Raw genomic sequence first — 72,089 nt, 5'->3', positions numbered from 1 at the left:
TATTCACATACAAAAAATATACATACAAACGTTTTATATTGCCAGGGATCCTACACAAACAAATCATATTGATTAATAGTACTACAGGTTTTAACTGCCATTTTGTTTTTACTTTTAGTTAAACTAGTGCCAAAAGTGTAGCGGGTGATTTGGACGGAGTCAGGCGCAGGAGGGTAAATCACAGAATAAATGGTTTATTCTGCAATACAGCGGCACGCAGCAATGAGTAAAACACCACAATGCGGTAATAACGGCGCACTGGAGAAAACAAAGCACACGGGTGAAAATCCCGGCGATACAAATATAGTAACCTCCACAATAAACAATCACACACAAAGACATGGGGGGCAGAGGGAATACTTATACAGGTACTGATGAGGGGATATGAAGCAGGTGTGTGTAAAAACAAGACAAAACAAATGGAATGATGAGATGAGGAGCGACAGTGGCTAGAAGGCCGGTGACGACGAACGCCGAAGCCTGCCCGAACAAGGAGAGGAGGCAGCTTCGGAGGAAGTTGTGATAAAAAGTTAGGTTTTGAATCAGACCATTTTATTTTGTGAATATAAAATTGACCTATAATTATAAGCTTTTGGATTAAATATACTACTGGAGGAAAACCAAACTTCCGGAGGACCTATCATACTTTCACTCCCTCCTCTCTACCTTCTCGTCCTCTTTATCCACTGCTAAAGCAACTTTCTATCACTCTAAATTTCAAGCTTCTGCCTCTAACCCTTGGAAACTATTTTCCACCTTCTCCTCCCTCCTTAATCCTTCACCCTCTCCCTCTCCCTCCTCCCTCTCTGCGGACGACTTTGTCAATCAATTTGAAAAGAAGGTTGACAACATCCGCTCCTCATTCACTCAGCCTATTGAGTCCACTGGTCCCACTCACACAGAACTACCCTACGCCTTGACCTCTTTCTCCCCTCTCTCTCCAGATAAAATCCTGCGACTAGTGAGATCCGCCCAACAACCTGCCCGTTCGACTCCATCAATAGAAATGGTGCTGGAGGGAATAGCGGCCGTTTTACAGGCTCCTGACCAATTGTGCTATTTTGTGTGTTTTTTTGCACAGATCTAAACTTTTTTGTACATAATGTTTCTGCTATATTTTCCTATGACTGAAAAGAGCTTCTGGACATCAGAACAGCGATCACTAACCTCAATTTGAATGAGGATTTCCACTTTGATGAGACAAATGACATACTGCTCATCCCGGACCAGGCCCAAATCCCCGACACCCGAAGAAGGAAGAGGCGGTTTTATAGAGGCCGGTGTGCGGGATACCTGACGAGACTACGATGGCGAGTGGATAAACCGCCTCTACCCTCCGTTCTATTGGCAAACGTGCAATCACTGGAGGATAAACTGGACGAGCTCCGTTCGAGACTATCCTATCAATGTGATCTGAAGAACTGTGATATCTTATGTTTCTCCGAGCTGGTTTTTCTATACATCGGCAGGACAGAACGGCAGCGTAGGGCAAACTCAGGGGGGTTGTGTTTCTTTGTTAGAACAGCTGGTGTGCAATCTCTAACATTGACAAAGTCTCGAGGTTCTGCTCGCCTGAGTTAGAACACCTCATGATAAGCTGTAAATCATACTATTTGTAGAGAGAGTTTTCATCTATATTTTTCGCAGCTGTCTACTTACCACCACAAACCGATACTGGCACTAACACCTCACTCAATGAGCTGTAAAGGACCATAAGAAAACAAGAAAATGCTCATCCAGAAGCGGCGCTCCTAGTAGCCAATGATTTTAATGCAGGAAAACTGAATTTGTCATACTTATTTTTTTTTCAATTTTTTTTTACCCCTTTTTCTCCCCAATTGGTAGTTACAGTTTTGTCCCATCGCTGCAACTCCCGTACGGACTCGGGAGAGGCAAAGGTTGAGAGCCATGCATCCTCCGAAACACAACCCTGCCAAGCCGCACTGCTTCTTGACACACTGCTCGCTTAACCCGGAAGCCAGCCGCACCAATGTGTTGGAAGAAACACCATACAGCTGGCGACCGAAGTCAGCGTGCATGCGCCCGGCCCGCCACAAGGAGTCGCTAGAGCGTGATGGAACAAGGACATCCCAGCCGGCCAAACCCTCCCCTAACCAGGACGACGCTGGGCCCTCATGGGTCTCCCGGTCACGGCCGGCTTCAACACAGCCTGGGATCGAACCAGCATGTCACCTGTGCAACTAGAGGTGAAAAAACTCAAGATCACCTTCACCTTCACGCATACAAAGCTCTCCCTCGCCCTCCATTTGGCAAATCTGACCATAACTAGATCCTCCTGAATCTTGCTTACAAGCAAAAACTCAAACAGGAAGTACCAGTGACGCGCTCAATGCGGAAGTGGTCCAATGAAGTGGATGCTAAGCTACATGACTGTTTCGCCAGCACAAACTGGAATATGTTCCAGGATTCATCCGATGGCATTGAGGAGTTTACCACATCAGTCACTGGCTTCATTAATAAGTGCATCGACGACGTCTTCCCTACAGTGACTGTACGCACATATTCCAACCAGAAGCTATGGATTACAGGCAACATCCGCACTGAGCTAAAGGCTAGAGCTGCCGCTTTCAAGGAGCGGGACACTAATCCGGACACTTATAAGATATTCCGCTATGCCCTCTGACGAACCATCAAACAGGCAAAGACTCAATACAGGACTAAGATAAAAAACCTACTACACCGGCTCCAATGCTTGTCAGATGTGGCAGGAGTTGCAAACTATGACGGATTACAAAGGGAAACCCAGCTGAGAGCTGCCCAGTGATGCATGCCTACCAGCTAAATGCCTTCTATGCTCGCTTCGAGGCAAGCAACACTGAACCATGCGTTAGAGCACCAGCTTTTCCGGATGACTGTATGATCACACTCTCCATAGCCGATGTGAGTAAGACCTTTAAACAGGTTAACATTCACAAGATTTGCAACTTGTCTGTTTACACTAGCCTTGGATGTGGTGTGGCCAAAGCCACATCCCTGCTTCATGTGTGAGTGCAGCTATTAGTATGCCGTAAATACCATAGTACATAGACAAACAAAAAAAGGAAAGCAATTCAAACTATACAGGAGCATCTAAACCATATTGCACATAGTATTTTCACAGTGAACACCACTCTCTGCACCTGGTAGCTGGACTTACTGACAGGCCGCCCTCAGGCGGTGAGGGTAGGCATCAACACATCCGCCACGCTGACCCTCAACACGGAGGTCCAAACATAGTCGTGAAGATGGCACGACAACGCCTCTTCCCCCTCAGGAGGCTGAAAAGATTTGGCATGGGCAAATCCTCAAAAATGTCCTAAGCTGTACCATTGAGAGCATCTTGACTGGCTGCATCACCGCTTGGTATGGCAACTGCTTGGCATCAGACTGTAAGGCGCTACAGAGGGTAGTGTGTACGGCCCAGTACATCACCTGTTTACCAGGCGGTGTCAGAGGAATGCCCTAAAAATTTTCAAAGACTCCAGCCACCCTAGGCACAGACTACTGCACGGCAAGCGGTACCGTAGCGCCAAGTCTGGGACGAAAAGGCTCCTGAACAGCTTCTACCCCCAAGCCATAAGACTGCTGAACAGTTAATCAAATGGCTACCCGGACTATTTGCATTGACCCCATTTTTTTTGTTGCACGGACTCTATGCACACTCACTGGGCTCTACCCACACACTCACACATACCACAATGACACTCCAACAAACACACACACACACACACACACACACACACACACACACACACACAAGTACATTGATGCCACACACACACTACATGGACACACACACAAACACACACACACTGCATCACCACATTGACGCCACACCCACTCTCACATATAGAAACTCTTTCACACTCTTCACATACGCTGCTGCTACTCTATTATCTATCCTGATTGCCTAGTCTCTTCTACCCCTACCTACATGTACATATTACCTCAACTACCTGTTTGGCTAACAGAGCAAAAAATTAATGTATATTTGGCTAACAGAGCAAAAATGCTGTCTACTGGTATTAAGGTAATTATTCCAGGGACATGTAGTCTGGGAGAGCCGTTGTCTTTACACTTTTACCACTCAAAGGGGGGTATGTGGTGTAGATGTCTCCCACACTACCTCCGGAGAGATTTGAATCTAGATCCGTCTCTTTACACTGCACAAGTATCTCTCATGGATCTAGTTTGTGTCATCAAAGTAGTGTAGTGTAGTTTGCCTCATCTTTACTACTTTGCATAATGACACCCTTTTACCGTGACACACATCCCGTAAATGCCCTAATCATTCAAATGTATTTTCTGTTCAAGTAGGTTACACATTCTAACAGAGTAGCTTCTTTAAGGTCCACTATACTCTTAAGTGGTCATTAATCTGTCTAGTTCTGGAAGCAAATCTTTAAATTAATGCTTTTAAGTGCTATCCTCTGGGGATCTAATGTAAATGTTGTCAATTTCCATTCCATTCAACTCAATTTCCTTCATGTCCTCTGAAAGATGAAACACTATGGTCTTCACATGTTAACTGTGTGTCTCTTTCTTCCACAGTGCTAGGAGCCAAAGTACTGTCGTCTGTCATCACAGTGTGACAAAAGGAAAATGTTGACGCCTTGTTTTATTGTATGCAGTAGTAGTACACACACACACTTAAGTTGTCTAAAGCGAGAATGTTAAAAGTAGACTGAGTGAGAACAAAAGGAATCTCTCTCTCTCTCTCTCTCTCTCTCTCTCTCTCTCTCTCTCTCTCTCTCTCTCTCTCTCTCTCTCTCTCTCTCTCTCTCTCTCTCTCTCTCTCTCTCTCTCTCTCTCCCTCTCGCTCTGTGTTTGTTGTGTTTTCTTTCACCTGTCTGGTGGGCCTGACCAACGCCCTGGAACAGGATGGCTACATCTCTGGATACATGGGCTTCTACCTTAAAAGGGTTAGTTAGCTAGCAACAGTGGTGTAAAGTACTTAAGTAAAAATACTTTTTTGGGGTATCTGTACTTTACTTTACTATTTATATTTTTGACTACTTTTACTTTTAGGACTCACTAAACACAAATGCTTTGTTTGTAAATTATGTCTGAGTGTTGGAGTGTGCCCCTGGATAACTGTAAATAAAAAAACAAGAAAATGGTGCCGTCTGGTTTGCTTAATATAAGGAATTTGAAATTATTTATACTTTTACTTTTAATACTTAAGTATATTTTAGCAATTACATTTACTTTTGATACTTAAGTATATTTAAAACCAAATACTTTTAGACTTTTACTCAAGTAGTATTTTACTGGGTGACTTTCACTTTTACTTGAGTAATTTTCTATTAAGGTATCTTTACTTTTACTCAAGTATGACAATTTTGGGTACTTTTTCCACCACTGGCTAGCAAGTCCTTTTCTTTTACTAGTCTTATCCATTAGGATATTAGACTAATAAGATCCTGACTCTGTGAGTAATCTGTCTGTGTTGTTGCATAACTGTAGATTGATTAGCCTGATCCCAGGTCTGTTTATGCTATCCTGCCAACTCTCGTATGGTCATTGTCACGCTGTTGGGTGTAAACAGAAGGATCGGACCCTTTTTTCAATTTTCGCCTAAAATGACACACCCAAATCTAACTGCCTGTAGCTCAGGACCTGAAACAAGGATATGCATATTCTTGATTCCATTTGAAAGGAAACACTTTGAAGTTTATGGAAATGTGAAATTAAGGTAGGAGAATTTAACACATTAGATCTGGTTAAAGATAATAAAAACAAAAAAACATGCGTTTTCTATTTTTATTTATTTATCATCTTTGAAATGCAAGAGAAAGGCCACAATATAATATTGCAGTTTAGGCGCAATTTAGATTTTGGCCACTAGATGGAAGCAGTGTGTGCAAAGTTTCAGATTGATCCACTGAAGCGTTGCAATACTGGACTATTTTGTATGAAGTACATAACTATAGAGAACATACAAAAATGATATGGTAATACAAAATGTAAGTTTACACACTCCCAAGAATGTCATACATGATGGATCATTAGCTTATACACTAACTTTCACACATCTAGATGGCCAGGCGGGGTGGGTGTGGAGCCAGAGACAGCAGGGGTTCAAACTGTAGAACCCAGTTCCTACATTTGAATATAAAAATGGATTTTATCAAACAAAACTATGCTACATTTTATCTCTGGTACCCTTAGGGTGACAAATCAGAGCAAGATTACTGAACGTAAGTACATTATTTACCTTCAGAGGTGAATGTATCAAACCAGTTGCCGTGATACGTTTTTTGTTGTTGTGCACTCTCCTCAAACAATAGCATGGTATGTTTTCACTGTAATAGCTATGTTTTCACTGTAAATTGGGCAGTGCAGTTAGATTAACAAGAATTTAAGCTTTCTGCCCATATAAGACATGTCGATGTCCTGGAAAGTTTTCGGTTACTTACAACAGTCATGCTAATCACATTAGCGCACATTAGCTCAACCGTCCAAAATACGGGACACCGACCCTGTAGAGGTTAATATGTGGTTGGGGAAACCCTTAAAAATGAACACATACTGTATTTATGAGCAATACAATATAGGTTATTAAATAGTATATGATGTAATGACCCATCAGGGGGAGCCCTACCTGAGTGCAGCCTATGCTGTGATGATGTCTTATTGGGAGGTTGTCCTTCACTTCCTCCTCTTCCTCACCATGATCCATCGCATGTTCAGGGGGTAAGTGCTGATGCCCTTTCTCTATATCATGTGTCTTTCGTAAAGACTGTTCCTACGGTAGAGTGCCATAGTGCACATTTCATTGTGTAAACATTCCTATCACAATAGTGGCAATGCTATTTTCGTCAGTGAGACAGTCAATAGAGGGTTATCTATTTCCTGTCCATACAGGAAGTCCTATCGCAGCATGGGGCTGTTGTGGGCGGGGTCATCCATTGCCCAGCAGATCGTCTTCATCCCAGGAGTGGTCATCGGTGAGTGGCCTTGTTCTAAAAAGTATTCGAAACACTCCTTTCCTTGGAATATTTCCTAGGAATAATCGCAGAGCCAACATTCTTTGATAGGTGAATGCAGTGGTCCACTGCTTCTATTCCACTACTAACATTCCAGTATTGTAATGGTATGGCTTTTTGTGTTTTTATAGGTAAATATAGTTCAAAAATATGTCCCGCCTTCTGGAGGAATACTCCCTTCTTGTTGTTGCCTGTATGGGGAGCCACCCTGCTTTCAGTAGGCCCAGAGAGCTGCCAATCATTCCTGCAGACAAGGTTGCAACAGAGCAAAAGAGAAGTCTCCTTTATCATCCTGTTGATCTGATCCTGTTTATGCCACTCAAATAAAGTTCAGGAGATGGTTACTGTACATGGAAGCAATTGAAATCTAAAGTTAGACATTGAACACATTGTAAACGTGTATTAATTCCTCCAATCTCCCTCTCTCTCTCTCTCTCTCTCTCTCTCTCTCTCTCTCTCTCTCTCTCTCTCTCTCTCTCTCTCTCTCTCTCTCTCTCTCCCCCTTTCTTCCTCCCTCTCTCCCTCCCTCCCTCCCTCCCTCCCTCTATCACCTTGGTGGTCCTAGACTGTCCTCTGGATACGTGCTTCACCTACATCTACCAGTATGAGGACCCTGTGGCCTTCCCTAAAGTCATGCTGAGTCCTAGAAAAAGAATAAGTAGAACAGACATACGGTTGTTCTAAATCCCACTGTCTGTTACGGCAGACCATCCTTACTGTCCCATATTGCATGTCAGTGTAATCACCATTGTGTATAGCATACCCATGGATGTAAAATGACATTTGTCCTGTTATGTGATTGCTCTAGATGCTGGTGTATTTGTTCTATGCGTTGCCTCTGCTGGCTGTGTTCATTTACGGGCTGAGGACACCTGGCTGTACCTGGATGCTGGACTGGACAATCTTCTTTGCGGGGGCCATAGCCCAGGTAACAGTCATATTCAGTGCAATGACCTACTACTACTGCACTCTTATGCATCTCTCTTTGTCTAACATGGAGGGATGTATAGAATAGAAGCGATGGTGTATTGGAAAAGCTATATACAACCTCCTCTAAAACACCCCTACTCTTCTCCTCTTCCCCAGACCCAGTGGTGCCATATCGGAGGATCACTCCACTCCCGTACCTCCTTCACATACCGGGTCCCCACGGACAAATGGTTGACTGCTATGATTCTAAACAGGCTGTATGTAGGTGCACCTATCGTCTTAGCCATCCAATGCCACATCAGCCCTACATTCTTCATGCCGACTGTACCCGAGGGAGAGACCAACCTGGAGAAGGACAACTAAGCCCAAGAGACTACAATTCTCATAAAGCATGGACTCTGTGAGCCACTGGACCAGAATGCTACTGACAGACCAAGAACTACTGTACGCACAATCCTAAGGCCATGGAACTCAAATGTTTTGGTGCTGCGAACCACCTGAAGCTTCTGGAAATGGGACCCACCAGCTCCACAAAACCCATGTTACATGAGTCTAGAACACCTGAAGCAAATTACACCTGAAGCTCCTTTTGTTGGTTGGAGCCTTTTGGGTAAAGTTCACCCATGTCTACAGCCGTCCCTATATGGACTATTGGAGCCAGATAAATCCTTTGTGGACATGAGCCGAGGTTTACCTATCAGGCTTGTGAGTCAGTGAGAGACGGGTCTGAGGCGGTATAGTTGGGACTAAAAGGCCTATAAACCTGACACTGATACTGGCCTTCATTGCCTCAGTCATGGATTATTAGAGCCGACTGTCACTGAACTGTGAAACTATGGACCATGTTGAGGACTAGGGGATTTAGAAGCTGAGCGACTGTGTAGTACTGCTGCTGATAAGACAGATAACAGGGCCTGTTTCACAAGATGTGGTTGTGATTTGAGAGACCCCTTTAGGAGACCATGGCATGAGGAGACAAATGGTTAGTCAGTATTTATGAATCAAATGTTAGTTAGGTAGGTTATTTTTTAGAGCGGTTGGGCTAGAATTACTACAATAAATGGTTGTTATGTGAATATACACTGCTCAAAAAAATGAAGGGAACACTAAAATAACACATCCTAGATCTGAATGAATGAAATAATCTTATGAAATACTTTTTTCTTTACATAGTTGAATGTGCTGACAACAAAATCACACAAAAATTATCAATGGAAATCAAATTTATCAACCCATGGAGGTCTGGATTTGGAGTCACACTCAAAATTAAAGTGGAAAACCACACTACAGGCTGATCCAACTTTGATGTAATGTCCTTAAAACAAGTCAAAATGAGGCTCAGTAGTGTGTGTGGCCTCCACGTGCCTGTATGACCTCCCTACAACGCCTGGGCATGCTCCTGATGAGGTGGTGGATGGTCTCCTGAGAGATCTCCTCCCAGACCTGGACTAAAGCATCCGCCAACTCCTGGACAGTCTGTGGTGCAACGTGGCGTTGGTGGATGGAGCGAGACATGATGTCCCAGATGTGCTCAATTGGATTCAGGTCTGGGGAACACGCGGTCCATATCATCAATGCCTTCCTCTTGCAGGAACTGCTGACACACTCCAGCCACATGAGGTCTAGCATTGTCTTGCATTAGGAGGAACCCAGGGCCAACCGCACCAGCATATGGTCTCACAAGGGGTCTGAGGATCTCATCTCGGTACCTAATGGCAGTCAGGCTACCTCTGGCGAGCACATGGAGGGCTGTGTGGCCCCCCAAAGAAATGCCACCCCACACCATGACTGACCCACCGCCAAACTGGTCATGCTGGAGGATGTTGCAGGCAGCAGAACGTTCTCCACGGCGTCTCCAGACTCTGTCACGTCTGTCACGTGCTCAGTGTGAACCTGCTTTCATCTGTGAAGAGCACAGGGCGCCAGTGGCGAATTTGCCAATCTTGGTGTTCTCTGGCAAATGCCAAACGTCCTGCACGGAGTTGGGCTGTAAGCACAACCCCCACCAGTGGACGTCGGGCCCTCATACCACCCTCATGGAGTCTGTTTCTGACCGTTTGAGCAGACACATGCACATTTGTGGCCTGCTGGAGGTCATTTTGCAGGGCTCTGGCAGTGCTCCTCCTGCTCCTCCTTGCACAAAGGCGGAGTTAGCGGTCCTGCTGCTGGGTTGTTGCCCTCCTACGGCCTCCTCCACGTCTCCTGATGTACTGGCCTGTCTCCTGGTAGCGCCTCCATGCTCTGGACACTACGCTGACAGACACAGCAAACCTTCTTGCCACAGCTCGCATTGATGTGCCATCCTGGTTGAGCTGCACTACCTGAGCCACTTGTGTGGGTTGTGGACTCCGTCTCATGCTACCACTAGAGTGAAAGCACCGCCAGCATTCAAAAGTGACCAAAACATCAGCCAGGAAGCATAGGAACTGAGAAGTGGTCTGTGGTCACCACCTGTAGAACCACTCCTTTATTGGGGGTGTCTTGCTAATTGCCTATGATTTCCACCTGTTTTCTATTCCATTTGCACAACAGCATGTGAAATGTATTGTCAATCAGTGTTGCTTCCTAAGTGGACAGTTTGATTTCACAGAAGTGTGATTGACTTGGAGTTACATTGTGTTGTTTAAGTGTTCCCTTTATTTTTTTGAGCAGTGTATAAAAAAATTATGTTTCTTTGAGGATTTGCACTCTGGTCCTGTGTGGGAGTGTCCCCTGATATGACTGTCCATATAATATAATATAATATAATAATATAATATGCCATTTAGCATAGCTCTATTCTTGTGAAATACTCTGTTAACTTTTTCATGCCAATCTGTCTGCCTATTGAGGTAACAGGGAATAGATTTGTCAGATACTGAAAGTATTGTGGATAGATGCTCAGTCCTTCACTGTAACATTGTTTTTTATCATAACAGTTTTACCATAACTACTGATTCTGGGGCAGATATGTTTTTCAACCACCTAATGGTTTAGCTTTGGACTGGGGGAAATCCTAGGACTGTGCTTAGGGGCAACTTCTGGCTGGAGTGTTTTCTCTAAGCAGAATCTATTACAGTTCCAAACTCTCATTGAGCAGTATGTCACTGACTATACACAGGATCCAATGTCATAATCAACCAGATGATGATGATATTGACATCTGAGCTTTCGTTTCTGATTGATGATGTCATTGGATCCTGTGTATAGTCAATGTACAGGTGGCCTAGTAAACTTTGCCCTGCCTGGCACGTCGCCTCTGCTGTCATCAGCTGATAAGAAGTGAACCCCCAGCTAGACAGTATTGTCAAACAAAATCAAACTGTTGACAAGACAGTTTCTCTCAGAGTTCTGTTTTGAACCAAGTTTGATGTCTGGAAAGTAAAAGCACAACATGCTTTCTCTTCCCACAAGTGCTGTCACTTCCCACATGTTGAACTGAACGCCAAACACTGTTGCCTGATTTCAGCAAAGTCAATCAACTTTAAGAGCACAATTCTAACCAGAGTTTATATAAATATGATCTTATTTTCTCTCTCCAAACCTCTCTGTTCCACAGTTTCTATCCCAGTGAATCAGGCTGTGACAGAGAGGGGGGTCAGATCTCAGAGCCAACTGAGTCAAGGCGACCCAAAGTGAGATTAAACTAGCAGAGGTCTAACTGGTGTTGGTATTGGACCCAGTCCTTTAGATTTTCTTTCCTTTATTGGGTTGATTATTTTAGATCAGGGGTATTCAACCGAGGTACTGCAGGAAATGTTTTATATAAAAAAAATATATATATACGTTATTTTATTATTTAAATGTTTTTATGAATATTGTTAGCAACAACAGAATAAACCAATTTGAATGACATGCCTACAGGAGAAAAGAGGATACTATTTTCTTTCTAATGATGTCAACTTTCTTTCTCAACTCCTAATATTGAGCAAATTACACTCATTGGAGCCAATTACACTCACTGAAGTATCTGACATAGGCTTTGAAAAAGCACTGCAAATAGGCTACCAGTGTGGCAAGTGCCGCTGGCTGCTGGTAAGCTTTCTTGAAATTGACAAATTTCTTTCAACACATGGCTAACCTTTGTTTAACCAGCTAAACAGCTGCTCTGAGTGAAAATGTGTTTGGAGTTACCTTTCTAGCTAATAGACTATGTTGGAGTTTACACTTCCTCTTCAAATTATATTGTGAGGAGGTCAAGATAATGAAACTATCTACCAAATCTATTCATTTTAAAATGTTGATTACTTCTCCTTGCCTTTATCATTCACCTGTTAACGTATGATGGGGGTCCTTGGATCACTGGTTTACCTGGGAGGGGGTCACTGGGCAAGAAAAGGTTGAATACCCCTATTTTAGATATATTCTCATCTATTGGGTCCATTCTTTTAGATGTACTTTCCCTCCACAATCTATTCAATAGAGTCAAAAGAGAGTAGAAAACTGCTTATGTGATCCCAGGAAACTATTGGCCAGAATGGCCTCTTTCTCTTTCTAGAGATTGAAGTAAATAGAGGACATAGAAATACAAAGGCTTTCAGTTGGGTTCATTCCTTTGCTTTAGGAGGCATGGGTAAGATACAAACCACTCTCAATCTTCAGTGTTTGAGGTACTGTATAGAAGTGATGTGGTAGAGAAACAAAGAAATAAAACGAAGAAACTCTGAAATAATAGCATTGGAGCCCAGCTTCAGCACAAAACTGACCAGATACATTGTCGTCGTTCATTTGTTTTTGCAGCTTTATTAAGAATGGAACACAACAGCAGGACAGGAAGTCATAACAACACCAAAAAAGGGATGACGACCAATCAAATATCAGAAGGACCAGATTCATCGTGAGTCATGGCATCCTACCCATCACATATTGGAGCCGTGCAAAGATTGGGACTATTGACCACGAGCAGTTATCTTCGTAAAGTTTTGTCCCAGTCCGCAGTATTTCGATCTATCCTATTTTATTCCATCTAGATCAATGGGTCTGTTTTAGTTGTTAGTTGAGAGTACATGACTGAACAAGGGTCAGGTATCAATTAGATATCAGTCAATCACAAACAATCAAACACCACAGTATTTACAGTACAGAGAGAGGCAATCAAAGGGTTACCTTCGTTACTTTTGATTGTAAGAATGGTATATAAAAGAAAAAAGTATTACATTGCCTTGTTGGATTATGAAAAAAATCAACATACTGTATATTAACTAGCGAAGAGTCCATAATAAATAGAAACATTACATGAAGAGATAGCGAATATAAAAAAATGCCATGTAAGTTGAATAATAAAACAGACCTGCTATTCAGGAGTCCTAAGGAAACGTAACAAGTACAGTATACATACAAAAGCTCTGGGTTATTTGAGACTGAAAGCGAACTAGCTCACTTGCATTAATTACATTTGTGCTTTATAAACAGAATACTAAAATGAGTATGTTCTGAGATGTAGAACAAGCTTCAAACTTTGCAGAACACACACTCGAATAGCATAGACACTCTCACACATACACACGCACAGATGCACACAAACACACACGTCACTGTCTTTATGTTTAGACAGTGAGAATAGGTTATCCATAGACATGCCAAGGATTTGCTGTTTCTAAGATATTAGCGACCGTGTTAGCGAGAGAAAAAGTATTACTGTTGTAACGGACCTGGGGTAAACAAAATCAACAACAAAGGGACAAATCCTAAATTGAGATATGTACACGTAAACAATGAACTTTTTTGCACTGATGTCAATAGATAATTTGCATGAAAGTTTTGCACACATACAGTATCTCAAGTGAAATTTCAACCCAAAGAGACAGACTGAAATAGGTCAGGAAAAAATAAATATAAACTATTGTCGATTGTGAGGCCTGATTGGTCCCCTCAGCCACAGGATAGGTCAGGGGTCAGGCGCAGGGCATTATGGGAGGTGTAGTATTTGGTTCAGTAGTGGCTGTGTGTGTCCTCTTCCCTCTCCCTGTGTGCCTCTCCTCTATGTCTCCTGTGGTTCCTGCGCTCCCGGCGCTGGCCGTGGTGGTGGTTGCGGCGGTACCGGTGGGATCGCTGAGCTAAGGTAGGGGAACACAAAATTGGTGCAGTGACAACATTTACCATTCTGTTTCTTATAGAGCCCATATTAGAGTGAATAAACAGATGTTAAATGGCTTACCTGGGTGAATAAAGGTTTGTTATCCAAAAAAGGTTGCATAACATAACAAATGTGGATTTTTTATAACAAAATCTGGTGTTTGTCACTCACACTTTGTGCAGATGATCTTGGGCCGGTCCCAGGTGCCGTCGGCCCGGCAACGCGAGGTGGGGATGTGGCGCTGGTAGAAACCTTCGGCACACTGGTAACGCACAACCGCATGTATGTCATAGTGGGACCGCCGACGGCCAATCAGATGGGTGTTCTCCATGGCGGGTGGGGTTCCACACAGCACTGTCAGACGGGCCGACAGTAACAATAAAGTCAGTCTCGAGCAACAAAGTCTCTCTCTCTCTCTCTCTCTCTCTCTCTCTCTCCTCTATTTCTATTAAAGGAGCTAGGCTTCAGGCTATCCCATAAATCCTTGCTCTAGGTCTCATTCCACAGTGTCACAATTACATCAGGGTAACAAAGAGATGCATTTTGGGACTTCAGGAGCAGATCTGAAGGCAAAACAGTCACTGGCAATTTAATGCCAGCTTTATACAAGATGGCAAATGGTGGCTTTGTAGCCCAAGTAATTATTCGTAGGGTGAGATAAAATGCGAACAGAGAGAGAAGGAGGTTTCTGTTAAGATCAACTGGGAGTAAAAAAAATTGAAAATGCGATTCAAACTTCTGTGTGTTATGTCAGCAAGTTTGGAGCTTTATACACAAGCTTCTTTTCACACATTTAGGCCTAGATTAAATCAGTTAAACCGTTAACTGGTGATAGCAGACATCTGCATATCGGATGTTTTGGCGGTGTCGGAGGTGGAACTGCGTTGGAGCCGTCAAATCAGTGAGCAGCTGCCCTTGTGGTCATTGTCACGAAGCCACACCCGCCCCACTCCAGTTAGAAGTTCAGAATGAGAAAGTGTAGGCTACAAATAAATAATTACGCTCAAATTGAAAAATCATTCAATGAAATAATGAGGAATTTCTATCATCCTATTTGAGGTGTAGATTACATCTCACATTCCAGTGTTCGAACTTGTAAAGAAGGCTGCATGGGATTTCTGTTAATGTGACTCCGTGCAGCCAATGGCAATGTCCGCTTTAGGTATAATGTCAGGAGCCGCTTGTGGATTTTACAGCTCTAACGCAGTTCCACCTCCAACACCGCCAAAAACAACCGCTATATTGATGTTGGCTAAAGCGGATCTGATTGAATCAAGCCCTTAAAGGAAAAAGACAGCATTGTGCACCACCACCGCTTGTCACACTGCTGCCTATTGAGGTTTGACAGCCTGCATATTAATTGGGTTGTTTCTAGGGGAATTTCAGTGCTTTAGAAATAGCACTCTCTTCTGTCTGTCGATAAGGCAAAAAAACTGATGTATGACAATGTGTCTGGTGCTAGTCAATAATAACCTGTTGAACTAAATAATAAATTGACACGTTTTACCAAAAGGCCATATTTCTTCTGGCATTTTCAGTTGATAAAACTGTCATTGTGCTCTTAGGGCTGATGTCAGGTCAGTGCGTTTCATTGCCACTGACATTCTATTGACAAAACAGAACAGTCACCAGAGGATACAAGGCTTTGTAGAGTAAATTGAAGGTTTTGGAACATAATATGAAACAGTATTTCCAAAATCGTTATTTGCCATGATGACTCAACTAAAGCCTTTTGAATGTTCTTGTGCTCTTCCGAATGAACATAACATCCTGTTTCTAGCCACAGCCCAGTCTAATGCCGCTATCCAGTAGGAACCCACCGTTTTGAAAACACTTTTTGAGGACGTTATTGCCATGTAAATGCATCATTGTTGTTTTCCCTGTGCCTTTCTTGTCGACATGGAGCTAGTTGTACAGGTGCTATGTTAGGTACTGTGATCCTACCTGTGCCTTTTTTGCAGATGTAGGGCAGGTTATAGTTGCAGGGCACATCGTTCCACTTGCCGTCCTCATGGGCGATGGTCACCACACAATCCTCTCCGCCCGCAAAGAAGTTATCAGGCTGGCTCTCTCTCCAGTTCTCATATACCTACACAATACAACACAATTATGTTACATTGTAATCATATTCTATTATACTGTAGTCATGCTAAATTGGCCTTAAACCTGTTACTAATAATAATCACCCAGTTATACGTACATCTGTAGATATACTTTACACACATTAAAAAAAAAAAAAAAAAAAATGTAAATTATTCCAACTGTGAGGATCAAGTACAGGTATAAATCACATACTGTATATTCACAAACTGAGCATAATCTGACATTTTATTGACAGAGAGGAATATCGAATCTAACCAGGTCATTGACATCAGTCCATTGGAAGTCTTCCTCCACGGTGCGATCATTCAGGCCAATCCAGGCGTTATCATGGCCCAGACCGTTGATGAACTCCTGCTCTGTGACTGAGATGATACTACTCAGGTGGGCGCTGTGCTCTCTGCAGTCCTTCTCTGCTTCCTCCCAGGTGTGTCTGTGAGAGAAGTACCTGAAGTGGAGAAACAGGTAGATGTCATATCAATAGAATAACATACAAGGAGATATTATACAAGGAGATATTGTGTTATTGTTATTATTATTTTGTACTTTTATATTTTACTGCACTGATGACAGGTAGCTCGCAAGTAAGCATTTCATTGCACTGTTTACACCCCGTTGTATCCTGTGTATATGACAAATAAACGTTGATTTGATTTTGAGATTCATGTTTAGAGGCAAGGTTTGTAGAAAGGTCTTCTTTTCTCACGTACCTGTAGCAGTGGCCATGGAACTTTCTCCATCCATGGTCACAACCCTCAACATCTAAGAGTAGAGGGAGAAAGGAGAGAGGGGGAGGCATGGAAGGAGGAGAGAGGGGGAGGCATGGAGGGAGGAGAGAGGGGGAAGCATGGAGGGAGGAGAGAGGGGGGAAGCATGGAGGGAGGAGAGAGGGGGGAGGCATGGAGGGAGGAGAGAGGGGGAGGCATGGAGGGAGGAGAGAGGGGGAGGCATGGAGGGAGGAGAGAGGGGGAGGCATGGAGGGAGGAGAGAGGGGGAGGCATGGAGGGAGGAGAGAGGGGGAGGCATGGAGGGAGGAGAGAGGGGGAGGCATGGAGGGAGGAGAGAGGGGGAGGCATGGCGGGAGGAGAGAGGGACAGGGGAGAGAGGGGGAGGCATGGAGGGAGGAGAGAGGGACAGGGGAGAGAGGTACAAGTACGGAAGACGGGAGGGGGCAAAGAAAGACAGATAAAGGAGGCAATGAAGAGAGAAGGGGATTGAGTGAAAAAGGTAGGGGAGGGAAAGAGATAAAGGAGAGTAGGAAGATAGATGAATAGAGGGACGGTGACAGAGAAAAGAAGAGAGAGAGGTGGATCAAAAAGAGAGAAGATTATTCTTATACCCTTTCCACCTTTCATCCAGTATTGTGCCTCTCAGGACCTGCAAGGACACACATCAATGGTGTTAAAACCCTGTGAGACTGAATGAAACACTAAACCTGCAATCATGGATCCCGCATTTCCATTCTCAGCACACATTGTTCCTTTCTCTGCATGGTGAGGACTCATTATTGTGCATTATGGGGACTCATTAATAACTCTAAGGGTTATGGATTCATTAATCCTCATTGCTATTAGTGTTTCTGCTCACACGGGGGAGGACAAATGAGGAGTGGTAGGCGGCTGTCTGACTCTGAAACCAGCGAGGTGTGTGTGTGTGTATGCACTTGTTTGTGTGTATGTTTTGGTGTACATATATCAGCCAGCTCTCTGCAGCACAGTGACAGGTACATATACACTGCCTGATAGCTGGCGAGTGATACTGCAGGGATACAGCTGTAAGCTGATACTGCACATAACACTGATCAAGATGACCTGGACCACAGCCGGCTGCTGTCCACTGCTGATAGCAGACAGGCAACATCATCCTGAACCCTGTAGATACTGTCTCTAGGTATTTACTGTCGACACGTTTATAGAGCTACACATATAGAAGTAGCAAAAACAAAACATCACAAATTGAGATATTATTTTCCATAAGGGACTAGCTTCATGGGGAAATGTGAGACTTGAGTGAAAGCTCAATTAAAGCATTCTCCTGTATAATTTGGAGAAGTGTAAATACCACTCCTCTGTGTATTTTAGATAAACGTTTTTCTCTCTCTCTCTCTCTCTCTCTCTCTCTCTCTCTCTCTCTCTCTCTCTCTCTCTCTCTCTCTCTCTCTCTCTCTCTCCATCTCTCTCTCTGTTTAGGCTGTGTGTATTGACTACGTAGTGTGTGTGTTTCCATGCTCTCGCCGTGTGTTGACCAGTGTGTATGCACTCGCTTACCCTTCTCACAGGTGTCTCCTGCGTAGCTGGGCAGACAGAGGCAGACAAATGAGTCGATCTTGTCGATGCAGGTGCCTCCATTTAGACATGGATTGGACTGGCAGTCATCCACGTCTGTCCGAAAAAACACACACAACACAGGTTGGAGAGCCCTAGAGTAACCATCCACTTTAGACTAGTTCACTCAAGTTCACTGGCTATGCGCACAGACCTTGCACAAATACTTCTTCCGGAAAGAATTCCAGCTAAGTGTGGTCTAAAGTTAGGATTTGGGATAGAGTAAAGAGCTAATATGTCCACAGCTCTGACATTCTCCCAAAGGTCATTCATTGGTGTGACACACAGGAAAGATTTTTCCTACGTTTTCTATGTCCATCAACTGAAGCAGTGGGCTGTGGTTGCTGTGGGTACAACACTAACTAAATTCATATCACCAGGAAACTGTATCCAAAACCAATTTGAAGACCACTCCAGAATTTGTCTTTAGCCTAGCGGTTAAGAGCGTTGGGCCAGTAAGGTCAAAAGATCGCTGGAATAAATCCCAGAGATAAGGCATCCCCCCGCACCTCTCTGATTCAGAGGGGTTGGGTTAAATGTGGAAGACGCATTTCGGTTGAATGGATTCAGTTGTGCAACTGAATGCATTTCACCCTTCACTTTCTAACACTTGCACTTATTTTCTTACTAGCACTGACTGCTGATAGCTGCTTTATTGAGGAAAAGTTTGAATTACTATGCCTGTGATACTGTATGTGGTCGTCTTACCTAGCTACCTTAAGATGAATGCACTGACTGTAAGTGGCTCTGGATAAGAGCATCTGCAAAATTACTAAAATGTAAAGGTAAATGTTTTGTAAGGGAGGAGGATAATTTAATTCTCACCATGGCAACTCAAGATTACTGTGGATGTTTGTGTTTTCCTCTTCTTTGTCCCTCTCCTTCATGAATCAGGGCGCTCTGAGAGTACTTCAGAGCCAATTAACTTATTTCATTATTCCTGTGCGAAGCTCAAGGTAGCGAAAGCGCTCTCTCTCTCTCTCTCTCTCTCTCTCTCTCTCTCTCTCTCTCTCTCTCTCTCTCTCTCTCTCTCTCTCTCTCTCTCTCTCTCTCTCTCTCTCTCTCTCTCTCTCTCTCTCTCTCTCTCTCTCTCTCTCTCTCTCTCTCTCTCTCTCTCTCTCTCTCTCTCTCTCTCTCTCTCTCTCTCTCTCTCTCTCTCTCTCTCTCTCATTCAATTCAAAGGGCTTTATTGGCATGTTTACACTGCCAAAGCAAGTGAAATAGATAATAAACAAAAGTGAAATAAATAATGAAAAATGAACAGTAAACATTACACTCACAAAAGTTTCAAAGGAACAGAGACATTTCAAATGTCATATTATGGCTATGTACAGTGTTATAACGATGTGTACAAAGTACCTTGATGACAGCTTTGCCAAGAGTGAGCAAAGCTGTCATCAAGGCAAAGGGTGGCTATTTGAAGAATCTCAAATATAAAATATATTTTGGTTTGTTTAACACTTTTTTGGTTACTACATGATTCCATATGTGTTATTTCATAGGTTTGATGTCTTCACTATTATTAGAAAATAGTTAAAATAAAGAAAAACCCTTGAATGAGTAGGTGTTCTAAAACGTTTGACCGGTAGTGTATGTGAACGTAATGAAGATATTTTAAATAGTATTTGAACCCAGGTCTGCTCTCTCTCACTCTCTCTTGTCCCTGTTTCGCTCCAAGAGGGCTTACTATGACCCCTCAAATCTCTTCACATCGCACACAAACACAACAACAGAGATATTTTGTTCACATTCACAAGAACAACTTCTGTATTCTCCTGAGGGCTGAGCTTTCTTGAAGAAAAAAAAGACATTTAATTGTATTTATTACATTTATTTGACAAGGACAATTCTGCTTCTTTATGTTACTGCACCAGATGTCGATGGTGTGGTCCTGTGTGGCTCAGCTGGTAAAGCATGGCATTTGCAACGCCAGGGTTGTGGGTTCAATTCCCACGGGGGACCAGTACGAACAAATATGAAAATGTATGCACTCACTACTATAAGTTGCTTTGGATAAGAACGTCTGCTAAATGACAAAAATGTAAAAAGGGAGGTTGTCTGACAATACGACAATTTCAGAAAATGAGAATACTGACCCACAATTTAAAACTTTTCCCTGTAAATCTATAGTATTATGCTGGAAGCAGAGTTGCCAGCTAAATACAGTAATTTTGCTTTACAGCAGGCATGCTGGTTTAATAGTGCATTACTGTAAAGAAAGCACATCTTTACAGTAATTTATCAAATTATGTTTTTTACACATACAGTACTTCTAATAATGTATTGTTAAACCAACATTGAATTGGAATTTACAGTATAATTTACCAGTTACACCTAAAATCACCCAGAGTCCATTGCAATGTACGGCAATTTACTGTAAATAATTAATATGGTACATTGCTGTTAGTTTTATTGTATAATACTGTAAAACCAACAAAAATTAACAGTAAAAGAAAAATATGCTATAGAAAGGAAAAATTACTTTGCGCCAGTAATAAGGGTCAATTTGGGCTAGAAACAAGCTGTTTTCCCTTTAGTAATGTTGCAAACATATCAAATCTGCTCTCAGTTTATTCAATATAGCACCCAGAAGCTTCAGTAAAGCGAAGCCTAATCATTGCAAAAAGAAAACAGTGGGGTGATTTAATTCTTTTAAAAAAAGAAAAAAATAGTCTTAGCTCCATGCGTCTCACCCGAAAGAATGAGATTGGCTCCTGAAACGTACAATTTGAATCTACAGTAGGCATAAGCTATTATTGTAAAGAAATACAGTATGTTAGAATAATTTTTACAGGAAGCTTCCAATTACAGTTAATAACAGTATATTTCAGCATTTTACCCATAATTCAGTGCAATCTACAGCATTCATTCTGTAAAACACAGTTATGGGATTTTACTGTGTATTCTACAGTGTTTTACTGTTGAATGCTGTTCACAAGCATTTCGCTACACCCGCAATAACATCTGCTAAACACGTGTATGTGACCAATACAATTTGATTTGATTTGAAATTGCCGAAAGGTCTTAAAGTGCAAGTCTGACTCATAATACCGTCTTCTTTTCTCAATTATGAATAACTCCAAACGCACTTTCTACTACTGTATAATGGTTCAACCTAGAACATTAATTTAAATCCTTTAATTCAAGGTTTAAAGGCACCAAACTGTGCTGTCAATGTCACTTCAAACTAAACTATACGCTATGTTCTGAGAGTTGATAAGGGCTTGAAAACTAAGACTAAAAAAGCCCTCGGAAGAATGTTGCAGAAAGGTTGTCAGACAAATCAAATCCAGACTGTCTAGACCTTCTGATGGGACCTTTGTACCATCAACCCCCAGTTCTGCATGTCTGGACAAACATAGCACATGGGCTTTGAATTCCACTGACAGGTTCTAGGCTACATCAAATAGAAATGAAATGTAAAGAAGTGACATCAGTCAAAGTCACTACACTCTTAGAAAAAAGGGTTCCCAAAGGGTTCTTCAGCTGTCCCCATAGGATAACCCTTTTGGTTCCTAGTAAAACCCTTTTTTGGTTGCAGGTAGAACCCTCTGTGGAATGGGTTCTACATGGAATCAAATCAGTTATACTTGGAACCAAAAGGGTTCTACCTAGAGCCAAAAAGGGTTATTCAAAGGGTTCTCCTATGGGGACAGCTGAAGAACCCTTTTAGGTTCTTGATAGCATCTTTTTTTCTAAGAGTGTAGTATCACCTGAAATCTGTTTTGCAGTGCTCAGTTACTTCCATGACTGTTCTAGGGGTGCATCTCAATAGTCTAAAGTGGCTTCTGCTCTTCGTCACTTCTCCTTCATCAGAACTTCAATTCCATAGGCATCACTGTCTTTGGAGTCAGTGTCACTGTCTTTTGTCTCTGGTGATCACTTCACCCCAGCATGACCTTGAACATCTCTTCACCCCGTAACATTTCTCTCACCTCTTTGAGTCCAAGTCAACATTTGCCAACATATCAACCCACATGCATACACACACCTTGTCTCGAAACACACAATGCTTTTGTTCCATATGAATGTTTAATCCTGTCATGCATAATGCAGAGGAGTTAGGGAGAGATCTCCTGAGAGAGATAATACCGCAAATACTGCTGCACACACACGCACACGCATGCACACACGCACGCACGCACACACACACACACACAGGCCTGCCTTGGCATCATGCTCTAAGCCCATTCTCTGTCTCACAGCTCTAGAAGCCAGCAGTACCCAGTTGTATAAAATTGAGCACACCGCCATGCAATCTCCATAGACAAACATTGGCAGTAGAATGGCCTTACTGAAGAGCTCAGTGACTTTCAACGAGGCACCGTCATAGGATGCCACCTTTCCAACAAGTCAGTTCATCAAATTTCTGCCCTGCTAGAGCTGCCCGGTCAACTGTAAGTGCTGTTGTGAAGTGGAAACGTCTAGGAGCAACAACGGCTCAGCCGCAAAGTGGTAGGCCACACTAGCTCACAGAAGCACGCAGCACGTAAAAATTATCTGTCCTCGGTTGCAACACTCACTACCAAGTTCCAAACTGCCTCTGGAAGCAACGTCAGCACAATAACTGTTTTTCGGGAGCTTCATGAAATTGGTTTCTATGGCCGAGCAGCCACACACAAGCCTAAGATCAACTTGCGCAATGCCAATCGTCAGCTGGAGTGGTGTAAAGCTCGCCGCCATCAGTGGAAATGCGTTCTCTGGAGTTATGAATCACACTTCACCATCTGGCAGTCCGACGGACGAATTTGGGTTTGGCGGATGCCAGGAGAACGCTAGCTGCTCGAAAGCATAGTGCCAACTGTCGAGGAGGAATAATGGTCTGGGGCTGTTTTTCATGGTTCGGGCTAGGCCCCTTAGTTCCAGTGAAGGAAACTCCATATTAATGTCCATGATTTTGGAATGAGATGTTCGACAAGCAGGTGTCCACATACTTTTGGTCATGTAGTGTACCTCCTCACCACAGCAGACAGGTAAATACAATGAATGTCTGGCACTGTCTCGTCTCACAGGTATTTACATTTACATTTTAGTCATTTAGCAGACACTCTTATCCAGAGCAATTAGGGTTAAGTGACTTGCTCAAGGGCACATCGACAGAGCCTTGTTGGCTGGGGGATTTGAACCAGCAACCTTTCAGTTACTGGCCCAATGCTCTAACCACTAGGCAACCTGCCGCCCTGTAGGTATGTGATGGAAGATCATCCTGCAGGGTTTGTGAGTCTGGGTCAGGGCTGAGGTAGAGAGGTAGTCAACCTTATGGGAGAAAGTCACTGAGATTCATTGTCACACAGAAACTGTGGAGTGTGAAGAAATAAAGGGAAGGAAGTCTTATGACAACTGACTTTCTATCATGACTCCTATAGCCAACAAGTTACTACCTAAAGTAGTTAATATCCTGGCAGTATTCAGACAGTTGCTGTAAGCTAATGTTGGAAGTCACCACACACACTGTTAAACAAAATGAGTTGGTTTAGTTGGTGTGTCTGATCTGACCTTCCATTGTGAGTGTGTAACAAAGCCAGCCAAGTGAGAGCCAGCAGGCATGGAGAGGAGATTGACCTTGACAACCACAACAATACTTCTGACCCCTAACCTCTAACCTCTATCCCCTAACCCCCTGCCTAAAGGGTGATGGAGAACTGGACCTTAGACCTAACATTAATATATTTTAAGACCTCTCAGTTCCACACAAATTCACACACATGCATGTGTCTGTGTGCATGCATGCGTGTGTGTATTGTAAACTCACCGATCTCACAGTTCTCCCCTGTGAAGCCTTGTGGGCAGTAGCAGCTGTAGCCCTTGCCCTGAGGTAGACACTTCCCTCCATGCAGACATGGGTTGGTCACACAGGGCTCCCCCACACCTGAGAGAGAGGGGGGGGGGGGGATTAGATTATGGAGAATTAAGAGATTTTTAATTCATTCATTTTTAGATGCATGAAAGACCTCACTCCTCAGAAAGGACTCGTGGACACACCTAAATGGATGGAGATTCACTTACACAACTACAGAGGACGGAAGTCTACTGACATCATCAGACTTCACTCACATGGACTTACTGTCACGGTTTAAACACAGCTCCTTGACTCTAAAGGGGGACAACGCATTTGGTGAAAACGACTTGACTCAATATGAAATAGTAGCCATCATCCGCGTCCCCTTTGAGGGAGTAAAGCACAGGAGAACTTATATCTCCTCTATATCTTCCTGAAAGAGAGGAAGGATAGTGCAGCTGAAATGACCTTGGTAGGTTTTCAATTCTAATTTCAGTGATAAGCAAGGCACCTGGTTTAGCTATCTAAGCACAAACAGACGAGGTACAGTAACTCCCTAAGCCCTATGGTTGCAAGTCAAACAGTATGCATGTAGATCTTATATTTTGCCGTGCTGTTGTCAGGTATAAGGTTTTGAGATATCCTTAGACTGGAGGGCAGAACTCTTTTTTACACTAACCATCTTCAAGTGTAAATAAATGCAACTTTGCCAAGAGCACAGACGCTTCTGATCCCCCTTTCTCTCTTTCTTACTCCATATAGATCTGTTTCTCTTTCTCTAATCTGTACAGTATAGAGATGCATAGCCTTCACAGTACACACACACACATATGGACGCACACACGTACTCACACACGCACACACACACGCACACACGCACACACATACACACACACAGACCACCTCTACCTCCACCTAAAATGACTGAGCCATGCAGTTCATGCAGCTCTCTCCCTCTCTCTCTCTGCCAGCAATGGCTCCATTGACCTCTGCTATGCTGGACAGGCAGGGAAGTGCAACGTAACCACAGTACTCTGCTGATTCTGCTGATACTGGGTTAAAACACCACTGGCACCAGGAAGGACAGTCATCCAACCACACTGCAGGAGCACAGTCACACAGTGCATTGTGGATAGAGTAGTAATGGGAGTTGAGTGGTAGAACCAAGTACAGGGTGGTGGTGAACAGTCATGATCCGTATACGCACCATTCTGGAGTAATGGTGGTAGTGTGGGCATCACCATAACTATAACTAATGCTTCTTCATAAAGATATATTTTCTTCTAAAAGACACTATGCCCAGACCCAAACTTCAACCACCCATCACCTTTCTTCCTGTCTCTGTTGTCATGGTTACCATATGGAAAGTGATCCCGGGCTCGATCGACAGAGGGGAGAGAGGGCAAAGAAAAAACTTCAGATGTGGTACGAAGAATAGAGAACGGACCAGAGACAACATACTGAGCACTCAGGCCCCCCTATCATTCAGCCAATCATTGTTCACAGGATAATTAAGAATTTCCATATCAACGGTCGCCATGACGCCTGGTTGTCCCCTAAGTGGCTCGTTAAGGAACCTTGTAGTCTTTGAAGGTACAGACTCACCCGCTAAGAATCTTTGTTCTGTTCCCGCCCTCTGACACTTAGGAGTGTGTGGGTCTGTGTGTGTATGTGTGTGTGAGTGTGTGTGTGATCTTCCTTACATTGTGTGTGTGTGTGTGTGTGTGTGTGTGTGTGTGTGTGTGTGTGTAATCAAAGTGGTTTGAATTTGCATGAAATTGATGTTCACTTTGATCTTGTCTCATTATGTCTGAGGCTAAATAGCTAATTTAGCTCATCACTTAAACTGCTGATATGAATTATGATACACAACATAATCATGATATATTGGAACGAATGGTAGAGGTTGGAGACCTTGCAAGCGCAATCTTGTACGTGCACATGCAACGTTCACATGCATGTGTGTGTGTGTAAGAGACAGAGTGTGTGTCTGCATGTACAGCGCTGCTTGAAAGTATGTGAACCCTACAGGGCTGGTCATTATTTTGCCATAAAATATTAAAATAAACATTAAATCCTTATCTAAACCTCAATTCGTAATAAAGACATTCCAAGTAAATGACAGAAACAAAAAAAGAATGATATATTTTCATTGTGTATTTAACTAAAGTGGTTTATTTAACAGAAACTCAGATTTGATGTGTGCAAAAATATGTGAACCCCTTCAGTCAATAGCTTGTGGCACCTCCATTAGCGGCGATAACTTGGACTAAACATCTCCTGTAGCCAGTAATCAGTCTCTGACATCTGTTTTGAGGGATTTTTGCCCACTCCTCCTTACAGAACTCAGCCAATTGAGTGAGGTTTGAGGGGTGTCTGGCATGAACTGCCCGCTTCAGGTCTTGCCACAGCATCTCGATTGGATTTAGGTCAGGACTTTGACTTGGCCAATCCAAAACACAAATCTTCTTTCTCCTGAGCCATTCTTTGGTAGATTTGCTTGAATGCTTTGGGTCATTGTCTTGTTGGAAGACTCTTTTTCGGCCCAACTTTAGCTCCTTGACTGATGGCCTGACATTCTGTTCAAGAATCTCGTGGTATACCTCAGAATTCTTGGTTCCCTTAATGATGTGGAGTCGTCCAGGTCCAGAGGAGGAAAATCAGCCCCATATCTTGGGATAAGGATATTTTGGTGGTAGGCAGTGTTGATTGTGACCAAAAAGGTCCATTTTGGACTCATCCGTCCAGAGAATGGACTTCCAGAAACCTTCAGGTTTGTCCAGGTGGTCTTTGGCATAGTTAAGACGGGAAGTTTGGTTCTTTTTTGACAGCAGAGGCTTCTTCCTAGCAACCCTCCCATGAATAGCATTTCGATTCAGTGTTCTTCTTATTGTTGAAGCATGCACAGTTACCTGAGATGCAGCAAGGGAGCTCTGCAAATCTCTAGATGTTATGTTTGGGTTGGCTTTTACATGATTTATTATTGTTCTTGTGGCTCTTGGGGATATTTTGGAAGGGTGTCCACTTCTAGGCCGAGTTGCTGTCATGTTAAATGCTCTCCATTTGTAAATGATTTGCCACACAGTGGACTGATGGAGCTCAAAGAGATGATTTTATAGCCTTCCCCAGACTGATGTGCTATTACTATTCTCATCCTGATGTGATAAGGTGGTGTTGAAGGAGTCAGGCGCAGGAGGATAAATCACAGAATAACAGGCTTTAATCCGCAAAATACAGGTTTACGCAGAAATGTGTCAAACACACTCCAGGGCATAAAACAGGTGCACTAGAAAATACAAGGCACACAGGAAAATACTCCCGTCTAACAAAATACACGAGCTCCACCAAGCTTCACTGACAAGGGGGCAGAGGGAACACTTATACACAGACTAATTAGGGGATTAGAACCAGGTGTGTGTGATAACGAGACAAGACAATTGTGATGATGATTGGGGCGGCAGTGGTTAGTACTCTGGTGACGACGAACGCCGAAGCCTGCCCGAACAAGGAGAGGAGGCAGCCTCGGCCGAAGTTGTGACAGTTCCCGCCCCCCCCCTAATGTGCTTCTTCTTGAGCCACTCCTTTGTTGCCTTGCCTTTGGATCATTGTCATGCTGGAATACCCATTCACAATCCATTTTCAATGCCCTGGCTGAGGGAAGGAGGTTCTCACCCAAGATTTGACAGTGCATGGCCCCGTCCATCATCCCTTTGATGCGGTGAAGTTGTCCTGTCCCCTTAGCAGAAAAACACCCCCAAAGCATAATGTTTCCACCTCCATGTTTGATGGTGTTCTTGGGGTCATGGGCAGCCTTCCTCCTCCTCCAAACACAGCGAGTTGAGTTGATGCCAAAGAGCTCGATTTTGGTCTCATCTGACCACAACACCTTCACCCAGTTTTCCTCTAAATCATTCAGATGTTCATTGGCAAACTTCAGACGGCCCTGTATATGTGCTTTCTTGAGCAGGGGGACCTTGCGGGCGCTGCAGGATTTCAGTCCTTCACGGCGTAGTGTGTTACCAATTGTTTTCTTGGTAACTGTGGTCCCAGCTGCCTTGAGATCATTGACAAGATCCTCCCGTGTAGTTCTGGGCTGATTCCTCACCGTTCTCATGATCATTGCAACTCCACGAGGTGAGATCTTGCATGGAGCCCCAGGCCGAGGGAAATTGACAGTTCTTTTGTGTTTCTTCCATTTCTGAATAATCGCACCAACTGTTGTCACCTTCTCACCAAGCTGCTTGGCGATGGTCTTGTAGCCCATTCCAGCCTTGTGTAGGTCTACAATCTTGTCCCTGACATCCTTGGAGTGCTCTTTGGTCTTGGCAATGGTGGAGAGTTTGGAATCTGATTGATTGATTTCTTCTGTGGACAGGTGTCTTTTCTACAGGTAACAAACTGAGATTAGGAGCACTCCCTTTAAGTGTGTGCTCCTAATCTCAGCTCGTTACCTGTATAAAAGACACCTGGGAGCCAGAAATCTTTCTGATTGAGAGGGGGTCAAATACTTATTTCCCTCATTAAAATGCAATCAATTTATATATATATTTTCTGGATTTTTTTGTTATTCTGTCTCTCACTGTTCAAATAAACCAACCATTACAATTATAGACTGATCATTTCTTTGCCAGTGGGCAAACGTACAAAATCAGCAGGGGATCAAATACTTTTTTCCCTCATTGTATGATAGTGTAAAATCAAACTGGGTGCAGAATAGGGCCCACCTGTCCTGGCGAGGATTCAGCCTCCTCGCTGCCCGGATGTACTCCAGGTTACGGTGGTCCGTCCAGACGAAGAAAGGGTGATTCGCCCCTTCGAGCCAATGCCTCCACACGGTCAAAGCTCGGACAACAGCCAACAGCTCCCGATCACCAACGTCGTAGTTCTGCTCCGCCGGGCTGAGCTTCTTAAAGAAGAAGGCACAGGGGTGGAGCTTGGGTGGCGTACCCAAGCGTTGAGACAGGACATCTCCTATCCCAACCTCGGACGCATCCACCTCCACTATGAACGGTAGTGATGAATCGGGGTGGGCCAGTACTGGGGCTGAGGTGAACAGACCCCGCAGTTTGCTGAAGGCCAGGTCAGCCTCAGCAGACCAGCGGAGCTGGGACGGCCCACCCTTCAGCAGGGAGGTAATGGAAGCTGCGACCTTGCCAAAGCCCCGGATAAACCTCCGATAGTAGTTGGCAAAGGCAAGGAAGCACTGCACCTCCTTAACCGTAGTTGGAGTCGGCCAATTACGCACGGCTGAAATGCGATCTCCCTCCATCTCCGCACCTGAGGTGGAAATGCGGTATCCAAGGAAGGAGACGGACTGCTGGAAAAACATAGACTTCTCTGCCTTAGCATAAAGGTCATTTTCCAACAGTCGGGCCAGCACCTTGCGAACCAGGGACACATGCTCGGCGCGCGTAGCGGAATACACCAGGATATCATCGATGTAGACCACTATACCGCGACCAAGCATGTCCCGAAACACCTCGTTCACAAAGGACTGGAAAATTCATCAAACCATTGGGCATCACCAGGTATTCATAATGCCCCGTGGTTGTGCCGAATGCTGTCTTCCACTCATCTCCCTCTCGGATACGCACCAGGTTGTACGCACTCCTGAGATCTAATTTGGTGAAGAAGCGCGCTCCATGCATTGATTCAATCACCGAAGGAATGAGGGGGAGAGGATAACTAAATCTTATCGTCTCTCTGTTCAGTGGTCGATAATCAATGTACGGGCGCAGACCTCAGTCCTTTTTCTTCACAAAGAAACTCGAGGAGGCAGGTGAAGTGGAGGGACGTATATACCCCTGGCGCAGGGACTCGGTGACATAGGTTTCCATAGCCACCGTTTCAGCCTGTGACAGGGGGTATATGTAACTCCTGGGAGGTACAGCGTCTACCCGGAGGTTTATCGCACAATCCCCCGCCCGATGAGGTGGTAATTTAGTCGCCTGCGTTTTAGAGAACGCTTGCGCCAGATCGAGATATTCAGGGGGAATGCGCACGGTGGAGGTACTGTCTGGACTTCTCACCGTGGTTGCACCAAAGGAAACATCTAGACACCCTGACACTCTCACGACCACCCCATGAGAGCCCTCTGCGACCATGAGAAGGTGGGGTTGTGGAGTGCTAGCCAAGGGATACCTAATACCACAGGGAAAGCAGGAGATTCAATAATCGAAAAAATATCCTGCTCAAAATGAGACTCCTGGGTGATCATGGTGACTGGTATCGTGACTTCCATAACAAAACCGGACCCTATTGGTCGACTATCGAGTGCTCTGATGGGGAGTGGAATGGATAGGGGAACCAATGTTATGCCTTGACGGCGTGCGAATGCCCTGTCCATAAAGTTCCCAGCTGCGCCTGAATCGACTAGCGCCTTACACTGGGCAACTACCATGACATCGGGAAAGTGGATAGGTAGGGTACAGTGCGCAGCAGAGGGCTCTGAACAAGTGTGGGTGTTCGATATCTGGGGTGATGCATGAGTGCCCTGCCTGCCGCCTCCCGGCCCAAAAGAATGTTGACTACGACGTGTAGTGTATTGTCCTCCTCCGCTCTCTCGGCCAGCGGCTCCACCCAGCTCCATCGGCTCGGGATCCGAGTCGTCCAGGGTGGAAACGGGCAGACCCCTACCAGGATGTCCTCTGGCTGCCAGCAGGTTGTCCAAACGAATGGCCATGTCCATCAGTTTGTTGAAGGACAACATGGTGTCTCGGCAGGCTAGCTCCCGTCGGACGTCCTCCCACAGATTGGCCGGAAATGGTCGATCAGGGCCCGCTCGTTCCACCCAGACCCCGCTGCCAGCGTCCGAAACTCCAACGCGAAGTCCTGCGTGGTCCTCGTCCCCTGCCTCAGATGGACCAGTCGCTCACCCGCCTCTCTACCCTCGGGCAGGTGATCGAAGACCGCCCGAAAGAGGCGAGCGAACTCCCTGTAGTCCTCCAACGCGGCTCCTCCTTCGTTCCACACCGCGTTGGTCCACTCCAGGGCTTTCCCACAGAGGCAGGAAACGAGGACGGACACCTTCTCCCGCTCCGATGGTTCCGGCCTGATTCTGGCGAAGTAAAGCTCCAATTGGAGGAGGAATCCCTGGCACAGCGCCGTCGTCCCATCAAACGCCTGTGGTCGGGATATCTGGATCCCTCTGGGTGCTGGGGTGTAGGTGGCTGGATCCAGTTGGCCAGCTGGTCTCGACAGATCGGGTTCTCTCCTCTCCAGGCGTTGGACGACCTGAAGAACCCGATCCATCGCTTCCTCCAAGCTGGCCAGCATCGTGGAATGCTCCTGGACCTGTGCCACGACTCCAGGCATGCGCTCTTCTCCCGCTGACTCCATATTCGGGTGGGTGATTGTGTGATAAGGTGGTGTTGAAGGAGTCAGGCGCAGGAGGGTAAATCACAGAATAACAGGCTTTAATCCGCAAAATACAGGTTTACGCAGATCTGCGTCAAACACACTCCAGGGCACAAAACAGGTGCACTGGAAAATGCAAGGCACACAGGAAAATACTCCCGTCGAACAAAATACACGAGCTCCACCAAGCTTCACTAACCTTCACAATAAACAATCACCCACAAGGACAAGGGGGCAGAGGGAACACTTATACACAGACTAATTAGGGGATTAGAACCAGATGTGTGTGATAACGAGACAAGACAATTGTGATGATGATTGGGGCGGCAGTGGTTAGTACTCCGGTGACGACGAACGCTGAAGCCTGCCCGAACAAGGAGGGGAGGCAGCCTCGGCCGAAGTCGTGACACCTGATGTCCTCTGAGATCTCTTTTCCTGGATGGGTAACACCAAACTGACCGGGTTTCTTATCTCTATCAGTGTCCCGCCCAAACTTTTTCCTAACGATCTCTCCTTTGATTGGTTCATTTGGTAGCTAATTATTTACCCACCCGATTCTTGATTTAACCAATGCAACTTGGGGTTCACTTATTTTTGCACCTGCACTAATTCCTTTTTAATTTTATTTTAATTTTTCTACTACACGCATGGTTTCCTCTACATCAACATATCATATTGGTAAATATAAACCTGTTATGTCAGATCAAAAAGATTGGTTCTGATTAAATGAAGATTTCATGGTAATAACTGAAAAAATCTGTAATTGCACAAGGGGTTCACATACTTTCAAGCAGCACTGTATGTGATTGTGTGTGTGTGTGTGTGTGTGTGTGTGTGTGTGTGTGTGTGTGTGTGTGTGTGCATGCATGTGTGTGTGAGTGTGTGTTTACCCATCACACAGAGGGTAAAAATCAATACCCAGGTTAGAGCTGGGACGATAAACTGAAAATTATTGACACCGACTATACCGACCACTTATCGTGGGCATTTTTCTGAAATCGTTCATTATGGTAAGTAGCCTATACTAGAGAAATGTGAAGTTTTAAATAAAATAAGTTTGCTAATATGGGTGATTGTTAATGGGAAAATTGATAGCTACAGCATCCAAACTAGTAGTAGTAGTTTAAAGGGAAATAAAACAAAACTGTGGTTCACATTGTTGTAAATATATTGTTAAAATCGTTATCGTATTAATTCAGGCAATGTATCGCGATATGGATTTGTGTCCATATTGCCAAGCTCTGACCCAGGCTATGATTTGCGTGCAGGCTGATTCCATCTTCTACATAGCAGACTTTTCTTAATGACATCCTCACAATAATCATCATGCTGGCTATTCTTTTCGGTCTACAATACTAGACAGATAAACACAACATCTAACAGGAGTAAAACTAAACGCAACCACAGTATGCCATAGTAATTGGGTAAATTCAACCCTTGATATTAATGTGTATTTGGTCTATGAACATAGTCATTGCTATAATTTCTTTCCAGCTCCTGTGCTACGCTTTAGATTATCGATGTATTTTCGTGTTTCATAGCGACTGACACACTGAGTTAATCCTTCTAAGGTCAATTTTGTGCTGAGGTCAGGTGCTAAGGCTAGCGATGTGTTGCTGCTACCGTGCCACTAGTATGTTGCCGTATCAGTCAAGGTCAAGACTAGCCATCACAAACATCACTGTTGGGAGCCTTTATGATAGCCAGAGGACCAATTAAATACTTTAGTGTGTGTGTGTGTGTGTGTGATTTGTGTGTGTGCGCACACAAATGCGTATAAGACAGATTAGCCTACAGTGGCTGGTCGTTCATTAAAGCGAGTGGAGCAGAGAAATCAATAGGGCAGAGAATGAGCTGACAGGCTATCCTTTCACCCTGTACCTGACACCAGGACCTATGCACCAACACACCAACAGACAAACAGACCAACCAACTCAGAGAAGCAGCTTGTTTTGACCTACAGCTCATTCAAAGCCACAGAGAAGGAGAGGGATAGAGAAATGGAGAGCAAAGGAAAGAGAGCGGGTGAGAGCGAGAGAGAGAGAGTGAGCGAGAGAGAGAGAAAGAAAGAAAGAGAGGTGAAAGGTTGAGTGAGCGAGAGGTGAAAGGTTGAGAGAGAGAAGGAGAGAAAGAGAGGATTTATGAAGGTGTGAGAAAGATATAAAGAGGATGTGATAGGGTTTGGGAGAGAGAGAGAGAGACAGAGGAGGGCCCTTGAGGCTAGTATATAAAACATGAGCACCCTCTCCTGCAGCCCCTTATTGATTACACAGCCTGATGAGGTCCACTCTGATCCAGTCAGGAAAAACAAACATTTGTCACCTCTGTACTCTGACAGAACACAGAGAAAGAGAGAGAGAGAAAGAAAGAAAGAAAGAAAGAAAGAAAGAAAGAAAGAGAGAGAGAGGAGAGAGAAAGACCCAGTATCCCATGAGCTCCTCAATCATTTTTTTCTGTTTGTGTAGTGGGGCTGCTAATGTATGGGATGGAAATAAGGGGTTAATACAGGTCAGAGGCTATCAATTCAATGAACAACACCACATAACATTATCTGACGTCCCTGTCAATACTTTTCACTTTTATAAACCACAGTCTTTGGTTACACATTTACTCATCACGCTTCAGCCTCTGAGGAATACACAGCATATCTACCAATTATGTTTATAAACCCTAGATTGCTGATGCTATGTAGAACCATTGAGAGGCTTTGAAGCCACCGGTCGTATATTGGCACTCCCCAGTAAGAGCAGTCCTCCATAGGAATTAATGGAATTCTACAGTTTTTAAATGTAATGTTTCAAGGACAAAATTACATGTATTTATGTATTTTTGGTGTTGTAGTGGCGGCAGGTAGCTTAGTGGTTAAGAGCGTTGTGCCAGTAACCGAAAGGTCGCTGGTTCTAATCCCCGAGCCGACTAGGTGAAAAATCTGTCGATGTGCCCTTGAGCAAGGCACTTAACCCTAATTGCTAATGTAAGTCGCTCTGGATAAGAGCGTCTGCTAAAAAAATATATATATATAACATTAGTAATCTAAAAAAGTTATACTTTAAGGAAAATTTTTTTATATATTTTTTCATTTTAGATTTTTATGTTTAGCTCACATTATATAATTTAACAGTGTGCATTAAGGTGTCTATAATAGAATACATGTGGCAAAAAAGAATGTAGACATGAATAAATGCATATGCTATAGCTTCCAAAATAGTTTTTACAACGGTAGGGGAGTGTCAAGATGGAGACGTGGTGGCTTCAACACAGCTCCCCCTATCAGTAATCTGGTGTATATATAAATAATTGATATCTACCACTGTTGACAACATGAACTGTTGCAAAGAGAGCAAAATAAATCACCACAGAAATGTGTAATGCAGGAATGCCTAAGGGGGAGGGGGAGGGGCAGGTAATATGATGATTCAGCTACAAGCCTCATTCATTATCAGGTGAGAAATAGCTCTGGAGAGAGAGACACTACAGCAGGTGCTAGATATACAGAACTCAAACATGCCTGTGAACTTCATCAGGGCTGTATCTATGGAGGCATGACTACCTTCCTATTCCCTAGTGGGAGGACCTACAGGGTGGGTCTGGTATGAGGTGTATTGTAGGTCGAAAGGCAAAACGCTATTATCTCTGAATTGAAAAACAGATTGAATAACAGCAGTGAGGAAACAAACGTGGGGATTGTACACGTACCAGACTGGGCCATGATAGACAGAAATGGGAAAATATGATGTTGCTGTTTTGTTCAGCTTTGTGTGGAATTTTGTTGATTAAAAATAATATATAATAATAATAATAGTAATAATTACATGAATAATAATAATATATGCCATTTAGCAGACGCTTTTATCCAAAGCGACTTACAGTTGTGCATGCATACATTTGTTGTATGGGTGGCCCCAACAGGAATCGAACCCACAACCCTTGGTGTTGTAAGCTCCATGGTCTACAGACAGACAGACAGACAAACACACAGAACTTACCAGCTGAGCCCAGAGTTCCGTTGCTCCGGTTGAATCCGGCACTCCTGCCACCCTCCTCGTCCAGGTTGCTAGGCAACCCAGAGCCCAGTGCGTGAGACCAGGCTGTATCTTCTTCCACTGGGGGTCCGGAGGGCAGTGCCAGGGGCCCACTCTCTGGCCCCTCACCTCCCTGCTCTCCAGATCTCTCCACTGAGACCCAGGAGAGGGATGGGGAGGCCTCCCTGGAGCTTCCCTGGATGACTGAGGCTGAGGGTGGAGGGGCTAGAGCTCCAGTACCTGGTCTGGATGGAGGGGAAGAGCCTCTGCTGTCTGACCCAGCTGTGGAGCTGCTGACTGGGGGTTGGGTTGTGCTGCGACTAGCTCCTGACTGCCCCTTCCTTGTGGTTCTCTCGTTGGATGGAGGGATTCTGAGTTTGGGATTGATGGTTCCAACGGGGAGACTGGATCTCCCCTGGATCTCCCCTCTCGCCTCTTCGGAGGCCCCCTCAGCACTCCCCTCCTCCTCTTTGACCATCGCTCTCCATCTCCCAGCACTGGCCAGGCCATCTGCTCTAGTGGCACTAGTGGTAGCATCTCCCTTTTTCCTATCATCCGGCTGGGGCGAGATCTCACCTTTGGATGGGGCCACTCGTACCCACGTCTCCCCTTTGGGCTGAGTGGTGTCTGGGACAGCCTCCCATCCTATAGGGGTGGAGGAGGAGGCAGAGGACTGGCTCTCTGAGGCTGGGGTAGAGGTGAGCGGAGCTGGGGAGGATGAGGGCTCACCAGTGGGTGGTATGTCATCTAGGTCCCCCAGCCCTAAGCTATCCCACCACCCATGACCCCATGAGAGTAATCCTACAGGGGGAAGAAAGAGAGGAAGTTAAAGGAGGCAGTGGGAGAGATAGGATAGAGAAGGAAGGAAAAAGGAATGAGAAGAGGGAAGGGGCAGAAAGAGAGAGAGATCCTGCCAGAGCATAGCGGAGAGCATATCTTGAATTCACTGTGTGCTCCCTGAGAGACAAAACCAATACTTCTAAGCCTTTCTCTTCTATTGTGTTGCTATTTGTTTTACCATCCCAGAAAACCCTTCATTAGAAGAAAAGGCTTAAATAATGCAGACAACAATGTCTAAGGTTCCCATCTCTGTTAAATATGTATGCCTTTGGGTTGAATGGGGCCAGAGAACATATCTGTATTAATGAAGCTTAGACTACTGAAAAGGGCAGTAAGACAGTTTTTGACCCAGACTAACGTGCAAGCACGCATTCACAAACACAGTCTCTCTTTCTCTCTCTATCTCTCGCTTTCTCTCTTTTCTTTCTCTCTAGCTGTTTGTCTCAGTATCACAACCAAAATAAAGCAAAAAGTCCCAACTAACCTGGAGCAGGAGAGACAGGAGAACCGGTGGGCACAGTCTCGCTCTCAGTCAGAGTCCCCTCCGTAGTTCCCTTTCTCTCCCCCTCTGGACTGCCTGTTCCTGGGGTACCATCTGTCACCCCTACCAGGTAGTTCCACGGCTTCCACATGGACTTCACTATCTTGGCCATCACCTTTAGACAGAGACCCCCATACAGCCAATACAATGAATATACTGTAATACAATAAACAATACTAGAGCCAAAAAGTGCCTGTATGCCAAAGTACCCTGATGATACAGTACTTCTAATCAATCAATATTGTAAAAATGTACCAACCTTTCTATCAGTGGGGTCTGGGTTGGAGGGTGATAACTCCTCTTTCTGTGTGGTAGAACTTGGGCTGGGGCTGGGGGTGGCTGGAGGTCTGAGGAAAGCTCCAGAGTTAGGGTCCATGACTCCCAGGTCTCCCCAGGCTAGAGAGCTCTCTCCTGGGCTGAGCTGCAGGGTGACATACCCCTCAGAGGACTCTGAGGACCAGGGGTCTGAGGCTGAGAAGATCAACACACTGAATTACAGTAATAATAATCAACAAAAAACAGGCGCTCTATATGTGCAATAGAATATAATTTTAGATCCGGATAAAGTTTCTTACAAGAGTGGGCCTCTTCCTCCAGATCAACCAATCCTGTCCAGTTCGAGAGTGTGAGGTCATCAGAAGGTGAAAGGTTACGGCTCTCTGTGAAGATGGGAGAAAAAGGAGGATTATTAATAGAAAATCCTTCTTGCCATTCAACCATATTGAAAACTCATTACTCTACATCTATCCATTCAAATCCTAACCCACCGGTGGTCGCGGGGCTGCTGGTGGTCTCAGTAGCCAGGGAAAGGCTGTCTGTTCCTGGAGTGTCTGTGTCACTGGAGCCGGTAAGGTAGCTCCAGGGCTTCCACAGAGATGCATAGATCTTAGAGATGGAGCCTGGCTTCTTTACATTCCCTGATGAAACCATAAGGATTTGAAGAGCATGCATGTGCAGGAGATGTTCAAACCAATTGAATGAACAATGACCGAGGGTTCATGGAGAGTATGTGCAATAAATTCCTGTCTAATTAATCATCTCTCCTCTTCTCTCTAAAGCGCTCTTCCACTTCCTAGAAGTCTATCCAGCAGTTCCAGTATATAACAAAGGTTAAGACAAGAGGATTCTAATATCCCATAACTCTTTGCATAAATGAGGAATAATTCTAAACAAAGGGACCAGCTATGCTACAGTAGTTTGAGTTCCCATGAATCAAATTATTTTAACAAAACCGGTGTTGCTATGGTTACGTCCATGGCAACGCATGTCATGGTGGGCAACAGCATCGTCATGGTTACTTCACAAACCATCGAGGCGATTCAGTAGAGATGGTCCAGTCGTCATACCTCTAGGAATACTTTGTAATCAGTGAATGGAGGAAAGGTCTTGGATGTTTTATCATCATGATGTTAAAATATGAACTTTGTGTTTATCAGTGACTCATGTAAGAGAAGTTTCCATTTTAGCCTAACATTGACAATGTAACCTATTAACTTTGAACTTGATCTCTTGGACTCCAGATCTGGACTTCATTCTCACCTCTGTAGCAATAGGCATCATAGAGTGGTGTGGCGTCCGTAGCATTGGCAGATCCGCTGCTGGTTGTGGTTTCATTGGTGTTGGGTACAACGGTCCGGACCCCTGGCTGGTCCCCTCCACAACCATGCCTGGGCTGGGTGATTGGGTAGCGGACACTCCCGTCAGAGAGCCAGCCTGGAGCACAGCTGTCCAGCCCAGCCCTCCAGGCCAGGTAGAGCTGCCCCACCGTGGCCAACTGTCCCCCCAGGGAGATGCAGCGGTCTGAGGCAGAGGACAGAGACAGACGCCCTGGGACCCATGAGTGGAATACCTCACCTGGATAGAGAGAGGGGAGGGGGGAGGGAGAGAGAAGGAGAGAGAAAGAGAGCGATAGAGAGAGAGGAAGTTCTGACTCAGATATCTTTATTGTCCTTTCACAAGCCTACAAATTCACAAGCCAATTTTATTAAAGTGACTCAGGAGTGGAAGTGAGATGCTTCTGTGTGTGTGTGTTTGTGTGTGTGTGTGTCTGTGTGTGTGTGCGTGTGGGCATGTGTATGCGTGCGTGTGTCTGTCTCACCGTCCAGTTCCCTGGCGAAACAGTAGACATCAAACAGCTCATTAGGGTCTCTATTTCCATAATTCCTCACACCAGCCGAATACTCCTGTTGTCCATAGCAACCACGCTCTGGTGACTGGATAGGATAGCTGTGGAGATAATGTTAATAGAATCAGAGCCAGAAAACTAGCCTCTTTGTTTGCACCAAATGTTCAAAGTATCAAATTATGGCTGTCCTCCAAACAGTATGCGGTGAGTTTTATTGTAAGTGAGTGTTTGGATGTGACAGGGGTGACCGGTGAGATGTTTCTGTCTGTGTATGTGTGTGTGTGTGTGTTTGTGCCCTCACCGGACAGTCTGGTCGGAGAGCCATCCGGCAGCACAGTTGGCATAGCCATTGTAGAACATTGCCCACAACTGGGTTGGCGTGGCGATGAGGGCGGAATTCTCCTGACAGGCCCAGTGGGCATCATCGAATGAGAGGGCGTAACGGTTGCTAGGAGACCGGTAATGGAATACCACACCTGAGGAGAGAGACACAGAGGTGAGGTGACTGACAGACACTTTCTTTCTTTCTCTCTCTCTCCCCCTCTCTTGCATTTTTCTCTTTCTTGATCAACACTGCAAGGACACACACATAAGGTAAAAAATACTTTGTAAATGTATTGACTAAAAACAAACAAGCACTCAATTCAGTACAGTCCCGAGGGGGCTGTTTTAGCAGCGTACGACACAGTCACACACAGGTTTGTGTTGTGATGCTAAGTGTGTCTTTGTCTCAGACAAACAGAAGGGCGTTTGTGCAATCAATTAGATCATTAGGATGTTCATTCACCGGCGAAGGTCACTCAATGAAATGTTACTCTCCATGTGGCATTGTAAGACACTAAATTATGCTAATATCAACATCGGAATGTAGCAGATGTTTTCTCACTTTTTGTTCACTCCTCTGCACCTGCAGTAGTATATTGGATGTGCAGGACATAGCCCTACTTTGAAATATTATACAGATGCACTGGTTGGCAACCAAATAGGTTCACTGTCCCCATTCTGAACAGATCAATTGGAAAACCTCTGTGTTCTTTTAGCTGCATTTCATGAAAGAGCAGTGACAGTCACAGGGTACTTGTCATTGGTATTCAATCCATGCACTTCACATTAATTACAGTGTTAAGGACTTTTAGTCTGTTAATATGAACCAATAACGAAAACAGAAGCAGAGCAAAGTAAGACTGGAGAAAGTAATTGTGATATTGATATGATGAATCAATGTAATTAGTGTTTAATAAGATAAAGGAGGCTTTGTACCAACACTCAATGTGAAGGACCAATGGTCATTAAGTAAAAGGGCACATTTTCCCACTGAGGTTTCTAAGATGCCATTAATGATCATTTGAAGGGACAAAGAGCTTGGTTATCCACCGTATGGATTTGTCTAGCTTTCAGAAATATAATAAGTACGCTTTTTTACTATTGATGAACTCTACTGTGTAAAATGAGTGTAAAAAAAAATATGTAAAAATGAGAAGTGATTCACAATACACACTAGTTAAATAATTCAAAGAAGATACTTCTTGTAATTGTTGCAAACAAAGATATACTGTAATAAATTGGAGAAAAAAAGGTATCTCAACTTCAATTACAACAGCATACAGTCAGCTACAGTATAAACCCCTCACCCATGACCACAAGGGGCAATATGTCTCGTTCGTAGTTGTCTCCCACGACAACCTGGCAGTGGTAGATGCCTGTGTCGTTGCTACGGAGGCCTGAGATCTCCATGGTAGCATTTAGGTTGTTGGCAGCATATCCAAGCAACCTGACCCGCCCAGCGAAAGCCTTATTCACCTTCACCACGTCACCTTGGGCAAAGAAATAAAAATTATACATTTTTCTATGAAAGTCTATACTCCACATCATTTTGTCATAATGAATGACCTGTTAATTTCATAGCGTATTACAAAAATCCAAATGTGGGATGTTTAAGTCCATGTTGATTGAAAATAATATCATGCTGGTTGAAACAGTCTATGACCATGTTGGTTGAAACACTATCATTGAATCATTAGCTTTAATTTAAGACTATTGTTACTTTCTTTACCTTTGGCTGAGAGAACCATCTGCTCCAGGGGACCCCCCTTTCCTCCACGTGGTACCCAGGTTCGGGTCCACTGGATCTGGGGAGGCTGGCTGGAGGGTCTGGGCTCACTGGGCTTGTGGGTGAAGACGCAGGGGAGGTGGGCGAACCCGGCCAGAGGCTCTTGTACGGTAGGGTGGGTGACTCTACGCATGTTCACTCTGGAGGCTGCCTCGCTCACACCTATGGAGAGGAGATGCAGGGAAGAAGAAGAGAGACAGGATCATGAGGGAAAAAGGGAAAAAGGGAAGAAGAGATCAAATGTACTCCTATGCGTACACTCAATATGGCGGCCGATCCACCCATCACAGAACATTGACTTGAATTGTCATTCTATTTCTATGGAAGCTCCTCAAGTAAGCTAAGACAGACAGGAGTAATGGTTAGTGTGACAACGACATGTTCCGTCAGTTTGGTCTATTAGAGCCAAGCCAATTACCTATTGAGAGAGCAGAAGAGGAATGAGAGGAGCTGAGATTCTAGGGAGGCATCTGATACTTAACCAGACCTCTGGGATTCATTACCAGCATAACACTCAGAGAACGTTCCGGAACCCAACTCAGAGAAACTCCATTCCAGCAGAGGTGACACAACAGCACTGTGTAGAGTCACACACATACATTTGCAGACGCACAAGGCACGCACACACACACACACACACACACACACACACACACACACACACACAGACACACGCATGCATACACACACACAGAGATACACACAGGCACGCACGCACACACACACACACGCACGCACTTGACACTTGGCTGGGTAGACAAATTTCAGTATGTTTATTTCATCACACTCATATCTGCATTCATACACCTGCTTTCCCTCTCTCTCTCTCTCTCTCTCTCTCTCTCTCTCTCTCTCTCTCTCGCTCTCTCTCTCTCTCTCTCTCTCTCTTTTCTTGCCCAATCCCTCTTTCTGTCCCCCATCCCTCTGTTTCTATCTCCCCTCTTTCTTTCTCTCCCCTCTCTACTACTAACTTCTCTCCCCCCTCTCTGTCCCCATTTCCTCTCTTTTTATTTCCCTCACTCCCTCTCCCCTCCACTGTCTTTGATTTGATTGGATGTTAAAGGGTCGGGACAGTGTTTGCCACGCAAAGCGACAGGGTTCATCACTCTGCAGGTGGGCATCAGTAGTTTGCTCACTCCAGATGCTGTGAGATACAGCCTCAGGGTAACCATGGAAATGGGAATACTGGTAAAGTAGATATCTCCCATCTGCATTTTGATTGGAATGTTTTCACAAGCGGAACCCTAGAGAGAATCCCCATGTCTGTGTTCTAAAAATCACACCGCTTTATCCCCAAACCAGAAGTAATCAAAAACATTGGTTGGTGTGTAGGGAGGGAGAGAGGGAGGGAGAGGGAGAGAGAGAGAGAGAGAGAGAGAGAGAGAGAGAGAGAGAGAGAGAGAGAGAGAGAGAGAGAGAGAGAGAGAGAGAGAGAGAGAGAGAGAGAGAGAGAGAGAGAGAAAGAGAGAGAGACTTTGAATTTGTCTTTTATCATCATGATGTTAAAATATGAACTTTGTGTTTATCAGTGACTCATGTAAGAGAAGTTTCCATTTTAGCCTAACATTGACAATGTAACTTTCTTTAATGGTACATCCTCATTTCATTAAAACCTCACCCCCACCCCACCCCCTAAAAAAAATATATCCCCTGTACTGCATACTCACCTTTCCCTCTACCCCACGATACAAAAACAACACCACACATCACAAAAACCCAAACCTCACCACTTCTACAACCATATATCTAGACCATCTTCCCCAGCTATACAGACAGCCCCCCCAACACACCATATCTCTTGAAACATCTCCACACTTTTTATCATTTTATAGAACTCAAATTCCACCCTAAGGCGTGCAGAGACCATCCCATTAAATAATAGTAAAGGGTCTGTTATTCCTCCACCTTTGACCCTGTTCCTCATTGTTATCCAAATAGCTAACTTTGCCTGAGCAAACAGAAAATTCAACAACACACATTTAGCCTTTTCCTTATTTGAATACCTGTACCCCATTATAAACATCCCGACAGTAAACTCCACCCCCAACCTCTCACACAGACATTCCAACAGAGACATTAAAGGCATTAACCTGGTGCATACAGAAAACACATGAATCACAGTTTCACTCATGACACAGAAAGGACACCACTGTCCGACTCCCGGTTCAACCCGTGCCAACCAGCTGTTAGTGGCCAGGGCTCCATGTAAAACCCTCCACTGGAGGTCCCCTGACCTCTTTGGTACTGGAAGTTTGTAGAACCCCCTCCATCTAAAACCCACCATACTCTCCGCCCCACATACCCCCTGCCACTGATGTGGCTTCACTCCTGTTAGGCTCCTGATGTTCCTTACCTTAACGCAGAGGTTGTAGAGGGCTTTACCTCCTACCCCTTCAAACTCCCCCAGGCTCGGAGTGTTAAAATCTAACAAGTCCTCCAGACCCCCTTGCCAGTCCCCAGTCTCTGCCGTCACGTGCAGTGGCGGAAACATTGGTGGCCCTCCCCCTTTGGCCCCTCAAACACCCCATTTACCGGCTTAGACAGTACCTCCTGGACTTCCCCCAGGAATCTCTCCAGCAGTTCAAGAGATGTTAGTCCTGTTTGTTGTGCTAGGACTTCTGGGGTTTTCCACCCCTCCTCTCCCAGCAGTCGCAGGTCACCCAGCCTTAGTAATCCCACCTCTTCAGGGTGGCCGACTGAACCGATCTCAAAAGGATGTCTGGGTTGTGGAAGATAGGCTCCTCCCACACCCACAGCCTAGGCTCCACACCCCCTTCTCGTGTGGGCCTTAGTAGCTGCCAGGCCCTCAGCACCGCAGAGTAAAAATCAGAGAGACCTGCTGTCCTCAGCCCCTCCAGCCTCATGAGGAATAGCTGCCGGTCCAACCCTAATCCGCCAGCTCTCCTCAGCAGCGCGCATGCTGGCTCCCTCCATCCGACATCAGTATGGTACAGCAGTCTCTGCGCCGCCTTTAGTCGGAATGCAGCCACCCTGCTCTCCAGTTCCACCAGGCCCTGTCCTCCTTCATTTACGGACATATACAACACTGCCGCCCTCAGCCAGTGATGGCCCGGCCAGAAAAAATCCACCAGCTTGCGTTGCAGGTCTGCGAGCAGACCGGCGGGGGGGTTGAGGATGGTCAGTTTATAATAATAATAATATGCCACAGGGAAGATGCCACCAGGTTGTTGATTATCAGCACCCTCCCTCTATATGACACTTGGGACAGGAGCCACCTCCACCTGGCCAGTCTTGACACCACTGCCTGTGACAGCCCCTCCCAGTTCCTCCTGACCCACCTCTCCGAGCCCAGGTACACCCCCAACATTTTAAGCCCTTCACAACCACACTGCAAACCCCCTGGAAGCAGAGGAGGGGCCCTATCCCCCCATGCCCCACATAACAGAGCTTTGCTCTTGCCCCAGTTTACCTTAGCTGACGAAGCTCCCTCGTACACCTTCAGACTATTCTCTAGTGCCTGCATATCCTGACCATCCCTGACCATCACAGAAACGTCATCTGCATACGCTGACACTGCTATGCCTGTCCAGCACACTCCCTGCAGTCTCCTGCGTAGCAGGCCCAAAAAAGGCTCAATGGCTAGTGTATATAACTGCCTTGCTAGAGGGCATCCTTGTCTAATGCCCCGCCTCACCCAGACTGGCCTACTGAGCCCCCCTCCCACCTTAAACATACATGATGCCCCAGCATACAACATCTTCACATAGGCCAAAAAACCTTTCCCCAAACCCAAACACAGACATCACATTAAACAGATACTCATGGTCCACTCTATCAAAAGCCTTCTCTTGATCTAAAGAGACCAGACCAAAGTTCACATTAGAACCTCTCGACAAGTCCAACATGTCCCTGATTAAGAACAAGTTGTCCGTGATTGAGCGTCCTGGTACACAATATGTCTGGTCCTTGTGTACCATAGAGTCCAGATGGGACTTCAGTCTGTTAGCGAGGACCTTGGCAAATATATTGTAGTCCGCACAGAGCAATGCCACAGGCCTCCAGTTCTTAAGTTCACACAAGTCCCATTTTGGGCAGGAGAGTCAGAGCCGCCCGCCGGCAGCTCATCGGCAACTCTCCTACCCCGATGCACTCACGCAACACGCAAAATAAGTCCAGTCCAATTATTCCCCAGAATTTTTTATAAAACTCCACTGGGAGTCCATCGACCGGGGGACATCTGGGTTACAGCCTCTGCCAGTTCATGGAACAACAAGGGAATGTCCATTTCATCCCTCTGTACCTTAGAGAGCTTAGGGAGTTCGGCAAACAAAACCTGAGCACACATAGGATCACACAGTTCTGCCCTATACAACTCAGTATAAAACTCCACAGTCCGCTCCCGCATCTCCCCCACCACAGAGGTGACCCACCCATCCGAAAGCCGTAGACAATGCATACCCTTGGCTTCACCGCTCTGTCTTTCCAAACCAAAGAAGAAGGAGCTGGGAGCATCCATCTCCTTGAGCATGGAGAACCTAGCTCTTACAAGTGCTCCCTTTGCTTTAACCTGGAAAAAAACTGCCCAGGTCCCTACGTAGTTCAGCTAAATTAGCCTGGAGGCCTATATTGCCTTGCCCCATCAGCTCTACCTCCATCTCACTAATACTACGCTCGAGTTCCCCCAATACTCTCCTAGCCTCTGAGGATGAGAGAGCTGTATACTTTTGGCAGAAAAGCCGAATTTGGACTTTTCCCACATCCCACCATTGACTCAGAGACTCATACTACTCTCTTCGCTGCCCCCACCTTTCCCAAAAAGTCTGGAAACCTGAGCAAAAAGTGGCATCTTGTAAGAGCTTTACATTAAACTTCCAATAGGATGCCTGCCGAGGCCCTGGTGAAATAGACAGCCGAGCCATGGTTATGTGATGATCCGAAAAACCCACGGGAGAATGGTAGCGCCCAACAGCCTATTGCTCTGATTCCTGGACATGTACAATCGATCAAGCCGGGCTGCACTCACCCTAGCCCCAAAGACCTTCACCCATGTATACTGTCTTGTGTTGGGATGTCTAGTTCTCCAAACATCCACTAGGTCAAACTGATTAATAATGTCCCTTAACACCCCCACTGAACCTGAATGAGGCTCCTCCCCATTTCTGTATTTCGTAAAATCTATCGTACAGTTCCCCGCCGACCACCAGCGTCTCCTCAGGCGATATCTGTGAGAGTTCCTGTCTAAGACACCCAAATAGAAGCCCCCTCTCTCTCCCTGTGTTAGGCGCATACACATTTATAAAGACAAAACCCCTGTTGTTAATTTCTGCTTTTACTACAAGCAGTCTACCCCTACACACCTCTTTTGAGGAGCAGATTTTTACAGACAGACCCGGTACAAAAAGGACTGCCACCCATGCACTAACATTTGTCTCCTGCAGAAACAACACCTGTACTTGTTTTTGTTTTACATATTCACCCAACACTCTTTCCTGCATCTCTGGCGCCATTAATATTAAGTGAGCCTACCCAAAGAGTCTCCATAAGAAGTGGGAGAAAAGCCAGCAAAGAAAGAGACCAATAGCAAAGCTCAAAAAGCCCCAGTGCCAGAAAGAAAACTTTCATCTAAACAGTGTCTGAAGTTGGACTTTTACGCATGGTTGTGACCCACTTCCTCAACCTAAACCGTTTCCTGGATGAGAGGACACCATGCCCCTCATTTTTCATAGCATTTTGTACTGATCTTACAAACTTTCCCGAATCGCAAAAAAAAGCCTCAAGATTTACTTTTTTCCCCTTAGTCTCATTCAGGAACCTTGACAGTTCCCTCACCGTGTATTTTGACCCCTCTGACTGACTGGCTGTCAGCTCTGGACCCATTGAGGAGGAGTCTGAAAAGAAATCCTCCTCATCGTCTTCCTCCTCAGACTCACCTTCCTCCTCCTCATCTCCATCTCCCATCCTGACCACCTGCTCTTCCTCTCTAGTCGGGGCCTCCCCCTCAGCACCAGGCAAAAGTTCCTTGGTACCTTTCACCACACCAGCCTCTGCCCTCCCACCTCCTTTCTTCTCCCCCTTTTTCCACTTCCGCTTGACACCCTCCTCCACCCCCCCAGTCGCTTACCCTTCCCCACTATACTCTCCTCATCCACTAGCATAACCTGACTAAGCCCAGCCTCATCTACACCACCATCCATGACATGACTAGACCCCGTCTCAGCTACACCACCATCCATAACATGAGTAGACCCAGCCTCATCTACACCACCATCTATAACATGACTAGACCCAGCCTCAGCTATACCACCATCCATAACATGACTAGACCCAGCCTCATCTACACCACCATCCATAGCATGACTAGACCCAGCCTCAGCTATACCACCATCCATAGCATGACTAGACCCAGCCTCACCTACACCACCATCTATAGCATGACTAGACCCAGCCTCATCTACCCCACCATCTATAGCATGACTAGACCCAGCCTCTGCTGCCTGCGTCTCATGGCCCCCTGCAAGTTGACCTCGATTTCCCCCACTGGTGCTTGAACCCTCACCTTGTCTACGGCCTTTATGTGGGCATGCAAAGCTCTTTTGCCCCAAATCCCCACACTCAAAGCACCGTAGACTACCTGTGCTGGCAAAACCTGGGTAGAGCCCCTCCCCATGCCTCACTTTAAAATGCACATTTAACTGTTGCTAATTGTTATTCAGAAACATGAACACTTGCCTACGGAATGAAACAACATGCTTGACGGCATCTGCCTGAAAACCTGCCGACAGTACACGAAAACCACTAGCAAACTTACCAAAATGACTCAACTCCTTCCTGATTTGATCATCCGTAATAAACGGAGGCAAATGTGCAACTACCACCCTAGTCGAAGGGGTAGAAAGAGGAGAAATTGGCACCAACACACCCCTTACAAATATTCCACTAGAAATGAGCCTACCCACCAAATTTGCTCTTTTCATGAACACAACCACAGCTTTGTTCATTCTGGATGCGGAATGTATAAATTCAGCTCCTACCTGTTCACCGACCGTGAGCAGAACCTTCCACCTTAATTCCATTCTCGGGAACACACCTGAATCCATGCCGTAATGACAGCGTCTCCTCCGCGCTAGGCTGCGAAGCCATCGCTCACACCACACCGTTCAAAACCCCAGGAAACTAAACCTCTGTCCTCTTCCTCCCTAACTTTGAAAATAAAAACAGTGGGTACCACTAAAACAAACAGTGCATTAACCCTCCACCATAGAAAAGAGAGATTGAAAGGAAAAACCAAGGAAAGAATCAATAAATAAGTTAGGACAAGCCCTCCACACCAAACACTCAAACTCCAAAAAAACTAATCACAACATGCACTGAGAGAGAGAGAGAGAGAGAGAGAGAGAGAGAGAGAGAGAGAGAGAGAGAGCGTGAGACAGACAGACAGACAGACAGACAGACAGAGAGAGAGAGAGAGAGAGAGGGGAGAGACAGACAGACAGACAGACAGACAGAGAGAGAGAGAGATAGAGAGAGAGAGAGAGAGAGAGAGAGAGAGAGAGAGAGAGAGAGAGAGAGAGAGAGAGAGAGAGAGAGAGAGAGAGAGAGAGAGAGAGAGAGAGAGAGAGAGAGAGAGAGACAGACAGACAGACGAGAGAGAGAGAGAGAGAGAGAGAGAGAGAGAGAGAGAGAGAGAGAGAGAGAGAGAGAGAGAGAGAGAGAGAGAGAGAGAGAGAGAGGGAGAGGGAGAGGGAGAGGGAGAGGGAGAGGGAGAGGGAGAGGGAGAGGGAGAGGGAGAGGGAGAGGGAGAGGGAGAGGGAGAGGGAGAGGGAGAGGGAGAGAGAGAGAGGGAGAGGGAGAGGGAGGGAGAGGGAGAGGGAGAGGGAGAGAGAGAGAGAGAGAGAGAGAGAGAGAGGGAGAGGGAGAGGGGGAGAGAGAGAGAGAGACAGAGATAAGTGTGAATGGGAAAACAATGGAATTGACAGCAGAAACAAAAGAAAAGAGGGAGAAAGAGGGAGACTTCTAAAAATGGAAACAAGGATGGAGATGACATGGAGGACTTTTACTGTCATTAACAGAAGCCACTCTCCTATTGTATGCTTGTCAGAGTGGCAAACCATGTGTATAATCCGCATCCAGAATTATTATAACTCGCCAGAATTAGGCCTACTAAGTGTCCTTCAAGGATGTATCGTTAATCTAATTTGTCTCATTCTTGTCCCTGCCTATTACTCATGGTCAACAAGCATCATACAGTGTAGCTCTGACATACAGGAGCCCTGACAGTGATATGAGAGAGAAGCACATTATTCAGTCATGTCTGTTCTGCTACTGCATAGCTGTCTTCACTTGTGCCGGGCTAGTCAAATAAGATGGTTCCTCAGCTTCATGTCAAAATCTCCTGATGTAGAGACAAACTGTGAAAATAACACACACACACACACACACACATCAAAGCCCAGCAGAGTCAGAGACCTCAAGGCATTCTCTCCCAGCAAATGCATGCCTTTCCATCCTCCAGCCATCCATCTATCAGCTGTGATATCCATGGCAACAGCAGCTGGAGGATAGAGTCCAGATAGGTAGTGGTGTGTGGGGGAGGTTAGGTAGGAGAGTGATATACTGTAACCTGTGAGTGGCCTCTGAGACCCTTCGTCCATCTGAGCAACAGGGAGCCATAACACACATGTACATGCCCGCGCACACTAGCAACATGTCTCTCAGTTACAACATTCAAACTACACGATAAAAAAAAGTATTACTAATCAACATTACTATTGATCCGAAACTTGTTAGCTTGGGCAACATTTTCTGCTCCTATTTTCTGAAAAATTGCGAATGATTTCCAGCAGCACCTCATGTTGATGATGTGTTGTCCACCAGCTTCCCAGACACTGTGGGCTGAAACCAGTGTACATGTCAGACTGAAGGATGAGCACTCACCTAGGCCAGCACACAGAAGCAGCAGCAGAGACAGGACAGCCTGTAGATCAGCTACATGCACAGCCACCGCCATTCTGGACCTGAGAGAGAGAGAGAGAGAGAGAGAGAGAGAGAGAGAGAGAGAGAGAGAGAGAGAGAGGTGAGACAGACAGACAGACAGACAGACAGACAGACCGAGAGAGAGAGAGAGAGAGAGAGAGAGAGAGAGAGAGAGAGAGAGAGAGAGAGGGGGGGATAGACAGAGAGAGAGACCATTAAGATTCACGCTGCATGGTTAAAGTAGTATCTGTCTGTCAATCTCTCACACTCTCTCTTCCACTTCTCCCCAGGTAGAAACATTCTGTAGGTCAATGAATGTGCATGTGTGAGTGTGCGTGTCTATGCGCACATACGCTGTGTGTATGAATGGGTGTGGGTGCACGCGTGTGTACGTGTCTAATGAGCACGTACACTGTGTGTGTTCTGTGTGTCCTGTCCTGTATTTCTACCTCATGTTGCATCCTCTCACCAAAGAGTGAGCTGCATAGAAATTAAAAGCTTATTTTTTCTCTATTCTTGTATTCTATTTTGCAGGAGGATGGAGTCTTTGTAGTGCGCCCTGTTGAGCTGCTAGATCACTTTCAATGTGAGCAGACATGGCGACCTTTGATCTATCCTCCATGTTCAATCTTGAGCCACATAAGGAATGAGCCTCTTGCAGAAAGAGAGTCGGGCAGAGAGCCTGGCTGGGAGCCCAAACCCTCTCAGCTCAGTCAATACAGAAAGACAGAAGCATTGACAGTAGCATCTAAGACAGTACCATCTAAGAATGGCCGAGGGGAAAAAAAATGTAATGTGAGTTTGGTATCTTTGTGGTATAGGAAGAGTTTATGTGTAAACTGACAATAGCGTTTTATTCCATCTTTCTCCCAATCCTAAAATGCATCGCCTATTTGCCTACTGTACAACCATGCTTGCAATACAATCAGCTCTGAATTTAAATAGTTTAGAGTACATGTTCATAGGATGAAGAAAATCAGTCTAGCATTCATAGGGTGTATAGACAAGTTACGTAAAGATGATTTGTGCTAAGAATTGGTGACCAGGAAATCCTGTGTTCAGACTGTTTTGCATTTACCAGGGTAACTCCAGTCATGTCCAATGAATCTCTGCTGCTCTGAACTGACTGTACTTGTATTTTATCAGGTTAACCCTTTCAGAGTGGACCTGCCATTGATCGGGTAAAGATACAAAGGTATTTCGTCATGGACAGTAAAGTATTGTATGGCAGTTAACAGTAACACATTCCACATTTAAGTGTCATTCAAAAGCGATCCCTCCTGTCCTTTATGTAACAGAGTCATGGTGGTCTGTAGACCCCTAGGCAGGGGTTGACTGGTATTGGTGAGACCCCACAGTGCCACACACTCAGGTTAACACTAACACAGCGTTTCCCAAGTGATGTGTCGGGACCCACTTGTGCACCATTGCGGATTCATTTCGGGTCACATCTTCAGTTTGGGTCCTGGTTAGAACCGTTGGTTATGCTCACTGGGTGGACCATGGGTCATGATGATGCTCTAAGCAGACAAGGTTCGAGAGCAGCAGTAGAGGGTATATGAATGGCCTCGTAACAACAGCCACTGCAGTCACAGCTAACATACTGAGTAGGAGAGTATGAACATCACTAGGGACACCATACAACTCTCCCCCCCTATACACGGCCCACTCAAGCCTTTGGTTCAAGGGATTTACAACTTACAGTGTGCACTGTGGACCTGAACGCACCAGCTGTATACTAACCAGCCTCCCCCTATTGTTGCAGAGGAGCCATTGGATGTGGTTAACGACTTCTTCTAAGACTCCTTTATGCACTTCTTTCTTTATTTCCCACGTAGAGTTGTCTTGGGCGGCGAAAATAACTCAAAGAGGCTCTAGAATGTGTCTGTGAATGGGGATGTCCATTCCATACATTCTGATTGTATGGGCTGAATACGAGACATTCTAAGAGGCCTGACAGAGCATACAGTCGAGATCCAACCAGGCAACCATCACTGTGATAGACAGGTCTGGAAGAAGGGAGATACAGTCTTGCTCTGTGTTGAGCTGCTGTCCATCAGTGCAGAACAGCAAAAAAATGCCTTCGCTGTCATTACTTCAGCAGGAAAGGAAGCCTAGCACTGTATCTCCCCTCCCCCCAACCCCACCTCCCACCCCCCTGCCTCAAAGCATTCGACCAAGTCTTTCAGTGGGATTTTCCCTGAAAGTTTGCTTTGGAGGATTTTCTGCACTGCCAAACCTAAATGGAAATCGAAGGGAGAAACTGTTATACTCCACAAGAGAAATTGAAAACCAGTGAAATACACAGAATTGATCCATCCATCTTTCCACCCCATGGTTGTGTAAGGAGGGGGATACCTCTAAATCACTCCCCACGATCGGATACATCTAGTGGGCATGAGCTCTCTCCCCAGCCTGCTCTCATTACCACAGATATGAGCAGGCCTGTGTGTGTGTGTGTGTGTGTGTGTGTGTGTGTGTGTTTGCTCCTATGCATGTATGTGTGTATATCTACTGTATATCACTGCCTCCCAACTCAGCTCAGACTCACATAAATAGAGTCAGCAGTGACAGAGGGCCGTTAAGTCCCTTTAGTTAATCAACCCAATAGCTGATCCGGTCTTGATTCATGATACACAGTCCAGGGCCGCCATATTGGCATCGTTAGCCTGTCATAGAGCTCCACATCAAGCCCTCGGCCGCTGTCTGAGGCACCTCAGAGCTCTTCATCTGTCTCAGCGACACACACACGCTCATGCAAATACACACACATAACTAGAAATGCACACACACAAATTGCCACCAGCCCAGTCGGAATGCTCTTTCTCAGGGGGCAATAAAGCATGCGCACACACACATCATGCTCACACACATCACACACACACACACACACACATCAACACATAATGAACCCTGTATGTTCTTTGCTGGATCTGCTGTCCCCTCTACCTGGCCTTGGATAGAACATCACTCTAGTCTCCTCCCACTGGCAGAGGACCTACAGTGCCTTCAGAAAGTATTCACACCCCTTGACTTTTTCCACATTTTGCTGTGTTACAGCCTGAATTTAAAATTGATTAAATTTAGATTTTGTGTCACTGGCCTACACACAATACCCCATAATGTCAAAGTGGAATTTTGTTTTTAGAATCCTTTACAAATTAATAAAACATGTAAAGCTGAAATGTCTTGAGTCAATAAGTATTCAACCCATTTGTTATGCCAAAACTAATTAAGTTCAGGAGTAAAAATGTGCTTAACAAGTCACATAATAAGTTGCATGGACTCTGTGTGCAATAATATTGTGTTTAACATGATGTTTGAATGACTACCTCATCTCTGTACCCCACACATACAATTATCTGTAAGATCCCTCAGTTGAGCAGTGAATTTCAAACACAGATTCAATCACAAAGACCAGGGAGCTTTTCCAATGCCTCGCCAAAAAAAAAGAAGCATACATTAAATATCCCTTTGTGCATGGTGAAGTTATTAATTACACTTTGGGTGGTGTATCAATACACCCAGTCACTACAAAGATACAGGTGTCCTTCATAACTCAGTTGCCAGAGAAGAAGGAAACCGCTCAGGGATTTCACTATGAGGCCAATGGTTACTTTAAAACAGTTACAGAGTTTAATGGCTGTGATAGGAGAAAACTGAGGATGGATCAACAACATTTATGTTACGCCACAATACTAACATAAATGACAGAGTGAAAAGAAGGAAGCCTTTACAGAATAAAAATATTCCACAATATGCATCCTGTTTGCAATAAGGCACTACAGTAAAACTGTAAAAGATGTGGCAAACAATTTACTTTATATCCAGAATACAAAGTGTTATGTTTGGGGAAAATCCAACACAACACATCACTGAGTACCACGCTTCATATTTTCAAGCATGGTGGTGGCTGCATCATGTTGTGGGTGTGCTTGTCATCGGCAACGATTTTGTTACGTTACAGCCTTATTCTAAAATTGATAAAATATTTTTTTTCTTCATCAATTTACACACAATACCCCATAATGACAAAGCAAAAATAGGTTTTATGAAAAAAACAGAACTACCTTATTCAGTATTCAGACCCTTTGCTATGAGACTCGAAATTGAGCTCAGGTGCATCCTGTTTTTCCATTGATCATCCTTGAGATGTTTCTACAACTTGATTGGAGTCCACCTGTGGTAAATTCAATTGAGTGGACATGATTTGGAAAGGCACACACCTGTCTATATAAGGTCCCACAGTTGACAGTGCATGTCAGAGCAAAAACCAAGCCATGAGGTTGAAGGATTGTCCGTAAAGCTCTGAGACAGTATTGTGTCCAGGCACAGATCTGGGGAAGGGTATCAAAACATTTCTGCAGCATTGAAGGTCCCCAAGAACACAGTGGCCTCCATCATTCTTAAATGGAAGAAGTGTGAAACCACCAAGACTCTTCCTAGAGCTGGCCGCCTGGCCAAACTCAGCAATCAGGGGAGAAGGGCCTTGGTTAGGGAGGTGACCAAGAACCCAATTGTCACTCTGACAGAACTCCAGAGTTCCTCTGTGGAGATGGGAGAACCTTCCAGAAGGACAACTATATCTGCAGCACTCCAACAATCAGGTCTTTATGGTAGTGGCCAGACGGAAGCCACTCCTCAGTAAAAGGCACATGACAGCCCGCTTGGAGTTTGCCAAAAGGCACCAAAAGGACTCTCAGACCATAAGAAACAAGATTCTCTGGTCTGATGAAACCAAGATTGAACTCTTTGGCCTGAATGCCAAGCGTCACATCTGGAGGAAACCTGCCACCATCCCTATGGTGAAGCATGGTGGTGGCAGCATCATGCTGTGGGGATGTTTTTCAGCGGCAGGGACTAGGAGATTAGTCAGGATCGAGGGAAAGATGAACGATGCAAAGTACAGAGAGATCCTTGATGAAAACCTGCTCCAGAGCTCTCAGGACCTCAGACTGTCCTTTAGTGGCCCAGCCAGAGCCCGGACTTGAACCCGATCGAACATCTCTGGAGAGACCTGAAAATAGCTGTGCAGTGACGTTCCCCATCCAACCTGACAGAGCTTGAGAGGATCTGTAGAAAAGAATGGGAGAAACTCCCCAAATACAGGTGTGCCAAGCTTGTAGCGTCATACCCAAGCAGACTCGAGGCTGTAATCGCTGCCAAAGGTGCTTCAACAAAGTACTGAGTAAAGGGTCTGAATACTTATGTAAATGTAATATTTACGTTTTTTTTTTATATATATACATTTGCTAAAATTTCTAAAAACCTGTTTTTGCTTTGTCATCATGGGGTATTGTGTGTAGATAGATGAGGGGAAAAAAACGATTTAATCCATTTAGAATATGGCTGTAATGTAACAAAATGTGGAAAAAGTCAAGGGGTCTGAATACTTTCCCGAATGCACTGTTAATCGGCTTGACTTGAAAATGTCTGTCTAGCAATGATCAACAACCAACTTGACAGAGCTTAAATAATTTTTAAAAGGATAATGTGCAAATATTGTACAATCCAGGTGTGCAAAGCTTTTAGAGACTTGCCCAGAAAGACTCACAGCTGTAAATGCTGGCAAAGGTGATTCTACCATGTATTGACTCAGGGGTGTGAATACGTATGTAAATGAAATATTCTGTATTTCATTTTCAATAAATTAGCAAACATTTCTAAAAACATGTTTTCACTTTGTCATTATGGGGTATTGTGTGTAGATGGGTGAGAGAAAAGAAATCAGGCTGTAACTCAACAAAATTTGGAATACGTCAAGGGGTATGAATTCTTTGTGAAGGCACTGTAAGTCTCAATGCCTCCTGGGAAAAGGAGGTCAGTAACTGTTCAATAGTGTTTCATGAGTTGACAACAACAACCTGGGTAAGAGTTGCAGGCCCCAGTTGATGCAACAGACTATTAAACTTCCCTTGATATTTCATTACATGTCAATCTAGGAAGAGATAAAAGAAAATTAAAAAAGAGGACGACAATGGAATGTTCAGTCATTATGACTGTGTGCGTGTGCGTGCGTGCATGTGTGTGTGCCTGTGTCAGTGTGTGGCTTTTATAGAGCAAAGCAGTGTTTTGTAAAGAGAAACTGTTTCATAAAGGAAAACTGTCAGAAGTTGCTTCATGGTTTTTTCTCTCGCTGGTGACCTGGCAGCTGAAACTGACTCTCTTCTCTTTCCTCCTCCTTAATCATGTCTTACAAAAACAATTACCTCTTCAGAGCGGCGGAGGAGTAAGGGCTCCAGATGATGGACAGACTAAGTGAGGGGTAGAGAGGAGAGGCGAGGGCCACTTTAAAACCAACGAGTAAAATAATGCCAAATCGAACTGCCAATTTGGAATAAAAAAAAAAAAGTGGTTGTCCTACAGGCTATCATAAGTTGAATGCACCAATTTGTAAGTCGCTCTGGATAATAGCGTCTGCTAAATGATGTAAATGTAAATGTAAATGTAAAATGAACAGGCTGGCACGGGAGGTAGCCTGGCATAATGCTATTCGCATTGCTATGATACGGTGTGGACTGGGGCTGTATCTCATGGGTGGTCTTGAGCTTTTGACATTGTGGATGGGTTTCAATTGCTATACTCTGTATTCTAGGAACAGAACATTGTTTGTGCCATAATCTTGAGTAGGTAATGTGCTAGGTAATACTTTATCATCTGTGAGAACATTGTTTTTTATCCTTATAGGCTCAGCATGGCAGTGTGACATAATAACAGGAAAGACAAAATGACTCAGCAACAGAAAAACCTAAGTAATGGGTACATTTGTCTAGGAAATAGGAAGTAGACAGAGAATTGTACAGTCATTACTTAAGACATTATCAGAAGTAGCTACCTGACTACACCTCCCCTCCACCCGCCCAACCCAAATCCTCATCTGAAGATCTGAACACCAGGAAAGGTAAATCAGGCATTATTCTCTTCCTGCTAACCCCCAGGTATTGTGATCTGTGTGTTTTCCTGGTGACACACACACACACACACACACACACACACACACTTTCCGCTTGTGTGTCGAATAAGTCTGGTGAATAATCACACTCAAAGCAGCTAATGACTCATGAAATGCTGCTGGTGGGACTCATGAGAAGAGAGAGGCTCTGAAAACCTCTGCTGTAGCTGAGATAGGATGCAGCTGTGAGGAGAGGAGAGACGAGGAGAGGAGCAACGAGGTCTCAAGGTAATTTGTATTATTCTGTGACACTCCATTTAGTATGATATGTTACGTTAGGTTAAATTATGAATGGAATAGCGGTCTTCCAATATCATATGAATTAGAGGATATATAGTACTATACATCTTACCTGGTCATACAATAGCATACGAATTGGATGACGTAAGTTATCATATGTCTTGGAGGACGTTTAGAATTATATATCTTTCTCTGAGACCATGTTGTTTGTTGCATTGTAACAACAAAGGAGAATTTACGTTGGTGGTGAGGTGAACTAACAACAAAGGTTAGGATAATTTACTTGAAAGGTTAGGGGAACTAAAACAACAAAGGTTACGTGAATTGGGTTAAGTTTAGAATAAGGGTTAGGGGAAGGATTAGCTAAAATGTTCGAGTCCCCAACGTGACTCGAACACGCAACCTTTGGCTTGCTAGACGGTCGCGGATTACGACTACCCATCCTCCCCGAACAACCTCCCTACTTTAGTTTCTGTCTAAAGTAACTAGACCATTAGTAGGTATCATACCCCACATGTCTTGGAGGTGCTCAGAAATACGGAAAGTATGTTTCGTATGGCTCTGAGACCAGGCTGAGAGGAAAGGAGAGGAGAGTAGAGGAATCAGAGAGGAAAGGAATCAGAGAGGAGAGGAGCGGAATCAGAGAATAAAAAAATGTACAATGCTTCTGATATGATGGAGAGGGAGAGTTTAGTTTAGTTTATTAGGATCCCCATTAGCTACTGCACATGCAGCAGCTACTTTTCCTGGTGTCCAAATAAAACGTAGAAATACATAACAAAATACAGAGCAGTTATATACAAGAACAACATAAGATATTACATTAAATAAAATACTAATAAATAAAATAGTTGTATATAGGAAAGACAACAGAAATACTACAGTGCCTTGCAAAGTATTCATCCCCCTTAGCATTTTTCCTATTTTGTTGCATTACAACCTGTAATTTAAATTGATTTTTATTTGGATTTCATGTAATGGACATACACAAAATAGTGCAAATTGGTGAAGTGAAATGAAAAAAATTACTTGTTTCAAACATTTCTTAAAAAATAAATAACGGAAAAGTGGTGCGTGCATACCTATTCACCTCCTTTGCTAGGAAGCCCCTAAATAAGATCTGGTGCAACCAATTACCTTCAGAAGTCACATAATTAGTTAAATAAAGTCCACCTGTGTGCAATTTAAGTGTCACATGATCTGTCACATGATCTCAGTATATATACACCCTTTCTGAAAGGCCCCAGAGTCTGCAACACCACTAAGCAAGGAGCACCACCAAGCAAGCGGCACCATGAAGACCAAGGAGCTCTCCAAACAGGTCAGGGACAAAGTACAGATCAGGGTTGGGTTATAAAAAAATATCTGAAACTTTGAACATCCCACGGAGCACCATTAAATCCATTATTAAAAAATGGAAAGAATATGTCACCACAACAAACCTGCCAAGAGAGGGCCGCCCACCAAAACTCATGGACCAGGCAAGGAGGGCATTAATCAGAGAGACAACAAAGAGACCAAAGAAAACCCTGAAGGAGCTGCAAAGCTCCACAGCGGAGATTGGAGTATCTGTCCATAGGACCACTTTAAGCCTTACACTCCACAGAGCTGGGCTTTACGGAAGAGTGGCCAGAAAAAAGCCATTGCTTAAAGAAAAAAATAAGCAAACACGTTTGGTGTTCGCCAAAAGGCATGTGGGAGACTCCCCAAACATATGGAAGAAGGTACTCTGGTCAGATGAGACTAAAATTGAGCTTTTTGGCCATCAAGGAAAACGCTATGTCTGGCGCAAACCCAACACCTCTCATCACCCCGAGAACACCATCATCAGCAGGGACTGGGAAACTGGTCAGAATTGAAGGAATGATGGATGGCGCTAAATACAGGGAAACTCTTGAGGGAAACCTGTTTCAATCTTCCAGAGATTTGAGACTGGGACGGAGGTTCACCTTCCAGCAGGACAATGATCCTAAGCATACTGCTAAAGCAACACTTGAGTGGTTTAAGGGGAAACATTTAAAAGTCTTGGAATGGCCTAGTCAAAGCCCAGACCTCAATCCAATTGAGAATCTGTGGTATGACTTAAAGATTGCTGTACACCAGCAGAACCCATCCAACTTGAAGGAGCTGGAGCAGTTTTGCCTTGAAGAATGGGCAAAAATCCCAGTGGCTAGATGTGCCAAGCTTATAGAGACATACCCCAAGAGACTTGCAGCTGTAACTCTACAAAGTATTGACTTTGGGGGGGTGAATAGTTATGCATGCTCAAGTTTTCTTTTTTTTTTCTCTTATTTCTTGTTTGTTTCACCAATAAAAATATTTTGCATCTTCAGTGTGGTAGGCATGTTGTGTAAATGAAATGATACAAACCCCCCCCAAAAAAAAAAATCCAGGTTGTAAGGCAACAAAATAGGAAAAATACATAGGATGGGTGAATACTTTGCACGCACCACTTTTCCATTATTAATTTTTTAGAATTTTTTGAAACAAGTTATTTTTTTCAATTCACTTCACCAATTTGGACTATTTTGTGTATGTCCATTACATGAAATCCAAATAAAAATCAATTTACATTACAGGTTGTAATGCAACAAAATAGGAAAAACGCCAAGGGGGATGAATACTTTTGCAAGATACTGTATAGAGACCCATGTAGAGCTATACCACTGCAATGGAACTGTACACATTTCATTTATCAGATAATAGTAGAGAGAATGATTTATTTCAGCTTTTATTTATTTCATCACATTCCCTGTGGGTCAGAAGTTTACATACACTCAATTAGTATTTGGTAGCATTGCCTTTAAAATGTTTAACTTGGGTCAAACGTTTCGGGTAGCCTTCCACAAGCTTCCCACAATAAGTTGGGTGAATTTTGGCCCATTCCTCCTGACAGAGCTGGTGTAACTGAGTCAGGTTTGTAGGCCTCCTTGCTCGCACACGCTTTTTCAGTTCTGCCCACACATTTTCTATAGGATTGAGGTCAGGACTTTGTGATGGCCACTCCAATACCTTGACTTTTTTTTCCTTAAGCCATTTTTCCACAACTTTGGAAGTATGCTTGGTGTCATTGTCAATTTGGAAGACCCATTTGCGACCAAGCTTTAACTTCCTGACTGATGTCTTGAGATGTTGCTTCATTATATCCACATAATTTTCCTTCCTCATGATGCCATCTATTTTGTGAAGTGCACCAGTCCCTCCTGCAGCAAAGCACCCCCACAGCATGATGCTGCCACCACCGTGTTTCACGGTTGGGAAGGTGTTCTTCGGCTTGCAAGCACCACCTTTTTCCTCCAAACATAACAATGGTCATTTTGGCCAAACAGTTCTATTTTTGTTTCATCAGACCAGAGGACATTTCTCCAAAAAGTCAGATCTTTGTCCCCATGTGCAGTTGCAAACCGTTGTCTGGCTTTTTTATGGTGGTTTTGGACCAGTGGCTTCTTCCTTGCTGAGCGGCCTTTCAAGTTATGTCGATATAGGACTTGTTTTACTGTGGGTATAGATGCTTTTGTACCTGTTTCCTCCAGCATCTTCACAAGGTCCTTTGCTGTTGTTCTGGGATTGATTTGCACTTTTCACACCAAAGTACGTTCATCTCTAGGAGACAGAACGCGTCTCCTTCCTGAGCGGTATGACGGCTGCGTGGTCCCATGGTTTTTATACTTGCGTACTATTGTTTGTACAGATGAACGTGGTACCTTCAGGCGTTTGGAAATTGCTCCCAAGGATGAACCAGACTTGTGGAGGTCTACATAAATGTTTCTGAGGTCTTGGCTGATTTATTTAGATTTTCCCATGATGTCAAGCAAAGAGGCATAGTGAAATAATCTGTCTGTATACAATTGTTGGAAAAATTACTTGTGTCATGCACAAAGTAGATGTCCTAACCGACTTGCCAAAACTATAGTTTGTTAACAAGAAATTTGTGGAGTGGTTGAAAAACGAGTTTTAATGACTCCAACATAAGTGTATGTAAACTTCCGACTTCAACTGTATAATACCTGCTAGTAAAATGTTAATAGAAGTGTTATCATGCCCAACACTTCTTTTAATAAATGACATGAATTATACAGTACATACACTCATTTAAATTAAATGGATTTACATCTGCCTCAAACATGTACCTCTACCTCACCATTATACATAGGCTACAAGCCATGCCAAAAATGTGCCTCTGTCTTACCCTTTATAGAGGAGTCTGACGGCGTCTGGACAAATCAGTGAGGGTCTCTTTGAATGAAATCCTGAAACAGAAGAAATTGACATTTTCCATTCAATGCATCCAAATGGCTATGTTGCTGCATACAGTGCATTCGGAAAGTTTTCAGACCCCTTGACTTTTTCCACATTTTGTTGCGTTACAGCCTTATTCTAAAATGGATTAAATGAAAATGTTTCCTCATCAATCTACACACAATACCTCATAATGACAAAGCGAAATCAGGTTGTTAAAAAGTTATGCAAATGTATTACAAATAAAAAACATAAATAGCTTATTTACGTAAGTATTCAGACCCTTTGCTATGAGACCGAAATTGAACTCAGGTGCATCCTGTTTCCATTGATCATCCTTGGGATGTTTCTACAACTTGATTGGAGTCCACCTGTGGACTCCACAGTTGACAATGCATGTCAGAGCAAAAACCAATCCATGATGCCGAAGGCATTGTCTGTAGAGCTCCGAGACAGGATTGTGTCGAGGCACAGATCTGGGGAAGGGTACCAAAACATTTCTGCAGGATTGAAGGTCCCCAAGAACACAGTGGCCTCCATCATTTTTAAATGGAAGAAGTTTGGAACCACCAAGACTCTTCCTAGAGCTGGCCGCCCGGCCAAACTGAGTAATCGGGAGAGAAGGGCCTTGGTCAGGGAGATGTCCAAGAACCTGATGGTCACTCTGACAGAGCTGCAGAGTTCCTCTGTGGATATGGGAGAACCTTCCAGAAAGACAACCATCTCTGCAGCAGTCCACCAATCAGGCCTTTATGGTAGAGTGGCCAGACAGAAGCCACTCCTCAGTAAAAGGCACATGACAGCCCGCTTGAAGTTTGCTAAAAGCACCTAAAGGACACTCAGACCATGAGAAACAAGATTCGCTGGTCTGATGAAACCAAGATTGAACTCTTTGGCCTGAATGCCAAGCTTCACGTCTGGAGGAAACCTGGCACCATCCCTACGGTGAAGCAAGGTGGTGGCAGCATCATGCTGTAGGGATGTTTTTCAGCGGCAGGGACTAGGAGACTAGTCAGGATCGAGGGAAATGAATGGAGCAAAGTACAGAGAGATCCTTGATCAAAACCTTCTCCAGAGCGCTTAGGACGACAGGACGACTCAGAGCGCTCTATGTATATCAATGATGTCACTCTTGCTGCTGGTGATGCTCGGATCCACCTCTATGCGGACGACACCATTTTGTATACATCTGGCCCTTCATTGGACACTGTGTTAACAAACCTCCAAACGAGCTTCAACGCCATACAACACTCCTTCCGTAGCCTCCAATTGATCTTAAACACTAGTAAAACTAAATCCATGCTCTTCAACCGAACGCTGCTTGCACCCGCCCACCCGACTAGAATCACTACTCTCGGCGGGTCTGACCTAGAGTATGTGGACAACTACAAATACCTAGGTGTCTGGTTAGACTGTAAACTCTCCTTCCAGACTCACATTAAGCATCTCCAATCAAAAGTTAGATCTATAATTGGCTTCCTATTTCGCAACAAAGCCTCCTTCACTCATGCTGCCAAAAATGCCCTCGTAAAACTGACTATCCTACCGATCCTTGACTTCAGTGATGTAATTTACAAAATAGCCTCCAACACTCTACTCAGCAAATTGGATGTAGTCTATCACAGTGCCATCCGTTTTGTCACCAAAGCCCCATATACTACCCACCATTGTGACCTGTACGCTCTTGTTGGCTGGCCCTCACTACATATTCGTCGCCAAACCCACTGGCTCCAGGTCATCTATAAATCACTGCTAGGCAAATCTCCGTCTTATCTTAGCTCACTGGTCACCAACACCCACCCGTAGTCTGCGCTCCAGCAGGTACATCTCACTGGTCATCCCCAAAGCCAACACCTCCTTTGGCCGCCATTCCTTCCAGTTCTCTGCTGCCAATGACTGGAACAAACTGCAAAAATATCTGAAGCTGGAGACTCTTATCTCCCTCACTAACTTTAAGCGTCAGTTGTCAGAGCAGCTTACCGATCACTGCACCTGTACACAGCCATTCTGAAATTAGCCCACCCAACTACCTCATCCCCATATTGTTATTTATTTTGCTAATTTGCACCCCAGTATCTCTATTTGCACATCATCTTTTGCACATCTATCATTCCAGTGTTAATTACGAAATGTTAACTATTTTTGCACTATGGCCTATTTATTTATTGCCATAACTTACTACATTCGCACACACTGTATATATATTTTCTGTTGTATTTTTTACTTTATGTTTTGTTTACCCCATATGTAACTATGTGTTGTTGTTTTTATCGCACTGGTTTGCTTTATCTTGGCCAGGTCGCAGTTGTAAATGAGAACTTGTTCTCAACTGGCTTACCTGGTTAAATAAAGGTGAATTAAATAAATACAAATAAAAAAGGACCTCAGACATTAGAGGCTGCTGCTGCCTATAGAAATCACTGGCCACTTTAAGAAATGGAACACTAATCACTTTAATAATGTTTACATGTCTTGAATTACTCATGTCATATGTATATACTGTATTCTATAATATTATACTGTTTCTTAGTCCATGCCGCTCTGTCATTGCTCGTCCATATTTGTTATATATTCTTAATTACATTCCTTACTTAGATTTGTGTGTATTGGGTACATGTTGTGAAATTGTTAGATATTACTTGTTAGATATTACTGCACTGTCGGAGCTAGAAGCACAAGCATTTCCCTACACCTGCAATAACATCTGCTAAACACGTGTATGTGACAAATAACATTTGATTTGATTTGATTTGGGCCGAAAGTTCACCTTCCCACAGTACAAAGACCCTAAGCACACAGCCAATACAATGCAGGAATGGGTTCAGGAGAAGTCTCTGAATGTCCTTGTTTGGCCCAGTCAGAGTACAGACTTGAACCCGATCGAACATCTCTGGAGAAACCTGAAAATAGCTGTGCAGCGACACTCCCCATCCGACCTGAGAGCTTGAGAGGATCTGCAGAGAACAATGGGAGAAACTCCCCAAATACACGCGTGCCAAGCTTGTAGCGTCATACCAAGAAGCCTCAAGGCTGTAATCGCTGCCACAGGTGCTTCAACAAAGTACAGAGTAAAGGGTCTGAATACTTATGTAAATGTGATATTTCAGTTTTTAATATTTAATACATTTGCAAAAATTTATAAAAACCTCTTTTTGATTTGTCATTATGGGGTATTGTGTGTAGATTGATGAGGAAAAACTATTTAATCAATTTTAGAATAAGGCTGTAACGTAACAAAGTGTGGAAAAAGTCAAGGGGTCTGAATACTTTCCGAATGCACTGTATGCTGCTAGCGAATGGCCATCCCCTTTTAAAGCCTATCACACCCCATCCAGAGATGGAGGAGAGACAGACCAATTTCACTTAAGTCAACAGGAAAGAGGAGGAGGAGGTGAAGAGGTCAGTGATTACATATAGCAGGGAAAGAGGTCAGATGTAGCTAGGGGCTGTTAAGACGCCTGCGGCAGGGCCATTACTCCAGCTGTATGTCTGGTAAGGGTTAAAGGTGAAAGGTTATAAATGAGAGGTGAATGTGGCTGGTCACATCAGGTGGAGGGGATCAGGTGCATGGGCAGTGGCTTTGGTCTAGATTCAATCAGATCGAACGTTAACCTACGTTGGCCGACATCCGCATAGCAGATGTTTTGGCAGTGATGGAAGTGTAACTGCAGTAGCAGCTGACAAATTGGTGAGCAGCTGCTCTTGTGTGTCACAAACCTTCCTTATTTTCCCTACAGCGTTTGAAGTTCAAACAGTGATAGAAAGTTTAGGCTCTATCGATGATAGAAATAATGTCCGTTTTCATGTATATTTGGATAGGGGGATTTATAGCCTCAGTCTAATTGAGGTGTAGACAATAGAACATCGCATTTGAGTGTTTGAACTTGTAACACAGCTGCATGAACGTCTAACGCGGCCGCAAGGGATTTGTCCGATTATAAAGTCGGGTGTGGTTCCGTTGCATCCAATGGCAGTCTGCGATATAGTAACGCAAGGAGCCGCTTGTGGATTTGACAGCTCTAACACAGTTCCACCTCCGACACGCCAAAACAACCACTATGCGGGTGTCGGCTATAGCACGGATCTGATAGAATCTAGCCCTTTGACTTTAATCCACCTACTGGGAGAGATGGGGTGCATCCGAAATGGCACCCTATTCCCTATATAATGCACTACTTTTGTAGTAATATAGGGAATAGGGTGCCATTTCAGTCGTAGCCATGGCCAGAGAAGTGGGCATCAAAATGTAGAAATAAATTATACATTCAGGCTAAGAGGTGCTGGCGCCACGGAGATAAACTACTTCCATTTCAATGGCTGCCACTTTATCCAGGAGTTTACATGTTTAATGACCCGCAGAAGAGGTGCTCAGTCCACAGAATATAAACTAGGTGCATAAAAAAAGAGTTCTTCCACATACTAACATTTATTGCAGACATAGCCTTCGTCCGAGTAATGACGTGTTGGCAATAAACATTATTTATTGAATGTGCATTAAAGTTGCCATCATGAACTTCTGTATTTCCCTAAGAAATAACACAGATTACAAAATGAGATCATCATTGGACACCATGATGTGACTAGACCCTGGGGCGTAGCACTTAGTTTATGGAGTTTATATTGAGACTTCTGGCAGCCAGTATACTGAATAACACAAGGGTCAATAACATGGTAATATGGTAATTTAGCCTTTATCCAAAGCGACTTAAAGTTCTATCTTATATCAAGTGTATGTAGCTCATGTGGGAACCATTCTTCAACTCTGGTTTCGCAAGAGCCAACAAGCTGAGAAGCTCCAACCAATGTGGAGCCATCAGAAATGTGTTAAAAAGCCTGCTATTGAGCAGCTCAAACAGGAATACTAAACATGATAGCATGACCTTCAGCATCTGCTACCAGTCAATACCAGAGAAAGGAGGCTCTCCACTGGCAAGAAACAAAGAGAGTGGCCGTTCTCTTTGTGTGAGAGCCTTTTAGCTGTGGTGCTGTGGTTTCATCCAGGCCTGTGGTGATTGGTTTGGAGGGGGTGTTAGTCCGTCCCAGGGTGCAAATAGTAAACTTGATTGATGGCTCGCTCCGTCCAACCCCCCCTCTGGGCTGCTCGCCATTGGAGACTTCACAGCAGGGGAAACGGAGAGAGAGAGAGAGAGAGAGAGAGAGAGAGAGAGAGAGAGAGAGAGAGAGAGAGAGAGAGAGAGAGAGAGAGAGAGAGAGAGAGAGAGAGAGAGAGAGAGAGAGAGAGAGAGAGAGAGAGAGAGAGAGAGAGAGAGAATCTGAGGTGGGAAATATCTCTCCCTCCCCCGTTCTTGAAATTGTTGAAATTCAAGGCAGAGTGAGGTCTACGTCATCCAAAATGGAGAAAATAAATATTTCACTCAAACCTGCATTTTCAGTCTGACTCAATTGTATTGCAAACAGAACATAATGGGTTCACACAATGGTAGCCAAAATGCTTTTCTTCTTAATAAAGCATACAAAATGGTAGCAAAGTCAAATCCAAGCACAATATGCACTAAATACAATCTAAAAGGTAAATAGCAGGTAAACCCCTCACAGGTAGATGCCTCCAGTTTTCCGTATAAGACATGATATCTGCATGCATGGGTAGTAGATTCTAAACAAAGATACTGCATCATAGCCTACATTTATATGGTAGGTTTACTTGAATATGTCACAATGGAACTGTCCAGGTGAAAACCTGCCCAATAAGCTAGATAAGACAAAAAGTGGCCTATTCTCCTGTTGTTTGTGTAATAACGACCACATGATTAAGTTGGCACATTACAACTCTATAGTACCAATCCTCTGGGCTTTTGGTACAGTTCTTAGTGTGTCAAAGGTTGTTGGTTCGATTCCAGCAAGGGACAGCTAATCCCCAATATTGTTGCATTTGCACAATGCTTAGCAAGCACAACATTAAAAACCCAATTATGAAATAGTTAGTAACACAATAACACATAATACACAACACACATAACAACACACAACCCCAAGCCCTTATAATAGTGATTATCATAGCTCTTTTCACAAGAACAACTCAAATCACTTTACACTGTGTAGTTTAACTCCCATCCAACAGTACTGTATAGCAGTTTCATACCACACAGTTCACAGTACCAGACTCCATGTCTGGAAATAACATCTAGCTGTCGATTATCATAAACCTCAACCGTCTGGCCTCTGAAAAACGTCCAAACTGGCAACTGAATAGAGAAATTCCAGTTTATCACTTCATATCCTCTCCAGGCACCTGAAATATATTACAGTGTCCAGGGTGTGCTGACACTGATATTTTCTGCACATATTGGCAACCAAAATCAACATGTTGCCAGTTCAGAGACACGTTGCCAGTTCAGCCCTTCTCTATCCAAACAGTCCTTCCCGATTGTGCTCAGCAGTTCTAGAGACTATTATGAACATATTTTTAAGGCTATTTCTGAGATGCCATAGGTCTGCACCGCATTTTCCAACACAAATCAGTGATTCTGGGCTATGGTCCACATATAGCTTTGGGAATTTTGGGGGGAATAATGTCTCTTGGGAATTTCCCTTTTGTGAAAAATGACCAATATTTCTAGCCACAACCCTGTTATTAGCTGTGGGGTAGTGGGAGCTGGCTGCACAAACATTGGTATAGTTTACACTGGCTGCATCTGGCCCATGCCTCCTATAAGCGCTTGCCAGCCAGCATATAAAGTAAATGGTTACCAGAATTGTTGTTTATAGCTTTGAGATTTTTCTTATAAGCCTTCTAATGAAGAATAAACTACCGTGGCTAACTAGCCTGCCAGTAGATTAGGCTAGCCTAGTACACTTCTCTATTTCTTCTTCAGCAGGTCGACTCCTCCCATCCTCTCCTCCCAGTGGAGGCATCCAGCCTGTCTCTGATCTGATGAGGGTGTGAGGGAGGTCTGTGACGCCTTTGGCAGTGGGCTAGGCACCCCGGGAGTGAACTCTCCCGCACGCACCCAGACAGAATGAAAAATGCATGGGTGCCACTAGAGAAGTTTCAGTCTGGTTGGTAAGGTCCTCGTTCTCCCTGTCTCTGTCCCTCCCTTTCTTCTCTCTCGTTCCTCTCTTTCTCCTCCCTCTTCTCTAAACTCTCTTCTTTACAAGGCCTATCAAAAAGAGGTTGGCTACTTTATACTCTAGACCAGTGGTTCCCAACCAAGGGTACTAGGACCCCTGGAGGTACTTGTCCTATCCACAGGGGGTACTTGAGAAGACTCATGAGACCATAGGCCTACTGGTAAAATGCACATGACGGGGTACTTCAGGGGTACTCCAGGCAGAGCAAAATTCTATTGGTGGTACAGTAACCGAAAAGGTTAGGAACCACTGCTCAAGACTAGAATAAATAATAGATTTACATTTACATTTACATCATTTAGCAGACACTCTTATCCAGAGCGACTTTCAGTTAGTGAGTGCATACATTTTTCATACTTAAAAAAAAATAAAAAAATAAAAATTGTTTTTGTTTTTTTCATAGATGGACACAAGGCTTAGGGCACTCAGACAATCTCACACAATATACCTCATTTGTCAAGGTGACTAAAACAGGTCCACTTCCTCAGACAAAGTGATTGGGACATTTTCATGTGTTTGTTTGTTTAACAAGCTGTACTGTATGGTTAAGACTTTTAGAGCATTTAGCACGTGTGAAACATGCCTAGCTGAAGTGTATATCATTTAGTGTATTGGAACATTGGCACAACTTTGGAGTCTTTGGAGAAAGACTATATCATTAGTGACCGCTATCCAGGAATGTTTGTACTTGTATCCACAATTGTTTCCATCATTCTGATGCTGTTAATATTCCTTTGCCTCTTATGTATCAAATGAGCACATTGACAGATTACAAGGCATAACATACATTTGAAATGGACAAATAGTCTGCATGCCACAACAACAACCTCTTCTATCTTTGTCTAGGAGAATGTTGGCAGAGAGACAGAGCTAGTGCTAACATTCTGTCCGTTATGTCTCTTATCTCCTGTATCTCTGATGTCATGCCCAGGCCAGAGTATTGTGGTTACAGACAGCCACACCTCTGATTGGCCCCTGAGAGGTTATGTGGGCGGGACCATTATGCATAATGGCTAACATGACAGCTGTGCAGGTGTTCTGATCACTGATCTATGTTCCATCAGCTGTCTGCGAAACCATCCCTCTCTCTATTTCTCTTTTTTCTCTCTCGTTTGTTTCCCTCTCACGTTATCTCTCTCTCTCTCTATCCTCAAATGTAAATTTTTACCTCTTTATTTATCTTTCTAGCTCTCTCTCACTAACTTGCACTCTCACACGCTCTCTCTCTCACTCACTCTCTTTTTTCTTGCACACACACACAACATTAACTTGAGGACCATTATATATTGAGGATGCTCTTTAAATGCCACAAAAAATTAAAGCCATTGCCGTAACTTTAAATGCCTCTTACACATTAATGGTAGCCTGTGGTATTAGAGAGTTGTGTATCTCACATTATGCCCCTACTGCGAAAGTATATTTCCCTGCAAGCCTCCTGTATGAGGGAAACCCTGAGACATGCCCAGAGGTCCTCCGGTGAGAAGAAGCCGTGTTGGGGACACACTAAACAGGTCATTCAGTAAGTGAATGTTTTAAACATGTTGTACATGGGTCGTAAATATAATATTAACAGCTTGGATCTAAATAATTAAAAAGATCATAAGAAGAAGATACTGTAAGCTTAGTGTGTGTGGTGTGCATGAGCATTTTCAGAGGCAGATGTAGAGGTAGTCATGATGATCATCATTGATCAGCTTATAGATGACCACATCCTTCATGCATGGTATTCAATACAGGTCAGAAGGAAGATCAGAAATAACGGCTTAAAAAATGCATAGCATGTCCATACAAAAGTCATTTTAAAGTCCTTTATTATACCCTATGGTGTTTACAAGGAAAGCGGGACCCGGCTATGCATTTTCCTGGAAGAACACTTGAAAGTAGCCTACTCCTTGTACAAAAAATACATAACATGTCATTACAAAAGCCATGTTAAAGTCCTTATTATGCCCTGCTGGTGTCTATGCAAAGCAGGACCTGTCTATGTAATGTTCCTGTTAGAGCACCTGAAAGTACTTGTAATTGGGCTGAAATCTTTGCTTGGTTGGTTGGCCAAGAAAGGTTTACAAAGCAAGATGCATCAATTCCATCCCATGTTGTCAGGCGCTGCTTATGTACCGGTCTGCATGCAAGCTATTACCCAATATTGTTCATACAGGGTTAAACAACCACAAATCCTATCTCAAACAAATGAAAAAGTAGACAATTCACAGACAAATAATATGTTCAATCTTACCTGAAATAAGTTTTAAAAATTCCGCAAGAATGTGAGAGCGGTAGGTTGCGCTTTTGTGCAGGTGTTTCAAACGTAGCCTACCCGGATGCTCCAATCGTATCGTCTGACTGTCAGCTATGAGTAGAATGCGTGAAACACCCAAAAAATTACCGGTAAGTGAGCAAAAAAAGATTCAACCACCTTCAGCATATAGGCCAAATGTCTGCTCCACGACTAATATTCAGCATCTGCCTCATGTCCAATTCGGAGATATCTGATCTAAATCGGGATAGACGCTTGGTGCAGGTGCTCACTCCCTGTGCGCGGGTGGTGAGGCTGAGGGTGAGGAGCTGAATCGGTTTGAACAAAGAGGCGAGCACTGATAGACAGACGGTTCCAGCGCCCCCAATTCAATGGAAAATAATGCGGGGAAGCGAGGATTGGAGGAACGGATTGGTGAAAGGGGATTTTTTACATGACCATAATCCGATACCATACATAAACCTAAAAGGTTGATCCCTTGTCTCTGAATTGAATTAAAATTGGCACATCATGAGATTATAACTAGACTGGAAATCTCTACTGAGTTTTTAATGGATCCCCCCCTCACCCATTCATGCTTAAAAGAGTTAATAAAACACCTAACACATATCCTACCTCACTGATAAGTGTTATAAGTGTTAACACCTAATAAAGCAATGTTAGTGGATGTGAAATTGCAAGGGTAACATTAGTGAGCGCCCTGCCCTCCCTTGTCAATACCACAGTTCTCTGGTAGCCAACATAATAAATGCCTTATAGAAACCTAGTTGTCTGAGATGTATCATTTGGCTAACTCAACATGGCAGCAGCCCACATTTCAGTGGGGTTAATAGCAACGCATCTGCATCCATCCTCGTTATAAACCACAGAGGAAGAAAACTTATTTTTGGTGTTGACATTAGGCCCACTGCCGCATATTTAAAAAGATATGGCTGTGGGTTGTGTATCTAGTCGTGTCTTAACGGAGGTAGTTGTTTGTGTGTGGAGCTTCAAAGACACCAATTAGGATAGTCACATAGCAGATGAGACTGCTTCCATGACATTGAACTCAAGGGAACATAGTGTTTTGAAAAAAGGTCAGATGAATATGACAGGTTCTGCATTATTTAAGCCACACACACACACTTACACAATTACACAATTACACACACACACACACACACACACACACACACACACACACACACACACACACACACACACACAC

The 72,089-nt window shown here is 44.3% G+C and overlaps 1 protein-coding gene and 1 pseudogene across 2 annotated transcripts; one reads left to right on the top strand and one right to left on the bottom strand.

The window, feature by feature from the left end:
- LOC121581354 overlaps window positions 1–8,282 on the top strand; it is a 9,211-nt pseudogene extending 929 nt beyond the window's left edge.
- A 4,339-nt stretch (window positions 8,283–12,621) lies between these two features.
- LOC121581217 (neurocan core protein) lies at window positions 12,622–71,204 on the bottom strand. 2 transcript variants are annotated; one of them, XM_041896675.2, is made up of 20 exons: window positions 70,862–71,204; window positions 61,487–61,547; window positions 50,067–50,146; window positions 41,115–41,333; window positions 40,693–40,875; window positions 39,363–39,537; window positions 39,035–39,162; window positions 38,476–38,790; window positions 37,704–37,853; window positions 37,512–37,595; window positions 37,196–37,407; window positions 36,880–37,051; window positions 35,520–36,356; window positions 24,151–24,267; window positions 18,342–18,455; window positions 16,785–16,836; window positions 16,333–16,522; window positions 15,919–16,063; window positions 14,146–14,328; window positions 12,622–13,954 (listed from the first exon to the last, which is right to left on the bottom strand). In XM_041896675.2, exons 3-20 carry the CDS (start codon window positions 50,137–50,139, stop codon window positions 13,830–13,832), a joined length of 3,474 nt encoding a protein of 1,157 aa, XP_041752609.2. In that variant the 5' UTR covers window positions 50,140–50,146; window positions 61,487–61,547; window positions 70,862–71,204; the 3' UTR covers window positions 12,622–13,829. The 2 variants fall into 2 exon arrangements, with proteins under 2 accessions (XP_041752609.2, XP_041752610.2); XM_041896676.2 differs by lacking the exons at window positions 50,067–50,146; window positions 61,487–61,547; window positions 70,862–71,204 and adding an exon at window positions 48,164–48,247.
- Between the last annotated feature and the right edge of the window lie 885 nt (window positions 71,205–72,089).

This window comes from Coregonus clupeaformis, chromosome 14 (genome assembly GCF_020615455.1).
Source record: "Coregonus clupeaformis isolate EN_2021a chromosome 14, ASM2061545v1, whole genome shotgun sequence".
In the NCBI taxonomy this organism is placed as follows: domain Eukaryota; kingdom Metazoa; phylum Chordata; class Actinopteri; order Salmoniformes; family Salmonidae; genus Coregonus; species Coregonus clupeaformis.
Note: the sequence above shows the minus strand (reverse complement) of the source record. Positions and strands in the feature narration are given on the sequence as shown.

What these genes read in the sequence shown, in the direction of transcription:
- LOC121581217 (XM_041896675.2), bottom strand. Translation starts at nt 50,139, where the DNA reads ATGGCGGTGGCTGTGCATGTAGCTGATCTACAGGCTGTCCTGTCTCTG. An exon ending in CAGCAGCCCCGCGACCACCG is followed by an intron (nt 37,596 to 37,703) that starts GTGGGTTAGGAT and finishes CCATCTTCACAG; the next exon opens with AGAGCCGTAACCTTTCACCT. An exon ending in AGGGGAGAACTGTGAGATCG is followed by an intron (nt 18,456 to 24,150) that starts GTGAGTTTACAA and finishes TTTTTCGGACAG; the next exon opens with ACGTGGATGACTGCCAGTCC.